The sequence below is a fragment of the Bubalus kerabau genome, chromosome 8 (assembly GCF_029407905.1).
Source record: "Bubalus kerabau isolate K-KA32 ecotype Philippines breed swamp buffalo chromosome 8, PCC_UOA_SB_1v2, whole genome shotgun sequence".
NCBI classification, from domain to species: Eukaryota; Metazoa; Chordata; class Mammalia; order Artiodactyla; family Bovidae; genus Bubalus; species Bubalus kerabau.
In genome coordinates, this window is record NC_073631.1 from 64,656,005 (window position 1) to 64,728,093 (window position 72,089).

The 72,089-nt window shown below is 39.0% G+C and overlaps 1 protein-coding gene across 3 annotated transcripts; it reads left to right on the forward strand.

Moving 5' to 3' along the window:
* Window positions 1–15,024: 15,024 nt before the first annotated feature.
* On the forward strand, window positions 15,025–51,415 carry HERPUD2 (HERPUD family member 2). Of its 3 annotated transcripts, XM_055590419.1 has the most exons (9): window positions 15,025–15,365; window positions 15,561–15,971; window positions 31,869–31,946; window positions 35,406–35,519; window positions 38,003–38,157; window positions 45,645–45,767; window positions 48,964–49,284; window positions 49,971–50,088; window positions 50,549–51,415. In XM_055590419.1, exons 2-9 carry the CDS (start codon window positions 15,825–15,827, stop codon window positions 50,708–50,710), a joined length of 1,218 nt encoding a protein of 405 aa, XP_055446394.1. In that variant the 5' UTR covers window positions 15,025–15,365; window positions 15,561–15,824; the 3' UTR covers window positions 50,711–51,415. The 3 variants fall into 3 exon arrangements, with proteins under 3 accessions (XP_055446394.1, XP_055446395.1, XP_055446396.1); XM_055590421.1 differs by lacking the exon at window positions 15,561–15,971 and having other exon boundaries at window positions 15,028–15,365; XM_055590420.1 differs by lacking the exons at window positions 31,869–31,946; window positions 35,406–35,519.
* The last annotated feature ends 20,674 nt before the right edge of the window (window positions 51,416–72,089 follow it).

Here is a 72,089-nt window from a genome sequence, read left to right on the forward strand (position 1 = left end):
CCATAGCCTTGACTAGACAGACCTTTGCTGGCAAAGTGATGTCTCTGCTTTTCAATATGCTATCTAGGTTGGCCATAACTTTCCTTCCAAAGAGTAAGCGTCTTTTAATTTCATGGCTGTAGTCACCATCTGCAGTGATTTTGGAGCCCAAAAAAATAAAGTCTGACACTGTTTCCACTGTTTCCCCATCTATTTCCCATGAAGTGATGGGACCGGATGTCATGATCTTCGTTTTCTGAATGTTGAGCTTTAAGCCAACTTTTTCACTCTCCGCTTTTACTTTCATCAAGAGGCTTTTTAGTTTCTCTTCACTTTCTGCCATAAGGGTGGTGTCATCTGCATATCTGAGGTTATTGATATTTCTCCTGGCAATCTTGATTCCAGCTCGTGTTTCTTCCAGTCCAGCGTTTCTCATGATGTACTCTGCATGTAAGTTAAATAAACAGGGTGAGAATATACAGCCTTGACGTACTCCTTTTCCTATTTGGAACCAGTCTGTTGTTCCATGTCCAGTTCTAACTGTTGCTTCCTGACCTGCATACAGATTTCTCAAGAGGCAGATCAGGTGGTCTGGTATTCCCATCTCTTTCAGAATTTTCCACAGTTTATTGTGATCCACACAGTCAAAGGCTTTGGCATAGTCAATAAAGCAGAAATAGATGTTTTTCTGGAACTCTCTTGCTTTTTCCATGATCCAGTGGATGTTGGCAATTTGATCTCTGGTTCCTCTGCCTTTTCTAAAACCAGCTTGAACATTAGGAAGTTCATGGTTCACATATTGCTGAAGCCTGGCTTGGAGAATTTTGAGCATTACTTTACTAGCGTGTGAGATGAGTGCAATTGTGCGGTAGTTTGAGCATTCTTTGGCATTGCCTTTCTTTGGGATTGGAATGAAAATTGACCTTTTCCAGTCCTGTGAGGGCTAAGCAAACCAGGATGTTTACAGAAGCATTCTTTTTAATAATGAAAAACTATGAATCTACATATCTAAGACTTAGGAAATGATTAAATAAAAGTATGGCTTGTTGATACAGTATTTTATTTTGAAACTTCAGCACTGATAAATATGACTACGTAGAAATAAAAAATAATCAAATGGAAATCTAAAAACTTATAAAAACACTCATGAAAAAAGGAATTTCTAAAATTGTGTGTGCATACTATTACAACTTTATAAAACCACATACATATGAATTAATTATAAATATGCACTCAGAGATAGTGGAAATCAGAGGAAATAAAAAATAATGATAGTTGCTAACTTAGGATGGTGAGGGTATACAAATTAGACTAGAATTTCTTATAAAGTTAAAAAATGTTTTAAATAAAAGAAAACTGAAGCTGATAAAAACCCTATAAAATAATTTTTTTTAAAAAGGTTTCTGTTGCTAATAAGACAAAATGAGACCCATATGTGGCTTCCCAGGTGGTGCAGTGGTCAAGAATCCACCTTCCAATGCAGGAGACTCAAGAGATGTGGGTTTGATCCCTGTGTCAGGAGAGACCCATATCCAAAATGGAGGTTTCTAAATAAATTTTGGGGAAAAAAAAAAGAAAAAAACCTTGGAGAACCAAGACATACATGGTGGGGAGCAAAGATGACCATCACTCACGTGGAGCCTGAGAAAAAGTACTGATTTACACTGAACTTTGTTTTCCTTCATTAAGTCTATTTTCTCTCATACATACAAAATAAAATGCCACAAGAATATAGTAATTATAGGAGACTGTAGTCATATGTGCAGTGAAAAAAAAAATATCGATTAAAATCCTGAGTTTGGCAGAGGAGTTAGCAGGAAAAGGCCTGTGGTATGGCTAATCATTAAATGACAGAGGAGAGCGTATGAGATAAGAATTAGTACAATGTTGACATTTCTGTGGTTTTTCTTTCTTCTTCTGGGCAGATAACAAGCATGCTTATAGTTAATCAGAGAGGTTGCTTTTGGCTCCCTGGTATTCCTAGCAGATGTCTGAAGAGTGGTGTCCTCCGATCACTTAGGAACTTTGTCCCTGTGACGATTCTGTAATCCTTTTGTTGACCTCAAGGGACATCTCAATTTGGCCCAGATTTTTGCCCTGTAGTTCTCTTAGACACTCTACTGTCTGCTATTGCATACATGAAAGAGGACATAGACGGTTACCCCAAATCCCAGAGATGTGAAAGCCAGAAGTGGTGTTAAATAGAAACAAATAGGAAACACCATAAAATTCATAGGCTTTTGTATCAATAACTTTATCAATTATTAACTGAGTCACCTTGAACAAATTACTTAACTCATTTACATTTTCTGTAAAATGAATATTATAATTTAGTCAATAATATTCATTGTTATTAAAAGAAAAAGGGGTTGTGCTAGGCAATAGTGATACAAAATTTAAGGCATAATATCTAGCCTCAGGGAGTGCACAGATTTATCAAGAGATAATTATCACATGGTAAGAGCAACAAATTTCACATGGAAGCACAAACCGTCTAAGGATGGGACAGGGAAAGTTTGAAAGTGAGGGCTCAGGGTTTATCTTGAAGGGATTCAAAGAGATCACTAAAGAGATCACTATATAAATGCATCGAGCACACCCCACTCGATTAATTTGCTGTCCTCATTCTGGAGTGACCTTAGTTACAAATTCTTGCAACAGAGCTGAGCATTTTGTACTGGGCAGCATCAAAGTTGTGAAACATAAATTCTTTCAGGGAGATAAATCCTGCATTCTTTAAGAATGAGCGTTACAAAGACTATACTCAAGAAACTGTCTTATTACTCTCTAAAACCTGGAATTTAACAAATTGTCTTAGTCAAAGCTAGTTTGCTCTTTCAAAGACTCCGCCTTGTTTACAAACCCCAGGGAGTCATGACACAAAGAAAGAAACTAAGAAGGAGAAAAAAAAAGTGAACTCAGGATTTTTCTCAAGAACTTTGACCTTTTCTGTTGACCAATTATGAAACTATTTAAAAACTGCTATGCATGTTTTTGGAAACATTTTTCAAGATAAGAAAAAAGTACAAAACCTCTGCAATGTGAAATACTTTGAATGAATGAATGAAGTGGGTTTCCAGCACACAGTAACTGAAGTACTTGACCTAGCTGTCATTCCCTTTCCTTATCCATGTCAGTTAAATCAGTTATCCTGCTGTTCCCAGATCTGGCTTCAGAATCTTAACACAACTGCTTGGGATACCACTACCAAAATAGAGAAATTGCTGTAGTTGCTGGAAGTGAAATGGGAGGGATGGTAGAGAGGGTGATGAAAAAGGATGAGGTTGTCCTTAACGGCACAGTGAAAAACAGGCCTTAATAAGGGGGAAGTGGACATGCATGCCTGGCAGTGAGGTCCATCTTACCTTCTGGGGCATAGCTGGGCCTCTCTGAACTTACAGTCTCAGCTAGGCCTGAGGAAAGGCAGTGGATTGGTTTTAATGAACATATAAACTGCAGGAAATGTGAGAAAAAGTTGGGAAAAGCTGAGGAAAGGAAGAATCATGTCAAATTACTGTTTACCTCTTGCCCTCAGCCCACTTTAATACAGCAGATCATAAACTCTTCCTCACTTTCCCCCCTTTTTTTTGGTTGAGAAATAAACTGGCTGGGTTGTAGAAGGGCCTACTTCTCTTACTGTTTTGTTTTACAGTTATCTGTGAGTTTGTCTTACTTTAAGTTGTAAACTCCTTGCAGGCAAGTACATCTTACCATTTCTTGTGTCCTTTATAATAGTGAGTAACACAAATATTACTGCAAAGGGTGAGCAGTAAATATTTTTGCAGTTGAGCTAAGAATTGGTATTCATCTGCATACAGTGGTCTCTAATCCTACAAAACAGATCCTCATCCTTTCAGGGAGGGTCTTCCAAATAGCACTATGCCTAGGGAGTTCATCTCAGTGGCAGTGTCTCCTTTAGTCAGGCCAGGTCTACAAAAAGAGCAAGAGAGAGCTTTACAAGGAGGTGGGGGCTCCCCTCACTCACGCATTTCTCAATGCCTTAGAGAAATGAGCGTCTTCTGGGCCTTCTAATGGAACGCTGAAGGGGGCAGGTGGGTGTGCAGGTAACACATGATACAGGTTAACATTCCTATCTTCCTAGGCCCTTGGATTCTTTTATTTACATGATGTAGGTGGCTCTGGTATCTCAGCTGCATTAAATGTAGGTTGAGTTTGAGTCCAGGTTTCAGTCAACCAATCAGTAAATTGTGAGAGCTCCCTTCAGCTTCATGAACTAACACATTAAACCTGGAATCTCTACAAAGTGCACTTATATCCAAAATCTGGCTTAATCTAGTGTTATATTTCAACCTCTGAGGTCTAACACCCTTAGGATATACTTCCTGTTTCTGCTGATCTAGATTAGTTAAGTCTTGCAATTACTTTGGTGCGTAAGCTATTTCTTCCTGGGTCAATGTGTGTTCCTGTCCCCATGGAGCAGGCTGAGATCTAACCTGTTATAGGTCTAGGGGCAATAGGGGGTGGTTATGGTGTGTCTTGTGGAGAATGCTGCTGCTGCTGCTGCTAAGTCGCTTCAGTCGTGTCCGACTCTGTGCGACCCCATAGATGGCAGCCCACCAGGCTCCGCCATCCCTGGGATTCTCCAGGCAAGAACACTGGAGTGGGGTGCCATTGCCTTCTCCGCTTGTGGAGAATAAGAGGCCCTATGAAGACCTCTTCCCCAGGTAAAGTTATCACAGGGTTTTTAAGCAAAGGAAGGCTAGTCTCCAGAGGGCAAATGTCTTTCTTGAATACAGGGAGCTTAGAGTGACTTGTAGTTTCAAGATGTCAGCAAAGCGCACTGCTCTATCTATGTGCTTTAAGGCACAGCAAAGCTTTATCTCTAATAAAGCAGCTGCCCCATGCCAATTTTCAGAATCCTGTTGTTTCCCATTGAATGCTTTAACTTTTATGTAAACATTTAAAAATTAGCCACTTTATTTTAGTAATAAGAATAATGATGATAATAATAACATTAAAAAAATGCAGGTTGTATCCACTTTGGTTTTTCTCTTTCTTGGTACCCTTTTTCTTTTTGGCCAGTATATTTTGTTTTGCTCTGTATTCCTGGTCTTTCTTCTTTGTTCATTTTTTTCTGTTTTTACCTTTTTAAATTTTTTATACAATTTTTAAAGTTTACACTCCATTTACAGTTATTACAAAATATTGGCTATATTCCCCATACTGTACTACACATCCCTGTAGCTGATCTTACAGCCAAGTTTGTACCTCCCACTCCCCCATCCCCCACTGGTAACCACTGATTTGTCATGTGAAAAATTTGATGGGACCACGAGTACAAATATCACTACAATTCAGCAATCCTTAAAATAAAATTTTGTGCTTGATTTTTTACAATATCACCCCATGTCTGAAAGAACCAAATGATTCTTTTATAGTTATCATAGAGGCTTTCTGGTCTTAGACTGTGACTTGCCCTGAGAGTTGAAAGACATGAGCTTGTCATTTTCTTTCTGTAAGTGCTAAAGGACACTCAGAAGACTATCCCATATCATTGTCCTTACAGACATATTAACTGCCATTAACAGTCAAGTGTAGCAACTATTTGGGCAATCATTTGCTTCAAGATTAACCACAATTGAAAGTCTGATTATTTGTAATGCCCTCATCTTACTTCTCAACAGGGAGGAGCCCAGCCAAAGGATCTGACCAAAGCAACCCTCAAATTCTTTGTGTGTTTATCTCCTGGGATCACTACTGATATCAATTCTGTATCAGTTAGGGTCCATTCAAGGGACAGAAATCAAACAATATTTTGAACACAGAAGGTTAAATATAAAGAATCACCACTTATAACAGGGAATTGAACTGATAAGGAGATGGCCAGTAAGGAATTAAGAGAATTCTAAAGATTACAGGAAAATCAGTTATAGTGATCATCTACTGCCCTTAGGGCTGAGATAGACTCTCCTGAAGAAGAGCAGTAACTGTGGCTCATTTCACAGAGAAGTCTGCTGAGGATGCAAAGCTGTCTAAGGGGTCTGACAGGAAGCTGTTCAAGGACAGCTTTGTACTGGTGGTGCTCCATGTGAAGCCATTTGATGGGGTTCCAGGGACAGCTGCTCATGGCTGTTGCCTGAAAAGACTCCTGGAGAAGCTATTCACGGGATATGCTACACACTGCTGGCCACAGGACATTGCTGGGATTGAGGGCTGCAGAAGCCACACACGCTGTAAGAGCCTGTCTAAAGGAGCATACTACACTACACAGGTAGAGAAATCTCTTCTTCCTCCAGTGTCCCTCCAGTGCGCTTTGCTGACAAAGCTTAATATGATGAGAGCTGGAAAAGGAAAAACAAGGCGTGCGGAGCATGCACACTTCTATTATCTTAAAACAGTCAATGAAGAGTGTTTGGGGCCCTTGAGGCAATAACTGTGTAATTGGTTCAATAAGCCATTTCCTTTAATTGAAAAAACCTTACAATGAAGACTAAATTTTGTGGTGTTTCTGAAAGACGTTACAAAGGGCCCCTTCAAGAAGCTGATAAAAACTGTGGACTCTCCCTCTGAATAAATGCACGTGTACACAGTACTACAGATAATTCAGGGTACATCTCTAGACTCAGATTAAGAACCCCCAAGTTAGGCCAATGACTACTCTCCATGTTCACTTTAGTAATTATTCTTAAAGTTATTTGAATGTAGTATAGCAAAGTTAATAATCCCAAACTCAGTTAAACTATATTTGTGTTTAGCAAAAAACATTTATAAACATTTGATAAATAAGCCAACACAGTTGTGTGTATGTGTGTGTGCTCAGTCATGTCTGACTCTTTGTGACCCCAAGGACTGTAGCCCGCCAAGCTCCTCTGTCCATGGAATTTCCCAGGCGAGAATACTGGAGTGGGTTGCCACGTCCTCCAGGGGATTTTCCCGACCCAGGGATTGAGCGCACATGTCTTACTTCTCCTGTATTGGCAGACAGATTCTTTACCACTAGTGTGACCTGGGAAGCCTGGCCAATAGAATTAGATAGTTGTGATTTTGAGGAGAGGAAATTGGTGAAAGAGCTCTGAGAAGTGAGAGCCTAAATGCCAGAGGTAAGGTATGCAGTTGTGAAACAACTGCCAGGTTATTGGGATTTGGACTTGGATGGCTGCATATAGGGAGAAGGCAATGGCACCCCACTCCAGTACTCTTGCCTGGAAAATCCCATGGACGGAGGAGCCTGGTGGGCTGCAGTCCATGGGGTCGCTAGGAGTCGGACACGACTGAGCGACTTCACTTTCACTTTTCACTTTCATGCACTGGAGAAGGAAATGGCAACCCACTCCAGTGTTCTTGCCTGGAGAATCCCAGGGACAGGGGAGCCTGGTGGGCTGCCATCTCTGGGGTCGCAGAGTCGGACACGACTGAAGCAACTTAGCAGCAGCAGCAGCAGCTGTGTGACTTTGGGCAAGACACTTAGGCTTTCTGAGCTCTGCTGCCCTCACTACCTCTCAGGGCTGTTCTGAAAATTCATTAAATCACCCATCACTCAAATCACCCATTTGGCATTTAATGCACGTATGGTTTTCTTCCTTCCTTTGTCTACAATATGGCTTATAATCAAACATCTGGAACCAATTAAGATTTTGAAAGTGCAATGTTGAAATGAGCTAATTTTCCTAGGCTTCAAGTGTAGGATTTCACTTGTTTTTAAACAATAAATTTGATTAAGATTTGATTAGATGCTTTATGGCACAGCATCTTGAGGAAAAAGACAAGTCTGGTATAAGTAGAAATAGAAGGAATCAGAAGCCAGATGGCCAATACCATTTTTGAAATCTGTAACTGCAAGATCATCACTTAACTTTCCCCCCAAGAGGGTTATCAAAAATAAAAAACCAAAACACTGAAAACTACATTATTCAACATCATAAAGTATTTTAACTTCCAGAAAGGTATTCCAAGTAAGAAAAACTTGGTTAATAAGCACTTTTCTTTAAAATTTTAAAAGAAAGTGGAATTTCACAGGAGTCCATATAAGCTTCTCAAGCTGACCTCCTTCTCAATGAAAAGAATTGGAAGTAAATATCTCACAAATACTGGAAATTAATTTTGTTACTTGCAAATAATTTTAAGTGTTTTGCTTGTCAACAAAGAAAATTACTCCATGGGCAGAAATCACCCTGAATTACTGAACTAATTACTAAGGTTATGTCTATTGAACAAACAGTTAATACTGTTAAGGTGGATTTGGTTTTAACAAATCACAAATCCAGTATTACCTATTAGTATCCCACCCTTAAGCACCTGAAAGTGGAAAAACTGGCTCAAATTTGGGAAAGAAGTATGACAAGGCTGTATACTGTCACCTGGCTTATTTAACTTCTATGCAGAGTACATCATTCAAAATGCCAGGCAGGATGAATCACACGCTGGAATCAAGACTGCCAGGAGAAATATCAACAACCTCAGATATGCATATGATATCACTCTAAAGTCTCAGCAGGTAAAGAATCCGAGTGCAAAGCAGGAGACCTGGGTTCAGAAGATCCCCTGGAGGAGGGCATGGCAACCCACTGCAGTATTCTTGCCTGGAGAATCCACAGGGACAGAGGAGCCTGGCGGGCTACAGCCCAGGGGTTGCAAAGAGTTGGAAACAACTGAGCAACTAAGCACAAGAACCACTCTAATGGCAGAAAGCAAAGAGGAACTGAAGAGCCTCTTGATGAGGGTCAATGAGAGTGAAAAAGCTGGCTTAAAATTCAACACTGAAAAAAAATTAAGATGATGGAATCCAGTCCCATTACTTCATGGCAAATAGAAGGGGAAAAAGTGGAAACAATGACAGGTTTTACTTTCTTGGGCTCCAAAAATCACTGAAGACAGTGACTGCAGTCCTGAAATTAGAAGACGCTTGTTCCTTGGAAGAAAAGCTATGACAAACCTAGACAGACTATTAAAAAGCAGACACATCACTTTGCTGACAAAGGCCTGTCCAGTCAAAGTTATGGTTTTTCCAGTAGTCATGTATGGATGTGAGAGTTGGACCATAAAGAAGGTGGCGTGCTGAAACTGATGCTTTTGAATGTGCTAGAGAAGACTCTTGAGAGTCCCCTGGATTGCAAGGAGATCAAATCAGTTAATCCTAAAGGAAATAAACCCTGACCATTCACTGGAAAGACTGTTGCTGAAACTGAAGCTCTAATACTTGGGCCACTTGATTTGAAGAGCTGACACACTGGGAAAGACAGTGACACTGGGAAAGACAGTGACACTGGGAAAGATCAAAGAAGGCAAAAGGAGAAGGGGGCAGCAGAGGATGGGACGGTTAGATGGGATCACTGACTCAATAGACGTGAATTTGAGCAAACTCTGGGAGATGGTGGAGGACAGAGGAGCCTGGTGTACTGCAGTCCATGGCATTGCAAAGAGGCTGACATGACCTAGCAACTGAACACCAAGTAGTACATAAACACTCTCACTGCACACTATCTTTAGCAAATGTAACTGAAATGTGTAGTTCTTTCACATTTTCCTTTCATATCTGCAACATGGACAAGGAACAAACAGCTCATAGCGGCCTCTAAGTAACTGCTGATTTGTATACATTCCATGCTAACTATTTTTCCTATTCCAAATACCAAGTTAAACACCACCAACCAATATTCTGGGGACTAAACTTTACTGATCAATGAAAAGAAATAAAGGAAAACAATAGAATGGGAAGGACTAGATATCTCTTCAAGAAAATTAGAGACACCAAGGGAATATTTCATGCAAAGATGGGCACAATAAAGGAAGAAACAGTATGGACCTAACAGAAGCAGAAGATTTTAAGAAGAGATGGCAAGAATACACAGAAGAACTGTACAAAAGAGATCTTAATGACCCAGATAACCACGACGGTGATCACTCACTTAGAGCCAGGCATCCTGGAGTCTGAAGTCAAGTAGGCCTTAGAAAGCATCACTACAACCAAAGCTAGTGGAGGTGATGAAATTCCAGCTGAGCTATTTCAAGACCTAAAAGATGATGCTGTGAAAGTGCTGTACTTAATATGACAGCAAATTTGGAAACCTCAGCAGTGGCCAAAGGACTGCAAGAGGTCAGTTTTCATTCCAATCCCAAAGAAAGGCAATGCCAAGGAATGTTCAAACTACTGCACAATTTCACTTATCTCACATGCTAGCAAAGTAATGCTCAAAATTCTCCAAGTGAGGCTTCAACAGTATGTGAACCAAGAACTTCCAGATGTTCAAGCTGGATTTAAAAAAAAGGCAGAGGAAGCAGAGATCAAATTGCCAACATCCATTTGATCATCGAAAAAGCAAGAGACTTCCAGAAAAACATCTACTTCTGCTTTAATGACTATGCCAAAGCCTTTGACTATGTGGATCACAATGATCTGTAGAAAATTCTTAAAGAGATGGGAATGCCAGACTACCTTAACTGCCTCCTGAGAAATCTGTATGCAGGTCAAGAAGCAACAGTTAGAACCGGACATGGAACAACAGACATTCCAAACTGGGAAAGGAGTACAACAAGGCTATATAATGTCACCCTGCTTATTTAACTTATATGCAGAGTACATCATGCAAAATGCCGGGCTGGATGAAGCACAAGGTGGAATCAAGATTGCCAGGAGAAATATCAATGACCTCAGATATACAGATGACACCACCCTTACAGCAGAAAGTGAAGAGGAAATGAAGAGCCTCTGGATGAAAGTGAAAGAGGAGAGGGAAAAAGCTGTCTTGAAACTCAACATTCAGAAAACTAAGATCATGGCATCTGGTCCCATCACTTCATGGCAAACATATGGGGGAACAATGGAAACAGTGACAGACTTTATTTTCTTGGGCTCCAAAATCACTGCAGATGGTGACTGCAGCCATGAAACTAAAAGATGCTTGCTCCTTGGAAGAAAAGCTATGAGAAACATAGCATATTAAAAAGCAGAGGTATTACTTTGCCAGCAACAGTCCATATAGTCAAAGCTATGGTTTTTCCAGTAGTCATGTATGGATGTGAGAACTGGACCATAAAGAAAGCTGAATGTCAAAGAATTGATGCTTTTGAACTGTGGTGTTGGAGAAGACTCTTGAGAGTCCCTTGGACTGCAAGGAGATCCAACCAGTCAATCCTAAGGGAAATCTGTCCTGAATATTCATTGGAAGGACTGATGCTGAAGCTGAAGCTCCAATACTTTGGCCACCTGATGTGAAGAACTAACTCATGGTAAAGACCCCGATGCTGGGCAAGACTGAAGGCAGGAAAAGGGGATGACAGAGGACGAGATGGTTGGATGGCATCACCAAAGCTGTGGACGTGAGTTTGAGCAAGCTCTGGGAGTTGGTGATGGACAGGGAAGCCTGGTGTGCTGCAGTCCAGTCCATGGGGTCGCAAAGAGCTGGACACGACTGAGGGACTGAACTGAACCTTTCATACATTGTTCTATACACATATACACATAATTAACAAAAATGGGATCATATTTACATACTGCTTTTATTGTGGCCAAGTTCAACAACACCAAAAGCATTTTCAGGTATTTAATTTAGGTGGCTGTACATTTCATGCAAAGATGGGCTCGATAAAGGACAGAAATGGTATGGACCTAACAGAAGCAGAAGATATTAAGAAAAGACGGCAAGAATACACAGAACTGTACAAAAAAGATCTTCACGACCCAGATAATCGCGATGGTGTGATCACTCACCTAGAGCCAGACATCCTGGAATGTGAAGTCAAGTGGGCCTTAGAAAGCATCACTACAAACAAAGCTAGTGGAGGTGATGGAATTCCAGTTGAGCTATTTCAAATCCTGAATGATGATGCTGTGAAAGTGCTGCACTCAATATGCTAGCAAATTTGGAAAACTCAGCAGTGGCCACGGGACTGGAAAAGGTCAGTTTTCATTCCAATCCCAAAGAAAGGCAGTGCCAAAGAATGCTCAAACTACCACACAATTGCACTCATCTCACACGCTAGTAAAGTAATGCTCAAAATTCTCCAGGCCAGGCTTCAGCAATATTTGAACCGTGAACTTCCTGATGTTCAAGCTGGTTTTAGAAAAGGCAGAGGAACCAGAGATCAAATTGCCAACATCCGCTGGATCATGGAAAAAGCAAGAGAGTTCCAGAAAAACATCTATTTCTGCTTTATTGACTATGCCAAAGCCTTTGACTGTGTGCATCACAATAAACTGGAAAATTCTGAAAGAGATGGGAATACCTGCCTCTTGAGAAATCTGTATGCAGGTCAGGAAGCAACAGTTAGAACTGGACATGGAACAACAGACTGGTTCCAAATAGGAAAAGGAGTACGTCAAGGCTGTATATTGTCACCCTGCTTATTTAACTTCTATGCAGAGTACATCATGAGAAACGCTGGGCTGGAAGAAACACAAGCTGGAATCAAGATTGCTGGGAGAAATATCAATAACCTCAGATATGCAGATGACACCACCCTTGTGGCAGAAAGTGAAGAGGAACTAAAAACCTCTTGATGAAAGTGAAAGTGGAGAGTGAAAAAGTTGGCTTAAAGCTCAACATTCAGAAAACGAAGATCATGGCATCCGGTCCCATCACTTCATGGGAAATAGATGGGGAAACAGTGGAAACAGTGTCAGACTTTATTTTTCGGGGCTCCAAAATGACTGCAGATGGTGATTGCAGCCATAAAATTAAAAGACGCTTACTCCTTGGAAGGAAAGTTATGTCCAACCTAGATAGCATATTCAAAAGCAGAGACATCACTTTGCCAGCAAAGGTCCGTCTAGTCAAGGCTATGGTTTTTCCTGTGGTCATGTATGGATGTGAGAGTTGGACTGTGAAGAAGGCTGAGTGCCGAAGAATTGATGCTTTTGAACTGCGGTGTTGGAGAAGACTCTTGAGAGTCCCTTGGACTGCAAGGAGATCCAATCAGTCCATTCTGAAGGACTGAATGGGATTTCTTTGGAAGGAATGACACTAAAGCTGAAACTCCAGTACTTTGGCCACCTCATGCGAAGAGTTGACTCATTGGAAAAGACTCTGATGCTGGGAGGGATTGGGGGCAGGAGGAGAAGGGGACGACAGAGGATGAGATGGCTGGATGGCATCACTGACTCGATGGATGCGAGTCTGGGTGATCTCCGGGAGTTGGTGGTGGACAGGGAGGCCTGGCGTGCTGTGATTCATGGGGTCGCAAAGAGTTGGACACAACTGAGCTACTGTACTGAACTGAAAGCAAAATAATAAAAAAATCATTTCTGTCAGATACTGTTATCATCTTTACAGTCATATTTCAATCTTTTGAATGTTCATTACATTTTAAAATGGTTTTGTCCATGTTAGTGAATCTTTGATGAATCCTACTTTAGTGTCTATCACAGTAAAATGTACAATCTGTCTTAATAATTAAGGTATATTTCACTAATAATGTACACCTCAGTGTGCCAAGTGAGATGATCACATTACTTTAAAAGATTCCTGGAAGTCTGAGACATGAGCATTAGCGATATGAGCTGCAGGGTTGGATAGCAGTGTCGAAGCAGTTGCAGGTTGGGAAGACTTCCTGGCTTAAAAAGGAATTGGACATCAAAGAAGTCTTACAGCAGTCACTTGGGACTTAAATGGTGGCTAATTATGCCATAAAGGATCCAGTCTCTTTCAACTGTTCTGGTCCGCCATCTTTGTATTTATAGGCCTTTGTTCTATCTGTTGCTTCATGACTGAGCTGTGGCTGCCCCACCACTGGCATCATATTCCTCCAGGAAGAAAGACAGGGGTAGGGCAAGGATGAGCTCTAGTCTACAGAACACGTTCACCTAAAGACTCTCCTAGAAGCCCCAGTAGCAACTTCACCTTTCTTCTTATGGGCTATAATTGTGTCAAAAGGCTGCTGCTAGATGAAAGGGAGTCTGAAAAAGTATTTGAAGCTAGAATTAAGTTAAGGTTCTATTAAAATGACTAGATACCAGGCAGAAAAAGCCCTGCTACAGAAAATACAAGTCCTAGCAAGTTGTTCTCATTCCACGACAAGAAATAAAAGAAACTTCACTCTTATTTCAGAAGCACATTGCAAGTTTATAGCTAAGATATGGCAGGTGTCCTGTCACAAAGAAGGAGGTGGAGGAGAGGATGTAAGGGATCCTGCTGCATCAGCCGTTGAGAGGAAGAATCTCCTCTTGGTCTAACTTTCCTGAAAGTCTTACGAAGCTGAGAGGATTAGAACCAGGTCTCCAAAGCTTCCTGCATTATCTGCTTGTATTCACCTCTAAGTGGACGCCTGGAGCTGAGCAAATAAGCATCTAACAAACTTAACTTACTGCACTGACTCCTAAACCTGTGCAGAGAATAGAGAGTAAGTCAGCTCGGGGCAGTAGCCTGAACCTTCGCGGTCCCAACGTCTCAGCCATAAAACAGAAAACTAACACTGCCATCTGTCTTCATCTCTCACTGAACACACAATACCTGCTCAGTAAACATATACTTGTCAACTTCTGAGAAGATGAAGAGGAAGGACATGGAAATTAATATTTAGTTGACAGACTGCCATACGCCAAAACTCTACCAAATGGTTTACATAGCTCATTTACTCAACAGCACGCAGTCAGGTAGGCATCATCCTCCCCATTTGGAGAAACAAACTGAGGCTCAGAAAAGTTAACCTGGATCACAAGGAAATTACAGGTAGCCTTCAGGTTTAACTGAAAGCCTTCCCCATAAGCAACGTACCCATAGTCTCTCCTCCACTAAAGATCCAGGTACCGTGCCTTGCACACAGTCGACACAAGAAATTTTGGGCAGAAGTTTGATTCAGCATTCGACAACTCTAAGGATGGAGCAACACTTCCCAAGTCTTCGGGGTGTGGTCAAAACAGAATGTGCTAGTGCTAAGGCCCAAGTGCTGCTGGGGAAGCGGGGCGGAGGGAATGGTCTGCCCTGGCGGGCTCACCGCACCCAAGCGGCCTCCGGGCTAGCCAAAATTTGGCCCAAGGTTTCGGGAGCCAGTCACGGTGGGCGGCGGGCTGCGCCGACAGGACCTGGAAGGCCGCGTGCTGGGGCGAGCCGCCCGTGACGCATTTCCGCCCTGCGTTTTCCGGCTTAAAGGGACCCGGACCCTCTTCACAACAACAACAAAACCAGCGCGCTCGCGGCCGGCGCCCCGACTCTAGTCCCCGCCCTCCTGCCACCTGCCGCCTCCTCTGCCGCACCCGGCAGTGAGCCGCGGCTCCCCTGCCCTAGGGGTCGGGCGGAGAGCCGACCGCGCCCTTCGGCCAACTTCTCCAGCTGCCACCGCGCCGCCTCGCGAGACCCGGGGCCGGACCCTGGGCGCCGCCGATCAGCAGGAAGGGTGCGGCCGCCGCGGAGGACGCCCGGCCAGACTGTGCGATCGGTGGCCGTGCTTGGGCGCGGAGGGCAGCGGTGGCGGGACCCGCGGCCATCTCTCAGGTAGCCTTGCCTGTCACGGCTGGCCGCCCTGAGCGGCCCGTCCCCTTCTCTAACCCGCGTGGAGGGACCATCGCGTAGGGGCCTTGTTGCGTTTCAGGCTGGGGGTCGCGGCGGGGGCGGGGCGGTGGCTCGGCTCTCTCGCCCTCACCCCTCCCTTCTCACCGCTTTCTCTCTCACCCGGGCCTCCTCCTGCAGTCCGGAGCCCGGCGGAGCCCGGCAGAGCCCGGACCTGGAGGGGAAAACTGCACCCACGGCCGGGCCCCCAGACCTCGCCGCCGCCGCTGCCCATCATCTTCGGTACCTGCAATGGCCTTTGTATCGCCCGATGACTGACTTGGACAAGGAATATTAAGAACACACTCGCTTCCGTCTCCATCCCAGCTGCGCCGGCAGTAACCATCTCGGCTCATTTGGGCTTAACTGCTGCTCCTCTTGACTCTGTAAGACTTTGGGGACACCATGGACCAAAATGGGATGGAGATTCCTGTGACCCTCATCATTAAAGCACCGAATCAGAAATACAGTGACCAGACTATTAGCTGCTTTTTGAACTGGACCGTGGGGAAACTAAAAACGCATCTGTCTAACGTGTACCCTAGCAAACCAGTAAGTGTCTAAAAGCTGGGCACAACTGCTCTGGCCAGCAGCTTTTCGTGTCCTGTACTCCCTTACTCCCTGCTTATCCCTTCCCCTTTTGAGTCAAATAGGTCTCTTTTTGACTGTGAGGTATTTTGCATCCCGAGGTTATGTCTCTCTTGAGTGTCTGAACCATCATTAATGTCTTCCTGATGAGGTTCAGTTAATTAGTAAAGAGTATACAGAAATATCAAGGGACGTGAGAATTGGCAGGCATACAATAGGACTGTTTTCCTTGTACTCAAAGTCATCAACCTAATGTGAGAAGGACAGATGCATCCTTTAAAAAAAAAAGAGAGATAAGCACTACAACCATATTAAAGCTTTTATTACTTATTAGAATAAAATTCCTTTTTACTTTAAACACCTGGCCCAGAAATTTGCTTTCTGCTGAAGAGCGAGTTTTTTCTTGGAAATAAGCATGTGATCTCTATAAAAGTTATAGTTTCCACACTAGTATATATGTTTTAAGATGCAAAGAGTTTTTAGTTTGACTTTCTCCTGCCCCTCCCTCTCTCATTTTTCTCTTGTAGAGGACACAGAAATTTTCTTAATTTAGAAGAGAACAGTCCTTCCACCCCCCGCCCCCCATTTGGTACATCATTTTATTCCATTCATATAGCCATTTGTAAATCAGTGTGGCAGTGTTTTCCATTCTGAATCATATCTGGATATTGCAAACATAATAAATAAAACAGTGCACCTCCATCTGTTCCCAAAGTTAGATTTGAAAGTTACCAACATAGTTGATAATTAAGTCTTGGAATAATTTAGAGAAGTATGTCATGTACAGTGTGTGAAAGTGAGGCTTTCTTGTTCTCCACTGTGTAAAAATTTCATTCCTGAATAAGTAGTTTTCAGCAATTACTAAACGTTTTTTTTTTTAATTAATGAAGAGGCTTGGATTTTTAGGGTGGCAAATATTTTTGGCATCTGGCAAATTTAAGTCAGCAGTAAGGATGTGTTGGAAGGCAACTGTGCTTTCCAGGTTTTACTTAACACTTGTTTTATGCACACAAGTAAGGAAGACACTTGATCTGTATTAAGATATTAATGAATTAGTACTGTTTCAGTGTTACAGTATTAAGTTTAGTTAGGCGTTTAGGTTTCTAGAACAACTATAGAAATAGGGCAGTTATTGCAAAAACAGGAGATGTAGAAAAACAACTGTTAGTTGGCATTAGCTATGTTTGTCAATATTTTCTCATACAAATATTCTTAGAAGGAAAAGTAAAAACCCTGATGTATTTAAGTACTTGAAACAAAATTGTTGGAACTCTAATTCATTCACATCTTGTCTTGAAAGCAAAGATTTACACAGGGGTAACAATTTCTTTTTAAAAATTTCTGTTTTGCGACAGATTTCCTATTGCATATGATGAAGTAGAAACTAGCTTTTTAGGGTAGTTGGAATTGAGTCACGGATGTCCATAGTACTGTTCATAAAAGAGCCATTATTGAGCATATATCTTAAGTACTTACCTAAGATATATGCTCAAATATATACTTATGTGAGGATCTTTATGTGAGTAAACCAAAAGGGACTTGGTTTGTACAGATAGAACAAGAGTTATCACTTTTCTGAAACTTTTTCTTTTTAAGGAAGTATATAAGAGAGGAGTGTAAAACACATTTGTCTTAACCTGCACCTGAGATAAGCCTGTTTTTGCCAGGAGTTCTGCCCTCTTAGCACTAATCTCCAGTGGAGGGCTGTCAGTGCCCATCTGGATCAGTCAGCTGCTAGAGGATAGATAAGCTGCAAATTTCTCTACACCCCTCCCTCCTAACCCGCTTGCTTCTAGGACATGCTGGAGGCAGTTTTGGAAGCTGTACCAAATAATATGCAGCCTATTAATTACCTAGCCTTGTGGCAAACCTTTTATTTTCCTCCAGCAGGTTTTCTCCAAGTGAAAATATCTGAAGTTTATTTCTAGGTTAATGAGAGTGGGGATGGTATACATGTGTTTATTTTCATAGAACTTCACTGAAACCTTTGTAAGGTTATTAGATTTGACATACTTAACATTCTAACTTTTTTATCACCTAGAACTGATTTGAAGTATCACAGTTGTTGAACAGACCAACTGTTTAATGATACTCCAAAGCCATAGTTAGTCCTCAACATAGGAATTGGAGTTCTTAAAGTTTACTTGTAAAGTTGTTATTTAGAACAGAGAAATTTAACAATATAAACAATATTATATTAATGATATAATATAAAGGAAGGTTAGGTTCTTATGACCACCCACAATGACTACTTAACATTGATTCTGTTTTAAAGTGTCTCAGGTGCTAGTTGGTGTTTAACAGATCATTTCTCATGCCTGATTCTTTGCATCTCTGCCTGGTGGAGGTGGGTGGACTTTGAAGCAGAGAAGAGTTTAGTGCCTGGTAGAAGCAACTGTTTCATAGCAAGAAGTAGAAAAGTTTGTAGTTCTCGTCATTACTGCTCTTATTGGGTCTGGTGGGTCAGGTAAGGTAGAGAGCCTTGGTCCCTGTGAGCAGTGGCTTCTAGGAAAATAAATGAGAGCTGTTGGAAGAAGAATGGAGATTTGAAGTTGTTCTTTTAGGATCTCTACATGCTATTAATGGAATTCTGGCTAAACTTTGCAACAGTGTGTAAAATCTTAAGATTTTAGTTTTGTGGTCAGATACTGACTTCATTTAATTCAACCTCTCCTTCCCTCAATAAACCCAACCCACAACAAATATACTCCTCCTTCCAAAGCACATGTTCTTGGGCTTCATTTATTTATTTAATCAGGATTTATTGATCTGGCATATGAAGGTCTATGTATATACTAAGCAAAAAGGCGATACGAGTCCTTTGCTCTTAAGTAGCTCAGGTCTAGTGGGGGATACAGACATAGAATATCATGCGGCTAGTGTTGAAGGCACTGGCACCCCGCTCCAGTACTCTTGCCTGGAAAATCCCATGGACGGAGGAGCCTGGTAGGCTGCAGTCCATGGGGTCGCTAAGAGTCGGACACGACTGAGCGACTTCACTTTCCCTTTTCACTTTCATGCATTGGAGGAGGAAATGGCAACCCACTCCAGTGTTCTTGCCTAGAGAATCCCAGGGACGGCAGGGCCTGGTGGGCTGCCGTCTATGGGGTCGCACAGAGTCGGACACGAGTGAAGCGGCTTAGCAGCAGCAGCAGCAGCAGTGTCATACAAGAGGGAGGTACTGAGTGCTGTAGGAACACAGGAAGGGAACGGTCCACTCGAGCTGAGATAAGGGAATGTGAAGCTGTTTTAGAAAAGATTCACAGAAACATTTTTCTTAAAGAATTGAGAACAGTTTTACGGAGGTAAGATGATCGTTTCTTTTTTTAACTGTTCTTTCAGAGCTGTTGTTGCCCTGATGATTTTGAATGCTTTATATCATCTAGTACCTGGTAGTATAGTACTGTGTTAAAAGATTATGCAGAAATTTAAACAGTCATTACAAAAAAACCTCAGATCTGAAATTGAGCTCTGGTGGAGATTTATCTAACTTTGGTATTGATACTTGGTTTAGAACATGGTTTAAGACCTGGTTAGTGCAGCAGTTCATGTTGATAGTGTGTATAATTGTGAATCATATTCTAATATGACATTTGTCATCACTTAATGATTTTAGGTTTTCAGTTCTTAAACTTGGCCTGTAGTGTGAGATAATTATTCTGAAATTTAGGTAATTGCTACTAGTGGGTGAAGATAACCTATCAAGAGGACTACTTTTACTTGAACAGTTTCAGACTTTGATCTAGTTTAGACCAGGTATGTAAATATCAAAATGGTTGAACTTAAAGTTATTCAGTAGAATGGACTGTCCTAGACAAAACTTTAAAAATGGGAAATAAAAAGTAAGAATCTCTAAATCCAGTTAGGCACCTTTTTCATTATCTTGTTTCTTACTGTTTGCTCTTATACACAAACTAAGATGAACATGACTTACCCTGAATCAATTTTGAAGGGACGTGTATCCTTTTGTTTCCCATTTTTCAGTCTTGAACTCAGAGTGCCTGTTGAACATGTCCCTCAGTTCTGGATAGATTTCCCCTCTCTTGCTGCCTTTTTAAATTGTGCCTTTGCTCTGATTCTTTTAGAATTAAAGAAATAGGAATAGAACTAGTTGTATAGATTCTATTCTGAGAATGTAACATTGCATAATTGCCTACAGTTCAGATAGAAGTCTTACTTTCATTGTCAGTGGAAGTAGCTTTTATAATGTAAATTTGAGGTTTATATCTCTCTTATTTTTGTAATTCCCTATTACCTTACTTAGAAAGGTCACTTTTTATTAAAAAAAAAAAAACTTGTAAAATATTGGCTATATTTCCTGTGTTGTACAATATATCCTTATAACTTAAATTTTATACATTATAGTTTGTATCTCTTAGTCCCCTACCCTTTTATTACCTTCCCCCTTCCCTCTCTTCACTAGTAACCACTAGTTTGTTCTGTGAGTATGTTTCTTTTTTGTTATATTCACTAGTTTGCTATATTTTTTAGATTACACATATAAGTGATATCATATAGTATTTATCTTTCTCTTTCTGACTTATTTCACTTATCATAACTAGACAGGTCATTTTTAAAATCTGCTTGCTTAATCACCTCAAAACTATTGATTTAAAGGGGCTATAATCCACCATAATTTTTGTTTTATAAGATTTTTATCAAAGGTTGATGGAAAGTTAAAAGTTTTGAATGAATGGTGACTAAAGTTTGTTTTATTAAAGCCTTTTTCTAATGTCCTTCTTGGAAAATAACAGTACTGTGAAGGTGATGTTTTGTTTAATCATGCATCAGTGCTTTTAAAAATAGAATTTTTCTAGAACTTCATTCCTTTCCTTTACATAATAATTTTTTGGTGTGTGTGTGTTTGGAGGTGGGGTGGGTTGCAGTGGTGTGTTGGTTGTGGGATTTTAGGTCTTTGATCAGGAATTGAAACTGGCCCTCAGCAGTGACAGCATGGAGTCCTAACCACTGGACTGCCATGGAATTCCCATACATAATAAATACAGATTTGCAGGTCTTGAATGCTTTTACTTAACTGTCATATTTGGTGCTCTGATTTTAAATTGACATTTACTAAGTGGTTGTTGTGTATACCAGTCATTCTACTAAGCATTTTATATATTTATCACATTTATTCCTCATAGGTTATGCTGTAAGTTTTATTATCAGCTCTCTGTTATAGATGAGGAAGCTGAGACTTGGTTATTTTTTTTTGCCCAAGGTCATAGAACTTTAAGTAGAATCAGAATTTGTATTTAGGTTGGTCTGGTCTGACTTGCAAGCCTCAGATCTTAAACATATGTGGTTATATATAATAACATGAAGAAAGGCATTTAGGGCTTGGCTCTATCAGTTATATACTTGCAAATTAAAAAGAAGTAAGTAAACTGTAAAAAGACGTGTGTGTTCAGATGGTTTATCATCTAAAGACTACAGGTGAATGGGTAACATAGTTTTAATACTGTTCTAATGTATCAGTTTAGACTGGGGTTATTTTTGTTATTTTGATAAATTATAAAGAAGGCATGGGAACATAATATCTTAAGGCGTCACAGTACATGGCTTTGCCTGTCTTCACATTCCTGCATGTTTGTGTGAACCACGACAGTCGTACATTCTGGCATCTCTGTTGTATGTATACCTAATTTGGCCTGTGAGTAGAAACAGCTAAACACAGAATGTCCCTTTGGAGTTCTAGAGGAAATTATTGTTTAAGCTCTGTGAGCTTTTTTTGTTTACTGTTGTTGTAAGAGGATAAGAGGTAGAGGCAGTTTGGTTAAGCTGTGCTTCCATTTACAGTCTCTCTAAATTTCCTGAAGCGTTAGATTGGGTGGATCTAGTGGAAATAAGAGGGAGATACATTTCAGTACAAATTCACAGAATTCATTTCCCATAGAAAATGATATTTTGTGCACTTCCTGGGAACTAGCTCTTTAAGGCTGTTTGACATTTGCAGCTGAATTATATGTAAGTACGGAAATGTTAATAGTTAACTGTTTTCAAAGAAATTGGACTGTAGTTCTTTGAACCAACACATAAGTTGACTGTTGCATTTACTGAGCTGTTTGATTATGTTGAAGTTGGATATACTAAGGACATGATTTTTTTAAGCCATATATAATCATGAAAGACTCATTGAGTCCTTCACATAAAAAATCTAATCTTTTGATACCAACTACATGACTTTCTGGGCTTCCCAAGTGGCTCAGTGGTAAAGAATCTGCCTGCGAATGCAGGAGACACAGGTTTGATCCCTGGGTTGGGAAGATCCCCTGGAGAAGGAAATGGCAACGCACTCCATTATTCTTGTCTGGAAAATCTGATGGACAGAGAAGCCTGGCGGGCTACAGGCCATAGGGTTGCAAAGAGTCAGACATGACCTAATGGCCGATGAGCAAGCAAGCAACATGACTTGCCAGAAATAAAAAAGTGTTGTTCTCTTAGTAAACGCATGTTAGACTCTTATGAATATTTTAAATGCATTAAGGATACGTAGAATTTCATTTTGCTATCTAGTTAAACTCTAAAAAGTCAGACACTTCAGATAAAATATATGTAAACCTTTTAGAAAGAAAACATCTTTTCCCAGTTTAGGATTTATTTTTGTATATTATACTAGCAGATGAACTTTCCTCACCTTGGTTTTTAGCAATCTCTGTTAAGTAGGTAGCTAAGTTTTGGGGCCAGCTGATTAAGCAGCTGTTTATTTGGAGTGGTATAGTTCTGTCTCTGGGCTACTCAGAGTGCCAACAGGATGTTTCCAGCTTGGTAATTTAGCTGCCTCTGCTCTGCCATATATCACCAGGCTTCATCTAGGGTGGAGCAGTGGAGATGGTGAGAGTATTAATAGTATGTTGTACTAAGTCACTTCAGTCGTGTCCAACTCTGTGTAGACCCTAAGGACTTCAGCCTGCCAGGCTCCTCTCTCCATGGAATTCTCCAGGCAAGAATACTGGAGTGGGTTGCTGTGCCCTCCTCCAGGGGATCTACCCGACCCAAGGATAGAACCTGTGTCTCTTATGTCTAACCTGCATTGGCAGGTGGGTTCTTTAGCACTAGAGCCGCCTGGGAAGCACTATTAATACTATACCTGATAGGATTTGCTGACTATTGGATGTAGGGTGTGAACAGAAGGAAGAATGGTGGTGCTGTTAACAGAAATAGTCAAGTGTATTTATATGTTACTCTGTGTAGACAATATCTTAACAGAAGAAATTTTTAATTGACAATTTCATTAGTACTTTGTTTTAAATTTACCAATCCTGAGTCTTCTGAATTCTTATATTTAAAGGACACCATGTAATGTTGTTTTAATTGAGAGAAAAATGAAACTTCTATTGTGCTAAACTACTGAGATCTTGAGGTTTGTTACAGCAGTTAGTGTTACTTACCCTAACTAATACAGAAATGAATTTTTAATCAAAGTAAAAAATACTGTTATTAGTAGGTCTGGATAAATAAAATTGTGTCACTTTTACAAGTTAAACTGAGTTTGAATTGAGATCTCAAAATCCATTCTTTTCCTAATAGTGTAGCTTATAATCCAAACCAATTGAAAATTCACTTGATGGTTGTGTGGTTTGTTACCGTGTCTAAGCATTGATTTTCCAGATATTTAAATTAAATTACTGATATTTAAACTGAATTTTTTCAGTATTTTTTTTAGTGGAGAAAATGTCAAGTCTTATTTAATTTATGCATCTGAAAACTTTTAATCTATTTTCAACCACAGTAAAATTAAAGAATTCTTTTTCCTTTTCCTTCTGATTATCTGAAGGCATTTGAATATTCCATTTAAACCAACAGTTTTAAAAATTGAGATATAATTCATATACTATAAAATTTACCCTTTAACACGTACAAGTCAGTGGTTTTAATACTTCTCAAAGTTGTACAGTCATCACCACTGTCTGATGTTCTGATGTCCAGAACATTTTCATCACCCCATACTCCTAGCCATCACTCCTTGTTGTCTGCTTCCTCAGTCCTCGGTAACCACTAATCTACTTTTTGTCTCTATGTATTCACCTATTCTGAAAATTTCACATAAATGGAACTGTAATACATATGATCTTTTATGTCTTAGTCTTACATTTAGCATGTTTACATGATTCATTCATGTTATAACATGTATGAGCTCTTCCTTACTTTTTATGACCAAATAATATTTCATTGTATGTATTAATCAGAGAAGGCAATGGCACCCTACTCCAGTACTCTTGCCTGGAAAATCCCATGGATGGAGAAGTCTGGTGGGCTGCAGTCCATGGGGTCGCTAAGAGTCGGACACGACTGAGCGACTTCCCTTTCACTTTTCACTTTCATGCATTGGAGAAGGAAATGGCAACCCACTCCAGTATTCTTGCCTGGAGAATCCCAGGGACGGCGGAGCCTGGTGGGCTGCCGTCTCTGGGGCCGCACAGAGTTGGACATGACTGAGCGACTTAGCAGCAGCAGCAGCAGCAGCAGTGTGTATTAATAGATGTCACATTTTGTTTGTCCATTCATCAGTTGGTAGGCATTTGAGTTGTTTCTGCTTTTTTCTGCTGTGCATATTCTCTTACAGGCTTTTGTGTGGATATGTGTTTTCTCTTCTCTTTGGTATATACCTAGGGATGGATTGGATGTGTATTGAGTCATATGGTAGCTTTCTGAGGAACTGCCAAGCTTTTTAAGAGGCTATGCCATTTTATATTCCCACTAGTAATGTAAAAGGGTTCTACTTTCTTCACATTTTCATCCATACTTGTTTTTGCTTCATGTATTTTTTGGGCGGGGTACAATGTAATTTTGTTATGTTCTGCTTTTTTGAAAATTGATGGTCCCTTGCTGTGGAAAGATAAAAGTTTATTTGAAATAGACTATTTATTTAGAGAAAAGTTAATACTAAGATACCAACACACGATTGTTCCTTGATAATAATATACTAATATCAGTACCATTTGCAGAAATGAACCAGATGAATTTAGCACCAGCAAGTATTTTAAGCTAGTATTGTGATTCATAGACTGAATACTAACTAAACACTTCATTTTCATTCTTAATGATTTCATGTAAAATAACTGATACAATGAATTTCAAATAAGTTATGTCTTCCAAATCTATGTAAACGCTTTTGGACTCATAACACTTCATTTAATAGAGTGGCATTTAGCATCTCCTCTGCTGGACACATGGCTAGGCTATGGGAGCAGAAGGATGAGCTAGACAGACATGGACCCTCTTTTGTTCTTGACAGTCATATCCCACTTAGGGAAATAAACTCGTGCACATAATTACAGATTATGGTTTGTGTTATGAAGAAAACAAACTGGGTGTGTAAAAGACAACACTCTTCTTTAAGTTTGTAAATCAGGTAAGGCCTCTCTGAGAAGGTCATTTTAAAGCTAAGACCCAAAAGATGATTAATAAAGAGTTAGGTCTGCAAGAGCTGGGAGAGAATACTACAGGTATGGTGTCTGAGTTGGTGACGAGCTTAGCATATTTGGAGATCTAAGTGATTGCCCATTTGGCTAATGAGAGAGGAGGAAAGAATAAAATCAGAGGATGTGGGAAAGAGACGGAAAGCAGATCTGCTGGGACTATCTGGTTATGGTAAGGAATTAGAATTAAATCCAGACTGGCAGGGATCTACTAGAGAGAGACAGGAGTGATTCACATTTTTAAAAGATCACTCTGTTTACTGACTGTAGACCAGAGTGTGTGAAGACCAATTAAAGATGCTATTTATTAATATTACAGAAGTTCAGGCAAGAGGTAACGGTTTAGATTAGAATAATAACAATGGAAATGGAAAGAAATGGACTGAGAGGAGCTTCTGGAGATAGAGTCCGTGAGATTTGCTGATGGTTAGATATGTTAGACAAGGTGAGAGAAAAATTGAGGATAATGCCCAGAGTTTTGGCTTAAACAGCTGGTGGCAAGTTGTTTAAGAAATAGGGAACAAGTAAGGGGAAAGATCTGGAGATTTGGGAACTGAGAACTGTTGTAGATGTTTTGACTTTGGGTTGCTTACTAAGATACCTGAAGGTGGGGACTTCACTTGTGGTCCAGTGGTTAAGATTCTGCATATCTACTGCAGGGGGCATGAGTTTGATCCCTGGTCCTAGAACTAAGATCCCATGTGCTGCCTGGTGTGGCCAAAGGCAAAAAAACAAACAACAACAACAACAAACTAAAAAAGATATCTGAAGGTGTTAGATATCTAATAAATGGTTGGGTATACGGATCTGGGTCTGAGAGGGAGAGAGGCCTTTGATAGAGAAGCAAATTTGCATCTCAGCTGAAGAAGCTTTCTTAACTTTTAGAATTGGATGGGAAATTTAGCAAAGGACTCTGGAGGGACAGTGACCAGTGATATGAATGAAAGGTACAAATGCCTCTTAATGGATTTTGTAAACTTTGATTGCTCTTCCAGAGGTGCAAATGGTGAAAGCCATGGCCTTTTCTCCTTGCAAATGTCAGAACCTTTTGCTAGGCACTTTTGGCCATGCTGTTCCTCATCCTGCTGAGGGACTTGCTTGGCCATTACCCAGCTTTTCTGTTCAGTGGGTATGAAAGAAAGAAAGTGAAGTTGCTCAGTTGTATCGGACTCTGTGGCCCCATGGACTGTAGCCTACCAGGCTCCTCCATCCATGGAATTTTCCAGGCAAGAGTACTGGAGTGGGTTGCCATTTCCTTCTCCAGGGAATCTTCCCGACCCAGGGATCAAACCTGGGTCTCCAGCATTGCAGGCAGATGTTTTTACCGTCTGAGACACCAGGGAAGCCCGTGGGTATAGGCTTTAAAAAAACAGGACTTGGCAATAAGGGATTATCAGTCTCTGGGCTTTTAGTAGTGCTATTTCAGTCAGCTGTGTTTTGGGTTAAATAGATTGTGTGCTGTTAGGTTTGAAAGTTTGATGAGTATTTGTACGTATTTCTGAAACTAGGACTCTTAGTTTTAGGACTAGGAGTTCTCAAAATCTTTAATTCGGAGTTTTAAATTTTCACATAAGAATTATCATTATAGATAACTGAATGATTGCTTTATAGCTGACTCTCATGAGATTTTAGTCTTTAATGATTAAAGACTACATTAAAGATTAAATGTCTTTAATTTATATGGCTAAGTTTTTCAAGCATGGGCTTCTGGAGTCTGTGAGGTTGCTGACTGATAGTGGTCTGTATTGTTTCTGTGAAAAAATTGTTTTTAAACCTATCTACTAAATAGTTACGAGAGTAAACTAAGTTGGATTGCCACTGTATTTAATTTATATATATACATGTCAGTAGTCCAAATATTCTAGCATACTTTTATGTCCCATCTTGTTTAAAAATGATACTTGTGAAAAAGTACATGATTAATTCCATTACTGCTACAGTTTAATAGTAAAATGGAGATTACCTATGTAGAAAGCAGCTAATACATAGTTTTCTTACATTTTGAAGTAGTTGATAAATACTTCTTTCATCCCATCCACTCAGTACATCCTTTCACTAAAAATCTGAAGGTAATTTATGCTTTGCACATGGACTTCTTGACTTTTTTTTTAAAACTAATTTCAAATATTTTTCTATGTAGAGAAGGTAAAATGAATTAAAAGTTTTCTTTTTGTTATTTATAAATGACATTTTAAACTGATTCTTGAAAGCTCTTCAAACATGGAATAGGGCTTGCTTTTTTATTCATTAAATTGATAGTTATTGCAACTTTAACCAAACCTATTTAGCAGTATCCTAATCCTGTTCTTACACATAATGAACAAAAGTAGCCTGCTACTGGTCATACAGCTTATCAATACGGTCACAGAATCTCATTAATCCTCATGAAACTGCATGATGTCAGAGAAGCAGTTGTTAGAGGTTAGTATCAAATGCTCATTGAACGTTTTCTGAGTGTTCTGCTCTGTTGTTAGAGGTTTGTGTGCATTTTTATTGTTGTGAAAATTCAACCTTGTGAAATAGGTACTATTATTGCCCTCATTTTTTAAATAAGAAAACTGAGGCAAAGAGTGGTGGTAGTGGGATTGTGTACAAGTTTCTAAACACTTCTTCGCCTATCTCTGCCATATTCTTCTCTAAGTTCAACTCCTTCACACAAGATTTTACCCCTTATGAGTTACTCAAGAACATTGTTCTGGAAATTTTCTGTTTTTCTCTCCTGCATCATCACTTTCCTGAGGATGGATTATTTCTATTGGCATACAAACATGTTATTTCTCTTTCTTTAAAAAAACAAAAACACAAAACAGTAAAACAAACAAGATCCTCTTTTGATTCCACTTCCTTTCCAGCTATTACTTTATTCCCTTTCTGTCTTTAGTGCACAACTCCTTATAAATTGTGGATATTCACTATTTGTAACTGTACTCCTCTCCTTTTCTCTTAAATACATCCCAGTTTTTACCCTACTGTTCCACCAAGATTGCTTTTATCAAGGTCACCAGGGAGCTCTATGTTGCAGGATATGGTGGGGGAATATAGAGAAATGAATAGTATGAAAGAAGGACGCTGTAAGTATATAACAAAAACCTAGAAACATTCAAATATCCATGTTGTAAACCTTAGTATTTCTGTGTAATGGAGCATTCAAAAAGAGTGGGGAAGACATCTTTATACTGCTAAGAAGTAATGGCCAGGGTAAAATAAGTGAGAAAACAAAGTACTAAAGAGTGAGTATCGTGTTCTTCCTTTTAGTGAAAAAAGAAGGGAAACACAAGTGTCCTTATATCCACATTTGTTATGTTGTTGAAAAACCATGGAAGGATAATTCAAAATTACAGAGGAAGAGGGTAGGGGACAGAAGCTAAACCTCTTTGTACCTTATTCTATAATTTTTCCTTTGTTTCTGTGTATGTTATACATAATTTTAAAAATTAAATAGAAAAAAAATTCCTAAACAGTTTAACAATGTCAGGATGTTAACAAAATTACAAGTAATTTTGAAACACTATTTTGACTACATATCTCTAGTAGGATAGATCTAAGGACTAAAAAAGTGACAAGAAATCTTAAACCTCATCCAGAATTATTGTGATTATACATAGTAGGATAAAGCACATAAGTACTTTTGCTAATGGCACAATTTTGTTAATATCATTAGTAAAAAAGATTTTCAGGATGACAGATGTATAAATAAAATAAAAAACCATATACCATTCAATTAAAATCAGAAAAATGAATATTCACTCTGGGTTTAAGTTTCTCCTTTGCAAAAATACATATTTTGTATCTCTCTTGAAGAATCTTAGAAATAATAGCAAGTGATCATAAGTAGCCTTAGGCCCCAGATTTTGTCTTTAGATGCCATTTCCTATTAAAAGGAATAAAGCCCCTGGAACTGTGGCTCTCTCCAGGCCTGGCAAAAGAAATGTGGAAGGTGAACCTTATGTGCCTGAAAGCAAAGCTCTTACAGACTACAGAGGTCAACATTATTTTCTAGCCCTAATGAAATAATGGATCTAGGCAGTTTGATCTAAGTTATTAAAAAGGTGAATGTTTGATGGCAGACTTCATAGGGGATGAATCAGGCTGACAATATTTAAACACACTGATCGATCTTAACATGACTAAAAGTAGGTCACCCAGTCTACATGTGCTAATAATGATGTGATACAACAGGAAGTTCTCTTGTCAAACAAAAAAGAACCTGAAGTTAATCAACCCTCCAGATCGAACTGCATTTACAGAAGACTACAGGACAAACTCTACGATACCAGGACACAGTCACTTACATCCAGACTGCAACATGTAGCCAGGGAAAATTTTGAAAGAAGTAGAAGCTGTTAAAGGATTAAAAGAGACATAACAACCCAATTCCATGTGTGAACCTTGTTTGATTCTGATTTAGACAAACCATCAGATGGTAAAGAATCTGCCTGCAATGCGGAAGACCTGGGTTCAATCCCTGGGTTGGGGTGACCCCCTGGAGAAGGGCATGGCAACCCACTCCAGTATTCGTGCCTGGAGAATCCCCATGGAGAGAGGAGCCTGACAGGGGCTGCAGTCCATGGGGTCACAGAGTCGGGCACGACTGAGTGACTCAGCACAGCATAGCACACATCCCTAAAAAGACATTTTTGAGCAAGTGGGGAAAATTGAGCTGTACTGGCTATTACTTAATAAGAAATTAATGTTAATTTTATTGAAGGTGGTAATATTGTGGCTAGCTACAAAAACAATTGCTACAGATACATGCTATTTTTTAAAATGTGAAAAGAAATGATATGGGGTGTTTGCTTTAAAACTCTTTTCCTTGCCAAAAATGAAATGGGGGTGGGTAAATGAAACAAGAATAGCAAAATGTTGATAATTGTTGGCGCTAGATATTTGGGAATTCTAAAGATGGTAAGGGGCTTCATTTTATTCTCTCCACTTTGTGTGTGTTTGAGAATTTTAATAGTAAAGTAAAATCATAAGAAAAGACTGATATTTTTTGTATCAAATGATATGACATAGTATCTATGACATGTTTGAACTGATAGTTTATTATGGCTGTAGTATTTATCAAAGGAACTTCTTTAGGTTGCAGCTGAAGTAATAAGTATATTGTAGAAACTTAAAAAGCATCATCTAATTCATTTCTCCAGGGCTTAAATCAGTCTTTATCGCTTAACGTTTAACTTACATAATTTACTATTGTGCCCCACTCACTATTCATATGTATTGATTTAAGTTTCAAGACTTGTGATATGTAGTTTCTCAAAAAAATCCTGTGTTGTATTTGGTTGTTTATATATAAGAATTTGTATATGTGCATTTTCGGAATGGTGCACTCAAAAATACTTCTGGGGAAATTAAATTATGCCTAAAAGCTAAGTATCTTGGAAGGACAACTATACCTTCTCTTGATCTCTGATACCTAAGGACCCCTGAACCACAGATCTTAACTACAAAATGGCTCTTTTTACTGTGGTTAATTTTAATGTAAGACTCTTTTTTATTAGCCATGTTGCATATATAGACTGTTTGAAAATTGTTACAGTTATTGCTTGGATTTGACATGTTTAGTAATTGTCAATATAGCCAATATTTGTTTTAATAGAATTCAAGGAACGCTTGCCTGTTTCTCCATTATGAAATAGGAGGTCTTATGGGGACTGTACATAAATGTTTTTATTTTAAATACCTAATGCTTGTAGTGTGAGCACTTAGCAGATTTATTAGAAGTACAAAATAAGGCAGAGATAACCAGAATTTATTTTATATTTTGGGTTGTATATGGAGATGGCACTTGGATCTCCATGCACTTGAGCTTGTTTTTCTTGAGCCTTGTGTTTTTGAAAAATGTACAAATGTATTCATGAGAATGGCAAGAATAATAAAAACTAGAATAGTTATCTAAAACTGTAAACTATATCCAAATGGCTTTGAATTTAAAACTGATAAATTACCCTGCATGATGTTACTAAAGAAGAAAATAAATTTTATGTATACTTTTGATTAAAAATACTGACAAAATAATGCAGAATAACACTGGTGACCTTGGAATTTTATCCCATTGTTGACTGTTAATAGAAAGCCATCCACCTTCTCATTAATAGTCTTGAAGGTTTTTAATGACAGTCACACATGCATTGCATTATGGCTGAAAGACCAACTTCCAATTTACCTATTTTTCCCCTGTTTTAAAGATAATTTGGTAATTATCTGTATTTTATTATATCTACAGTAGATATGTTACCATTTGCTGAACTTTTAATGTCTTAAATGGAATTTGGAAAAACCAAATTCTTAAATTATGTCAGTTTTCTGCGTATTTGTGCCTAAAGGGAATTTTACTTTACCCGTAGTAAGGCGTCTTATTCCCAACTTTCAATTTGCATAATTAGAAAAAGTTGAATTTTTTTCTTTGAATTTTTTTCTTTATCCCATTTCTTAGTTGACGAAGGATCAGAGATTGGTGTATTCGGGCAGACTGCTTCCCGATCATCTGCAGCTGAAAGACATTCTCAGAAAAGTAAGCTTTTCCTCCACTATTCAATACCAGTTACTCAGAGTGCCGAGGAAATATGTTCTGAACTTTCTTTTGATATCCAACCAATTTAGTTCTTAGACACTTAAAATCAACCCTTTTGGGTAGCATAATAGGTGATTCTGATTAGTCAACAGTTTTATATATCCATCTGATAGCTAAATCTGAAATAGCATTACATATTTGTGTTCAGGGATTTGTTATCTTGTGGAAGAAAGCCATATTGACTTATCATTAATGCAGGAGTAGAGTGCTCAAGTAGACTGGTAACAGTCCCCTCTCTTAAATCTGTTTTTGATGAAACTACATGACATTTTAATACAAGTTAACTTGCGTTAGGAGTTTAATTTTGGGACATCAAATATTACAGAAGGAAGCCCACTTGGTCCATTAGCAAACTTTGAATCCTGGTACTCAGAGTTAAATATATTTTAATATAATTTTTTGATAGAATACTAGTTACTTTAATGGCAGCTTTTAGCTCATGTTTATTTATGGAATTTATACTTTTAGAATTTTTCTGCATTTGAGATTCTTTTTGCTTGTGAATGTAGCAGAATTGAATATGTAGCTGTTAGGTTTCACTTTAGATTTTTTATGTAACTCAGTGTTTTCTGGATATCCCTAATCTCTTTATGCTCTTGTGTATGTTTATGATCACCTGTGGGAAATTTTAAAAAACCTTACACTGGTGTATTCCTTCTGTTTAGATAGTTGACATTGTAGCTTTGCTAGTGTGACTTCCTGCTGTCATTTTCATTTTAATCATGTAGTTTCAGGTTGCCAAAGTGGTTTAATAACATCTCTCCCTGTCTCTCTCTCCCTACTTCTCCCTCTATCTCAAAAATACTGGCTTTTGTAGCATATATCCTCCCCTCTTTCTTTTCTTAATAGACTTTATTTTTTAGAGTGGTTTTAGGTTCATAACAAAATTGGGAAGAAGGTATAAATATTACCTATATAACTCCTAGCTCCACACATACACAGCTACTCCCACTAACAGCATTCCCCATCAGTCTACATTACAGTGCTACAGTAGCTAGAGTTGAAGCCTGTATTGACATCATCACCCCAAACCCTAGTTTACATTAGGGTTCACTCTTGGTGTTGTACTTTCTGTAGGCTTTAATAAATGTATAATGACAAGTATCCACCTTATAATATTGTACAGAATATTTACTACCCCCCAAATCCGCTATGTTCCACTTCTTCATTTTCTTTCCTGGCTTTATCCTTAAAAACTTTTTTCACTATATGCTCTTTGAAATATAGATTTATTATTTTAACCCAAGGATAGCTAGAGTCTGAACATGCATACTTCTAAAAAGGATTTTGCTGCCAGAAATCATTCCCAACCAGAATACTTAAAATGCTTTGGGATTTCCATGGTGGTCCAATGGTTAAGACCCTGTGCTATCCCTAATCAATTGACCCTAACCCTAACCCTAACCCTAATCCTTGATCAGGGAACTGAGATCCCACATGTGCCTCTCTATGGCCAACACCCCGCCCCCCCCCCCCCCCCCCCCGGCCCCACGAAAACAACAACAACAACAAACAAAAACCACCCAGCTTCAGTCAAAGGACTGTTGTGTCCCTTATCATAGAACATTTTGAACAGTATGTTTACAGTTTGAACAGATCATTGGACTGTATAACACTTTACTTCTTTCAGTTAAATGCTGTCATTAACTTTATCTGTTTAGTTATAAAATGTCTTATAGAAACATTTCCCAAAGGTGAATAAATACTATGAGGTAATTGTGGTTAATATGACCTTTGAAACTAGGTTTGTAAGGATGAACATCTTACACTTGGATGCTTGTTTTACTGTTCTGTATTCCCAAGCTAAGGGGACATTGTAAATCAGGCATCCTTTCTACCTGCTTTGCTTGGTGTACCTTATGTAATGCTATTTCTGGGAATGCTGTTAGTATTCTAACTCCTAGTAACTTCTTCCTCTAAACCCATAAACAGTTATAGTTCATGCATCTCAGTTTTGTGCAAAAGACTGATTTATGTATTTCTCTAATTGCTCTCTAATGTGCTAGTCTGTTCTTTTAAAAAATTTTTTATTTATTTATTTGTTTTTCGCTGCTGGGTCTTCGTTGCTGTGCCAACTTTTCTCCAGTTGTGGAGAGTGGGAGCTACTCTCTAGTTGCAGTGTGCGGGCTTCTCACTGCGGTGACTTGTCTTGTTGCCAAGCACAGGCTCTAGGGCGCGCGGGCTTCAGTCAGTGCAGCTCTTGGGTTCTAGAGCACAGGCTCAATAGTTGCCGTGCATGGGCTTAGTTGCTGTTTGTGGGATCTTCCCAGATCAGGGATCAAACCCCTGTCTTCTGCATTGGTAGGCAGATTGTTTACCACTGGGCCACCAGGGAAGCCCTAGTCTGTTCTTTTTTTTTTTTTTTTTTTTATTTTATTTTTAAACTTTACATAACTGTATTAGTTTTGCCAAATATCAAAATGAATCCGCCACAGGTATACATGTGTTCCCCATCCTGAACCTAGTCTGTTCTTTTAACAACATCATGAGTCTCCTTAGGGGAGGGACTGACTCCTGCCCTTTCTTGGATTCACCTCAGAATTAAGCACAGTTCTTGTTTATGGAAGATGATGAATTCCCAGAGCTTTGTTTCTCTTTTTCACAGCTGGGCATCTTTTTTTATTATTTCCTGTTGCACGGCCCCTGCCCCCCCCCCCCCTTTTTGAAAATCATTTTCTGATTTTTTCTTTTTTAAAATTGCTGCACCATCCTTTGTTCTTCTCTGCCTCTCCTTACTCTACCTTATTTACTTGCTTTATGCCTATGATAGATATACTCATGAAATCATTAAGCTAAAATGCCAATTATTTTTAGAGTATTTTCCTTCCTCATAGTTGTAGATTTATGGAGACACATTTGGAATATTTACAGAATATAGCTCAAATACATGCTGTATGTCTGTGTATAAGTGTTAGAGATAAAACCAGTTTTTGACTTAAAAAATAAAATACTATAGCTAAAATTCAGACAGATGAGACTATAGTGAGGCTATTTGAGTTTCCTTATCACTGTAAGTTTTCAAATAATGCAAACATTTACTATTCGAAGTTTGTAGGCCTAAGCTTCAGTGTGACTGTCACAGTGCTGATACTATTGTGTGTAGTATTTTTATACTGAAATACTAGGTTGCGTTGACACAACTCAACAGCAGTGTTTGCTTCAGAACTCCTTGGTATACAAAATAATAATTTTTTCATATAGTAGTTCCTGAGTATTGAGACCATTTTCTAAGCATGGAGGAAGTACTGAATTCAGAAGGGTCCAAATTTATTACTAATAAAAGGGCTGTGGTAGGAAGAAACTTAAGTTTTGAGTTAAGTATTTCTGCTTAGCTACTGACATTTTTGATCTGTGTACTTTCCAGTACTACCCTTTAAATGTAATTTTCTTTAATTTTAGCAAGATGAGTATCATATGGTTCATCTAGTATGTACTTCTCGGACTCCTCCCAGTTCTCCAAAATCCAGCACCAATAGAGAAAGTCATGAAGCACTGGCATCCAACAGCAATTCTGTGAGTTGTTTTGGGCAGAGTAAATGCTGAAGTTTTCTGATTATCCCTTCTGGCCTCTAAAAACTAAGTGGAAAACAGAACAACTGGATCTTGTGGGTGGTGAGACTAGGTTGTGAACAGCTTAAGTTAATCATTTAAACTTCATTTTTAGAGATCCAATACACAGTGTAATCCCTTGAAGCCTGTTCCCCATGAGTTATAATTTGCTATATGGCAGGTCAGTAATAGAGCCAATTTTCAGGGGTTTAATTACTGAAATACTGAAAAGACAGAATTATGATATGGTTATATAATATAAACTCTACAGCCAATATTTCAGAAATGTTTAAGGTATTTTATATATTATATTTAATCAAGGTAGATTAAATTATTTAAACTTTAAATTTGCTAAATCTTCCTGAAGAAGATTGCTTGTTCAATAATTGTTTTTTAAAATGACTGGATTTGAGTGTATATTCCGACTATGGGAGGAATAAGTACTTGATGTACCCAGTTCTTTCAGACTTGAGTATTCATTTTTCCCTCCTTAGTTTTCCATCTGCCTAAAATTGTTTTGGAAATTTAAAAAACTAGTTGAACTTTTCAACTTAGACATTTTTTACACTGTCCAAATTCTTCTTAGGTTAAATTATTTTTGGTTTCCTGTAGAAGCTTTATGTGACACTTTTGGAGGTGAAGGAAAAGGACTGGTTGAGCGGGAAGCTGTTTAAAGCTCCCTGGGTCGGGAACTTTTGTGCTGCTAAGTGTACTTTCCTTCTTGTCAGGAATCGAGCCAAAATTTTGAGGAGGGGATGAATGGCAGGGGTGATAACGAGAGACTGATTGTTAACTGCTTCTTTAAGAAACTAGATCTTGTAGTTGCTCTCTTTAATGAGCATAGCCTCAATGGTAAGTATTTTCTAGTACTAGCTGTGGGAATTCAGCTTTCACTAAACTGAAATTTGTTTTGTCGATAAACCTAAGGGTCTTTATATGTTTCCTACCTTGCATAAGAAGGGACAAAACCCTGGTACTGGCATAGAATTCTGTTTATAGTCTTTGAACAGTTGTGTTGCTCCAGTTTCTGTTGACAGAGAACTTTCTTTTCCCTTTTCTAGTAGTTCCTCAGCCATGATTTCATTTCTTTATAATATATATTCAGTTTTTCAGAGGTGTGTTATAAAAAAATCTAAGAAGTATCAAAGGAGAATGAAATTGAATTCCTCTTAATTTTTTTATGGCTGATAAATTTCAGTGGGACTTGACAATGTCTTAAAAATCTGTTCATGAAAGTTGTCTAATAAGGTCAGAAATAATTAGTTCTAGAGAAATTAGGGTGTGCTGCCAAATACCTAGGCCTTTCTTCTATTAATTTTTTTTTAGTGAATACCATATTTTGATGATCCATTTAATATGAAATCTTGCCAAAAAAGAAGCCTTTCCAGGTTGTGTGCCTAATAATCAGCCTCCCTAGTAAGATATTTGGTGTCTGTTTGGTATGGAATAACATTTTAAAGCTTTTGTTAATTTTTCAAAGGTCTCACATGGCAGGACTAAGGAAGGTAGACATGTAAAAAGACATGCTGTAAATAGGAAGGCAGTACCAGTAATGTGATTTTAACAAACTTGGAAGGATGTTGAAATTATCTTGTGTCCGGTTTTTTAAAGTAGGTAATTTATATAAACTGTAATTGTGTTTTAAATTTACATAAAACACTTGACAAACTATTTTCAAACAGCAACAAATTGAGGTGGTCTTCAAGGGGTTATATTGATTGAAGTTGTTGAATCTGTAAGTTACTGACACCATTAATGCATTAGAATTTTAAAATTCTGTTTGGTATCTTGTTTATTTTGTTAAAAAAAAACAACAACAGTATTTGTTGGTAGTATCTTTAATAGGATTTTAGGACTGAAAGGAATCTTGAAAATCTAGTTCAATCTCATTTTTTATAGGAAAGCTGTGACTTAGGGGTTAAGTAAATTGTAAGGTTATGTTCCTTGTTAATGTCAGAGATAACACCAAATTCTAGCACGCTCTTCAGTGTTTTAAACCAGTATATGACTAATGGCATGTTATACAGTAGCTGGTACATAGTAAATGTTTAAGTGATACAGTTATTAGTACCATTAATGAATACTTCCTATGTGTTAAACATCATGAAAAGAGCTTTGCATGCATTAATTTTCACAAATTTTGTATGCTATTTTTGGTATATAATTACTACTCAGCCTTTTATAGTTGAGAAATGAACTATTACTGTATGATTAATGGATTTTGATTTTCTAAACTCTTTAGTCTCATGAGAATTAAATTATTTATACCTATATATATAAATAAATAAATATACCTATTATGCTGGGCATGCAAGTCAAATCAGTAAATTTCTAGAATTCGCTGTTTGCGGAGGGATTTCACAGATGCATTTTTAGTAATGTGTCTATAATTGTGATTATAATGAGTTAAATCTCCTTGAAAAAAATAATTACATTTTTGTTTGTAGAGTTCAGATCAGTCAGGATCATCAACTCCATCATCCAGTCAAGAAACCTTGACTTTAGCTACCAGTTCTTCCTCAGAAGGATTGAGGCAACGTACCCTTCCACAAGCACAAACTGACCCAGCACAGAGTCATCAGGTCCCATATGTAATGCAAGGGTGAGTGAAACTGTGGTAGCTTTGGTCCTCTTAAAAATCTATGACTCCAGACTTTCATGGTAGCCCCCTTCACTAATCAAAGTACATTTGAAATTTATTCTTATACCTGATTATATGTTTTGTGAATTAGAGGGTTAGGTGTAGCAGTTTTGGGGGGGCTGTTCTGTGTGGTTAGTGGGATTTTAGTTCCCTGACCAGGGACTGAACCTGTGCCTTCTGCAGTGAGAGCACTGGACTGCGACTGAATTCCCTAGAGCAGTGCTTTTGAAAGCTGGTTGTACATTAAAATTGTCTGGGGCAGTACCTTTCAGTCTTTAATGTTTGTGCTAATCACCGGGAGATGTTGTTAAGATGCAGGTTCTGATTCAGTTGGTCTAACAGGGCCTGAGATTATGTATTTCCAGTGAGCTCTTCTGCGATGCTGATGCTTCTGATGCTTTGACCATAGTTTGAATAGCAAGGATCTAGGTAACTAAAATTTTTGTTTTTACTCGATCTTACTATGTCATGCTCAAGTGCTCAGTCGTGTCCAACTTTGTGACCCTAAGGACTATACCCTGCCAGGCTCTTCTGTCCATGGGATTTTACAGGCAAGAATACTGAAGTAGGCTGCCGTTTCCTCCTCCAGGGTATCTTCCTTACTCAGGGATTGAACTCGCGTCTCCTACATCTTGGGCATTGGCAGGCAGATTCTTTACCACTAAGCCATCAGGGAAGCCCCAGTCTCACTATAGATCTACTCAAATTAGTCTTCTAGAGAACAAATGGGTGAATAAGGGTGTTCTTGGAAGAGTATAGAGCCCAGTAATCTGTTTTTTAAAAGTTCTACTGGTGTTTATGATCAGCCAGGCTTGGTAACTACTAAGACAGAGTATTGTGATAAGTATTATGGTGATGTATTATTATGAAGATATGCTAACCATTGCATGTTATCCAGAGACTTTCTTAAGAGGAGTTTACTCAAGAAGCTTGCTATGGCTGCCTTATATTTAGCAATTACAATAGGCCTCTTGGGTTAGGCAGTTCCAGGGGGAATGCAGCCAGCAGCCACAGCAGCTGTGGACAGCTCAGAGAGGAGGATCTTGGGGAATACAGTTTAGATCTGGGTCATGTCTGAAACTGGAGTGCTTTTGAAGTAAAGGAAACAGGAATAATAGTTACTGATAGTTGTTTTGCGTTGCATATTGTGCTGTGGTGTGTGTGACGGTGCTCCAGATCTATGATGGTGAGGCTGGAAATAAGCAAATGGCTAGGACGCCCCCAAAATGGTAGTAAGCGATGTAACCAAGGAGTAGCCACTAACTGTTCTGCCAAAGAGGATGTAATAGCATATGGCTACTTTTTACTTAGAACTTTATAAACTTAATTCAATTCTTAATGTAGAAAAACAAAGCTGAGTATATAGAAAAATATTAAAAAGACTCATTTGTCTCATATTCTTGAGTTTTTCTTCTAAAATTAAGTGTTTAGTGAGGCTGATTGTAGACTTTTATAAAGCATCTCATGAAACTATTTTTGTTTTCAGAAAATGATTATTAAAAACTGGAACTTTGTTATTTGTAAAAAAGTATTGTCACGATTTACATGGTAGAATACTGGCTTAAAATAGTTTGTCTTATGACAGTGATTCCTTTTCTGTCTTTTTTGCAGAATAAAACAGTTCAGTTCCTCTCAGTTTATACAGAGTGCTTTTACTAATATTTTACCAAATATGTTGGTAGTGATGGAAGGTGAGAATAGATATAATAAACCTTGAAGAATATATAATGATATGTTGAAAATAGTTATGTCTGCACAATAATATTTTTAACTCTTTCTCATACTTACAGTGAATATATTAATATATATATATTTTAACTCTTGATTTATTAAATTAAGGTAAAATATGCATAAAATAAACCTTTTAAAGCATTTTTAAAGTGCGCAGTTCACTAGCATTAAGTACCTACACAGTGAATATATACTCTGTAATAAAGTATATGAAGTTGCATGTTTTCAGAATAAGACCATGGATATCTTGGAAACAGATTAATAATTTCTTTAAACTAGTCTGTTGAGAAAATCAACAGACTTTGGAGCAAAGGCATTTAGCTCTTAGAAGTATATAAAACAGAATAGAAAAATTTGAAATAGTGTTTATTTTGCTAAAAATGAGTATTAAGATGAAGAAAGGTAAAATCCGTAAATAATGTTTAGTTTTAAATCAGGAGGACAGTACGGCTTAGTGGATGTACAGATTCAGGAGTCAGCCTGCCTTGCTTTGAATCCTAGCCCTGTCCACTGACTAGCTTGGGCAAGTCTCTTCTCTTCTTTGCTTCAGTTTGCTCATGATCTGCAGATAATAGTACTTATTGTGTAGGATTTCTGTGTGGATTAAGAGTTCATGTATGTAAAGAGTTAAGTGATATGTTAGCAATTGTTTATAAATTCATGCATACATATAAATGCATGCTGTATGTTCATTCAGCAAATCCATTTATAGGCATTTGCGAGTCTGACACACTGAAACATCTGAATGAGGCAGCACCAGGTGCTGGAAAATAAATCTGTATTTGGAAAGAGCACTTTGTGATTTACAAAGCAGTTTAAGTCAAAGTTCAATAAGTAGGTTATTTGGCTTAACAATGGATGTGATTTAACCTAATCTTATAGTTGTAATCTTTTACTAATGAAGACTTTACATCTGTCTTTAAGTAAAGTTTTATTTAATACAGCCTTGCCTTACATGTGCAAGAGCAGTAATTTAGTGATCTCGAAGAATTCACCAACAAAATATAATCTCTCCACATCATTTTTAGACTCCAGCACAGCTTATATTTAGCTAGTCACATGTGTTTCCCACCATGTAGGTTAGTACTCTGTCTTTAAAAAATGGCTAAATTCTGATCACTGTTCCCTGAGTTTTTGAATCACTAGGTTTGGGGTAGTGTTTAGGACTCTGCCAACTTAACAGCATTCTGGGAACCTAGCTTTTCAAGAAATCCTAATGCAGGTGATTATTTGCCCATTAAGCTCTTGAGGACACAAGGAGAAGACCAAACAGTACGTGTGCATCAGCACATTGGCTGTCCATTTATAATGTCACATTTATGAATCTTGACTGACTGTTTTGGACTCAGTGTGTTACGCTGTCATGTTTATTTAACTCTTAAAACTGCTCACTGGTTCATAAAAAATTCCCCACTGTTTTGTACACTTAATTTCCCTGCCTGAAATAGTAGCAGCCTTATTTTATAATTAATAAAACTGAAAACCTATTCATTGTACTCTTCTATTATCTGATTTTTTAATAGCAAAACTGCTTATAACCCACCACCTAGAGATAACTATTACTAACATTTTTGTAGTTTCCTTCTAAATACTTTTCTAAGTATACTTTTTAAATAGAAACATCATACTATTTTATTTTATAAACCTTTTTAAAAAGCAGAATGTAGTCTGGACATATTTCCAGATCAAATATAGATCTACAACATTTAAGGTTTGTATTAGCAATCAGTTTAGCTAAGGACCTGAAAGGCCTATGCACTGAGAACTAGAAGATAATGATGAAAGAAATTGAAGACACAAATAAATGAAAAGGTATTCCATCTCATGAGTTAGAATTAATGCTGTTAAAATGTCCATACTACTCAAAGCAATCTTCAGTCAGTCTCTATCAAAATTCCAAATATTTTTCACAAAAGTGAACAATCCTAAAATTTGTACAGAACCACAAGATCCTAAATAGCTATAGCAATCTTGAGAAAGAAGAACAACGCTAAAGGCATCACACTCCCTGATTTCAAACTGTACTATGGAGTGATAGTAATTAAAACAATATGGTATTGGCATAAAAACAGACTAGTGGAACAGAATAGAGAACCCAGAAATAAACCCATACATACATAATCAATTAATTTATGACAAGAAGCAAGACTACAGTGAGGAAAGGACAGTCTCTTCAATATATGGTGTTGGAAAAACTGCAACAAAATTAAGCTAGACTACTATTTTATATCCTACATAAAATTAACTCAAAATAGGAATTCCCTGGCAGTCCAGTGGTTAGGACTAGGTACTTTCACTGCCGAGGGTGCAGGTTCAATCCCTGATTAGGAAACTAAGATCCTGCAAGCCACACAGCATGGCCAAAATAGAAAAAGTTAACTCAAAATGAATTTGATTTGAATGTAAGGCTTGAAACCATTAAAATCCTAGAATAAAATAAAGCTCCTTGACACTGGACTTGGTGATGATTTTTTAGATTTGACAACGAAAGCAAAACTAAATAAATGGAATTACATTAGACTAAAAAGCTTTTGTACAGTAAAGGAAATCATCAACAAAATGAAAAGGCAACCCACTAAATAGGATAAAGTATTTTCAAATCATATGCCTGATAAGGGGTTATATACACAATATACAAAGGACGCACACAATAGCAGAAAACCAAATAATCCAGTTTAAAAGTGGGCAGAGGACCTGAATAGACTTTCTTTCAAGAAGGCATACAGATGGCCAGCAGTTATATGAAAAGATGCCCAACATCACTAATCATCAGACCAATGCAGGTCAAAAGCACGGTGAGACATTCCCTCACACCTGTCAGAATGGCTGTTATTAAAAAGACAACAAATAATAAGCGTTGGTCAGGATCGTGGAGAAAAGGGAGCCCTTGTGTACTGTTGTTGGCAATGTAAACTGGTACATCCATATGGAAAACATTATGGCGTTTCCTAAAAAAATTAATAACAGAACTACCATGTGATCCATCAGGTCCAGTTCTAAGTATCTGAAGAAAATGAAAATACTTAATTTGAAGAGACAAATGTACCCACATGTTCACTGCAGCATTATTTATAATAACCACAATAAGGAAACAACCCAAGTGTCCCTAGGTAGAAAATGGATAAAGAACTTGGGGTGCATTTATACACAGTGAAACACTATTCAGCCATAAAAAGAAAAGCTATAGTTTATCTATCAGTAACTGTTGTTAAGAGCCTGATTCACCATACCATTACAAATTCATACTTCCCAGTGCAATAAGTTGGAATGTCCTTGTTTTAATTTAGACATGATAAAGAGACATTCTTTTTATTCTGTTTTGTGAAGTGCTTATTTGTTGGCATGTTGGTATTTTAAAAAGTTCATTTGTGACAGTTCTTTATGTAAAAGAATATTACTAATTGATACTATTGAGTATTAATTATTATTTAGTATTCGTTATTACTTAGCATAAACTTGGGCTTCCCTGGTGGCTCAGATGGTTGATTTCATTGAACTTTATACCAACTCTGTGGCCTAGGTACTGTTCTCTCCCAATTTATGAAGGAGGAGGAGGAGGCTAAAAGGTACATAGCCTGCCTTACTTCAGTAGTCAGTATCAGGACTAGAATTCAAATCTACATCTGACTGGAAAGTCTGTGTTAACTGTCTTGTTGAAGTGAATATTTTATCATTTGTTTCAGTATATTTTTCTGTGTTACCACTTGTATTTTGATTTCATTTATAATGGTGGTTCTCTCCCCTCTACTTTCCCATTTAAAACTTTTCTCTAGTCAGATCTATTGGTCAGATTTGAAGCAATCTGACTGAATAAGCCAATTTGTCATATAAGGATCATGTGGAAAGTTTACTTAGAATTTGCGGTAGCTGGGCACTGAAGACAGGAAAATGAATTATGTAGTTGCCCTCAATGGAAGCAGGCAGATCGGCTAATAAATTGCCATTCACTGATGTGCTTCTATGGTTTTGACAAAATTCTGCAGGAGTCTGTGCTTGCAGGAGGTGGGAGAGCGTCATAGCTGGTAACATTGGGGCTGATTTTAAGGGAAGTTCAGCAAGGGAGAACAAAGTAGTGTGGAGAGTCTTGAAAAAGCATATTCTGGAAATAAAGTGGGAATTCCATGAAGGTTTTCTTTGAAAGAATTTGTTTCTGATTGTTGAAGTTTCCAGTTCATCTCCTCTCCTTTATCATTCTTAACTTTAAAAGCATGCTAATGAATCTCTATTATAAGGATCTTACCTAACATCCAGCTTCAGCAACAGTTAATAGACAACAGCTCTTCAACCTTTCCCTTGTTCCTCTTTTTTTTTCTCTTGGGCTGGAGTATTTTTAAAGTAATCCTAGACATCATACCCCTTCATCTGTAAATACTGTGTATCTGTAACAGATATGGACTATAAGAATCACAATACCATTAGAACACGCAACAGAATTAAAAATTCTTTAATATCATTTATTACTCAATTCGTGTTCCATTTTCCCTGATTGTCCCAAATGTCTTTTTATGGTGGTTTTGATCGGATCAGTTTCAGAGATTGACTTACTGCATTTGGTTGAGTAATTTTGTTTCTTAAGGCTCTTTTAATCTAATCCCTATCCCTGTCTTTTTTTACTTTATGCTTTTTCTGTTGTTCTATGTTCTAATTTCCCATAGTAGTCTAGATTCAGCTCACTGCATCCATGTGGTATCATTAATATTTTCCTCTGTTTTCATAGATTGTCTGTAAACTGGTAGTTAGATCTAGGGCCTGATTAAATATTAAAAAGTTCAGCTTAAAAAAAATAATTTTATTTATTTTTGGCTGTGCTGGGTCTTTGTTGCTGTGTGGGCTTTTCTTTAGTTGCAGCAAGTGGGAGCTACTCTAGTTATCATGTGCTGGCTTCTTGTTGCGGTGGCTTCTCTTGTTGCAGAGCACAGGCTCTAGGGTAAGTGGGTTTCAGTATTTGCAGCTCCCGGGCTCTGGAGCACAGGCTCAGTAGTTGTGGCATACTGGCTTCGCTGCTCCGTGGCATGTGGGATTCTCCTGGATCAGGGGTAGAACCCATGTCTCCTGCATTGGCAGGCAGTTTCTTTACTGCTATGTCATCGTGGAAGCCCAAACTTCAACTTTTAAATTTTATTTATTTTTACTTAAGCTTATATGGAAAATGTGATATTTATTAAATCACTTTTATAAAACATTTTGACAATTGACTAACAATTAACAACATAACTAAAAATTTTAGAATCTTAACATCATAGAAGTTTGTTTCTTACTCATGTAGTAGTCTGATTCTAGGCTGTGATGTTAGTTATTCTGTATATGTGGGATCAGGATCATCTTAGATAAGCCATAATGTCTTACTTGGGGCTTTCCTTGTGGCTTGGATGATAAAGAGTCTACCTGCAATGCAGGAGACCTCGGTTTGATTCCTGGGTCAGGAAGATCTGGATAAGGGAATGGCAACCCACTCCAGTGTTCTTGCCTGGAGAATTCCATGGACAGAGGAGCCTAGAGAGCTACAGTCCATGGGGTTGCGAAGAGTGGGACACGACTGAGTGACTAACACCCATACACAGTGTCTTACTTGAGGTATGTTGAACATAAGTATATTTTTTCAGTGAGTTTTAGTATGTTTTGTCAACGGATAACATAGTTCAGAAATAAAAATGTAGAGAAATGCTTTCAACTTCTTCTGGAGCATTAAAAGACATTTTCTAATTACTCTGTTGCAGAAATGTAGACAACCAGCTTCCCGGGCAGGCTGTCCCGGCTGGATTCCCGGTGTACCCCGCCTTCAACCCGCTGCAGGTGCTGTGGTGGCGACAGATGTACGCTCACCACTATTACATGCAGTAGTAAGTCAGTTTGAGTTGATTTTTTTACACATGGTGTTATTTGCTTTCTTTTCTTTTTCATCCTAAGTCAGTTGATTTGGGATTTCATTTACTGATGTATATCGTTTGTTTTTAAAAATTATTTTAAATTATTTGGTTAAAGGAAAAAGGGTACGCATCCTGTTCACATCAACTAAACCTATTCTCTGCTTCTTCCTCTCTCCCTTAATTATATTTGGCAGTATTCAGGTGCTTTCTTTAAGAGAACATTTTATCTATTTAAGAGGAGAAAATGTAGGAAAGTTTCACTGGAAGGCAACAAATCTATATGAAGATAGGATGTCAACTAAAAAAGGGAATAGAAAGAATCATATGTCAGGGAGGCTCATATTGATGTCGGGTTCACTTGTGGCTTATATGCCTTCTGGACTTTTCTGTATTTTAGTAAGTTTTGCTTCTGATCAGCGTGAAACATCCTTAGCATGGAATAGTTTCTTGGTGTTCTTTGCACTGGGCTTCCTATGTATTCATTTAACATTTCTAGCTTCTCTTTAGTGTTCTCCTGTCCTTGTTTCTGTGATTCTGTTATCCTCTTCATTCTTTTTCTCTTTCTGATTACTCATTTTGTATTCTTTGATAGCCTGTTTTTTCCCCTTTTTCTAAATGGTAACATTCCTTGTTCAGTTAAGTATTTGTATACTTACCATGTGCCTTGAGATACACAGTCTGGTAGGGAAGATAGGATTTAGCCCCAGGCTAGTCCTCTTGGTTTTCCTTTTTCTGTGGCCTTAGTTGTTAGCTCTGTGTGATGGCTCCCAGTTCTTCATCTCCTGTGCCTCATCTTGTGTCTCCACTTAATTGTTGGAGAATTCCATGGAGAAATTTGCCTTTCCTTTAAATTCAGTTGGGTCTGAACTTTGACTACATCATCTTGTTATGTGCATTCTCCTTCTTGACTTCCTTGTCAGTGATACTGTCTCTTCTTAATCATCCTCCAAGCCCTTAACATTAATCAGCTTACAACTTACCAAGATGAATCAGTATGTTGTTTCTAGCTTCTGTCCTTCCCTATATTTTACTTCTGATGTTTTGCCTAGATATTTCTAATATTAGACCCACTTTAATGCAATCACTTTTCCTCCTTTTAGGCTCTTGACTGTATTTCATTGTACTACTTGCCAGGTTAACTTAACACATAATTGAGTCCATCATTCTCCATTCCCTAAAATACAAATGGCCCTCTTGCCTACAGTGTGAAGTCTGGATCCTTATTCTTCCTCTATGCTGCTGCTGCTGCTGAGTCGCTTCAGTTGTGTCTGACTGTGCAACCCCATAGACGGCAGCCCACCAGGCTCCCCCGTCCCTGGGATTCTCCAGGCAAGAACACTGGAGTGGGTTGCCATTTCCTTCTCCAATGCATGAAAGGGAAAAGTGAAAGTGAAGTTGCTCAGTTGTGTCCAACTCTTAGCGACCCTTTGGACTGCAGCCTACCAGGCTCCTCCATCCATGGGATTTTCCAGGCAAGAGTACTGGAGTGGGGTGCCATTGCCTTCTCTGATTCTTCCTCTATACCTTACCCCATAAAGCTAACCTGCTTTATTAACTTCATATCCTAATGTTCTCCTGAGTAATATCTTGGCTCCAGGCAGGCTCTATATACCTTACCTGTTGTCACGGTAATCGTTATCATAATTAGTCCCTTTGGTCATGTCCGATTCTTTATGACCCTATGTGCTGTAGCCCGCCAGGTTCCTCTGTCCATGGGAGTCTACAGGCAAGAATACTGGAGTGGGTTGCCATGCCCTTCTCCAGAGGATCTTCCTGACTCAGGGATTGAACCCGTCTCTTACTGGGCTGTAAGACCAGCGCCACCTGAGGAAGCCTTAGTGTTACACTATATCTTTACACCTCTTGTCTTGTTTACAGCATCACTGGAACTGTGTAAGATAAGTGGGACTTATTGTAGTTAGGTACTGAATCATATAATCTTATGTACATCATTTAACTTCAGAGACTCAAGTTTTCACCTTTAATGAAATAACTCACTTATGAATCAGAATGTCCATGAGGTAGGAAGTATTCTGGAAATGAATATGGGGCTTCCCTTGTGTCTCAGCTGGTAAAGAATCTGCCTGCAATGAGGGAGACCTGGGTTCGATCCCTGAGTTGGGAATATCCCCTGGAGATGGGAACAGCTACCCACTCCAGTATTCTGACTTGGAGAATTCCATGGATTGTATTGTCCATGGGACATGACTGAGCGACTTTCACTATAGATGCAGTGTTCAGCATACTGGCTTAAATAAGCTTTTGTACCATGGAAAACTTCTATTTCATTTTGCTATCTTGATTTTAAAACTTTCTTGTAGAGAAAATTCAACATATATAAGACAGAATAAATAAAATGAACCCCTCTGTTCTCACCCCCCAGCTTTTAAACATTTATCAATTCATGACTGTCTGATTCTACAGCTTTCTCCTCTTTGCTGAATAATTTAAAGCAAATTTCAGATACATTATCACTTTACTGGTAGTCTTTTACAGGAAAATTTATTCTGACTCTTAAGCAGTCAAATTATAAGCAAACTTCAGGACCACACATCTTCGTAACTTGACAAGGATCTACACCAGTGTTCTCCAGGTGGAGTTCTCAAAAGTCAGGATGGGGATTGAGGGATTGTTATCTGGGACCTAGTTAATATTTGAAAATACCAATACAAATCATTTATTACTGAGAGTGTACACACAGGGTAATGATTAATGTACTTATTTAGATAAATCTTTTCAAACATGGGTCTGAAGGGAGAGGTGGTGTGTGTGTTGGGGGTGGGCAAGCAGTATTTATCCTATGTAGAAGAACAAAAGAGGCAATTAGGGAAAAGTTTTGTAGAAAGATTTGGTCACAGCCTTATAATTTAGTGAAAGAAAGAAAGAGTGATAACATGGCCGTTTTTAATCTCTTCCATGTCTCCCCCTGCTGTCCTAGACTACCAGGCTGGGAGAACATCCTTTCCTGAGCTACTCCTACCATCCATGTTGGCTCTACTTTTGCACTGGGAATTATACTTACCTAGGAAATGTGGTATAGGAGTTGTGATATTCCACGTAAGGTTTATGAAAAATACATATGGCTTCCCAGGAAGTTCTGAAAAATATAATGTAGTATGATAAATGTTTTTCTTTTTCTTTTTAATATTTATTTTGGTGACTATTTCAGTCAAGCTGCAGTTTCAGCTCAGGCCACATCAAATGCTAACCCAGGCCAGCCTGCTACACAGCCTCTAAATTTGGCACACGTGCCTGGAGAAGAACCCCCACCAGCTCCAAACCTAGTGGCCCAAGAAAATCGACCCATGAATGAAAATGTTCAAATGAATGCACAGGGAGGTCCAGTGCTGAACGAAGAAGACTTCAATCGAGACTGGCTAGACTGGATGTACACGTTCTCACGAGCTGCAATTCTCCTTAGCATTGTATACTTCTATTCTTCTTTTAGTCGGTTTATCATGGTAATGGGAGCCATGCTACTGGTTTATTTGTGAGTGATATTCATTCATTATAATTACTTTCTAAAACTGTTAAGCATGGAATCTGGCATGTGGTAGTCTGTTGTGAATGTTGAGTGAAGGAATATGAATGTTGGGCTTCAGATACCTAGCATCAAGAGCAAAGCAAGTTATGTTTTGTAAGAACGTTTATGAGAATTGTCTAGAAGCAGATTTTTCCCCTTTACTACTTTTTATAAAAATTGTTAGTTCAGTTAGGTATGCTCTAGTAATCATTTGGAACTTGAGTATATGATGCAGTCTTGGAGAGGAGTTTCTTTTTAATTAATTATAGTTATCAATAGTAAGTCTGTTGGATATAGGTCAGATTTTTTTTTCATAAGTAGACTCACTGTCCCTTGCTCCCCTTTTTTCTTAAGAAGCAAACAAATACCTAGTTGAGTTTCATTTTGAAAAATATCAAAAAATGCTTTTATGACTCCTGATATGTCTTACTAGCTCAGGATAGACTTTAAATTGATTCCTGTTTTCCTGTCATTGCTTTGAGAGGGGTAGTTCTTGACCTGAAGAAGGAAATTTGGTTTTTTGGTTTATCGTAGTTCAACCCATGAATGAAAATGTTCTAATCATTTTGCTCTTATAGGACATTAATATTTCCTTGTGTTATGAGTAAAAACAGTTGTGACTTATTTTCTTTTCTCTTTATTTTACTGAGCAGACACCAAGCTGGATGGTTTCCTTTTAGGCAAGAAGGAGTTCAGCACCAGGCTCCCAACAATAATGCTGAAGTTAACAATGATGTACAGAATGCAAACAATCTAGAACTTGAAGAAATGGTATGCTTATGAGGTTTTCATATACTTAAATATAGGTGTTTCTTCAGCACTGTATGAGACCAATATAATAAAAGAATCCCGGGTACTTCATAGCATTGAAGAAAAGCTAACATGTTAATGTGTGGTTTAATCCCAGAGAACCTATAATACTGAGTCAGTCATATATTAGAATTAAGTGGAAAGAACTAACATCGTTCTTCCTAAAAATAGCCTAGAAAGAAAGTTATGCTCACAGTGAGAAATTATTGCATTAAACTGGCAGTTATTCCTTTGAACTTGAACAAGGAGGAGTTTATCAGTTTTGGACTTAAGGAAGATCTCTAATGACCAGATAGTTCTACTTCCTTATTATATACTCATATTCCTTCTTTGGGAAGAATTTAACTCTCTCCTTTTCTGTAATGAGTTCATGGTAGCTGTTAAGATCACTTAGGAATATGTTTCTTGTTTTGTTTGAAAGGAGCGTCTTATGGATGATGGGCTTGAAGATGAGAGTGGAGAAGATGCAGGTGAAGATGCCAGTGCGATTCAAAGGCCTGGATTAATGGCGTCAGCCTGGTCTTTTATCACCACATTCTTTACTTCACTAATACCAGAGGGGCCTCCCCAGGTTGCCAATTAGACTTGAAAAACTGTGCCAGCTGCAAAGGAGGGTCTGAATTTAGGAAAGTGTTTTAAATAACAGTGCAATTTCAAAAAATTTATTACTTTCTTTTCATCATCATGTACAGAGGTGTTTTTTCTTTAAACTTCTCATGCATATGAATATTTTAAGCACAAATAGACTACTAAATATGTGATTTTTTTTTTTTTTAAGATTCTAACAGAACATAGCATAACAATATTGGTCTTCCAGGTTTTATTAATTTCAATTATGTATATTATATCAAGACAGACTTGTGTGTCTTATTTCTTTAAAGAGCTGCTTCACATATAAATGTCTATAGCTTATAGCCCAGCCCTTCAATGTATAATTTGAATAAATATATCTATTTTCTGTGACTTGTCCTAAAAGTTTTAAACAGAATGACCTCATAGTTTTTAATGAAGAATATTAATTACCTAAAATGTGCTAGTAGCATCTTACCCAGCCATAAAGCAATAAACTTCTCAATAATCTTCATTTTGACATTTGAATAAATGGAAACTTTCTATTTTAAGGGCATGTATCCCATCAATTGGAAATAGTACCTTTAAAAAAAAGGCAGCTCTTCAATGGAATTAATAGTGATATAAAATGTTTGATATAGGCAGTACTTTTATAAAATAAGATTCTGGAAATCACTCCCTGTAATTTTTTTAAAATAAAAGGTCAATTATGGTAAAACTGTCTTGTGGTATATTTATTTAAACTCTTTTATATTATACTGTCTCCATACAAAAATCTATGTAAATTTCAGTAGTTCTGGGGTTGCTGAAGTCTTCAAGGTCATTTTCACCTCTGTTTATTCCAGATGGATATCTTCTAGTTCTCAGGGAGTCTAAAACCTCTTTCAGTTCAGTCAGTTCAGTCACTCAGTCGTGTCCGACTCTTCGTGACCCCATGACTCGCAGCACGCCAGGCCTCCCTGTCCATCACCAACTCCCGGAGTTCACCCAGACTCACATCCATCGAGTCAGTGATGCCATCCAGCCATCTCATCCTCTGTCGTCCCCTTCTCCTCCTGCCCCCAATCCCTCCCAGCATCAGAGTCTTTTCCAATGAGTCAACTCTTCATATGAGGTGGCCAAAGTACTGGAGTTTCAGCTTTAGTATCATTCCCTCCAAAGAAATCCCAGGGCTGATCTCCTGCAGAATGGACTGGTTGGATCTCCTTGCAGTCCAAGGGACTCTCAAGAGTCTTCTCCAACACCACAGTTCAAAAGCATCAATTCTTCGGTGCTCAGCCTTCTTCACAGTCCAACTCTCACATCCATACATGACCACAGGAAAAACCATAGCCTTGACTAGACGGACCTTTGTTGGCAAAGTAATGTCTCTGCTTTTGAATATGCTGTCTAGGTTGGTCATAACTTTCCTTCCAAGGAGTAAGCGTCTTTTAATTTCATGGCTGCAGTCACCACCTCTTTAGTTTATTTAAAAATCCCTGTGAAAGTCAATTTGATTTTTCTTAAGAAAGGAGTAAGTCTCTTATAGGGTAGCTAACTAAAATGGGATAAATGCAGATAGTAGAACTTACTGTGGAAGAACTTGATCTCGTGTGAAATGTATTATAAACGTATATATAGTACTGTTACAGCAGTATATGGTGGCTGTTCACCAGGGTGAGCTATGGTACATTTGGACACCGTTTGGGTTCATGATTAGGGATGGCTTGTTTCAAGGCTGATACAGTCATTGCATCCAGAGGGAGCATGTGGATTTTAACCTGGGAACTAAATAAATAAATTGTCAGAGCCAAAAGAAATGTTCCATAGGTCAGATCCTAAAAATAGAGTCGATGGGTAGGGTAAGAAAGCAGATGTAATTATGAGATTGAGCAGTCTCAGTCTCGTCTCTTCAGTTAGGAGTTGGACAGGGGAGAACTGGAGCCACAGAATTCATAGAGGGGAGCGTTATTGTGGGGGACACCTCTCTGAAGGAAATGAGCAGGTCTCTGCATCCTAACTGCAGGTTGGGCCCTAAGGAGAAGGATTCTGTTTGTTGACCCCCTGTGAAAGGCTGTAGCTAAGCATTCTAATAAAAGTGAAATGTATTATACTACTCTATGTTAATTATTTTCCCTACATTGTTAATTCCCTCATATTAGTCTTACTTCCAGTAAGTCTTTGTCAGAAACTACAGCCCAGTGTCAGCTATGTTTTGGATGATTAAGGGAGGAGCTGTGTCCATGCTGGGGCCAGATGGTGCTTAGAAGGCAGTTGTAGCACGGAGACGGTTTCCAGATGGAAAAAGAGCCACACACAAGCCCAGATACTGGTCTCTAGGCTAAATGGTGACTAGCAACAGTCAGGATGGGATTGAAATACTTCCCAGGGCTAGACTTTCTACGTCTAGTCTAGTGTTAGTCGCTCAGTTGTGTCTGACTCTTCGCGACCCCATGGACTCTAGCCCGCCAGGCTCCTCTGTCCATAGGGTTTCCCAGGTAAGAATACTGGAGTGGGTAGCCATTCCCTTTTCCAGGGTATCTTCCTGACCCAGGGATCAAAACTGGGTCTCCCTCATTCTTTACCATCTAAGGAGATTCTGGGTCTCCTCAGATTCTTTTTCCATTTGAGGCATCAGGTCAAGCAGTATGGGTGAAAGCGTTGGTTTTTAATAGCTTGGTAAAAAGAAAGAGTGATCCTGAGGACTGAAGAATTGGAAATATTTTCACCATAGTTTGATGTTACCATCTATCATCATTCTAACTAGTTCCTCTGGCTGCATCATCCCTATTGAAATTTGGCTTTTCAAAGTAGGGGAGGCAAGGCCAGATTTGGAGCCTCATTAGTATGGGTCGCACAGAGTCGGAAACGACAGAAGTGACTTAGCATAGTATAGACCCCGTGGCGTTTTTTGCTTCACTGAGGAGACTAAGGTGTGCTGCTCTGTATGTCAGCTCTCTGTACGTCTGGTGTATATCAGACCCTGAGGTCTGTTGTATCTGGAATTATGTTGATGGATGGAATGTGGTATTCCCAACTACTGATCTTTCCTGAGAGTGCTGATGTGGCTAGCTGACTCACCCCTCAACATGGCATCACACACTCTCACTACAACCTGGGAAACTGGCTGCATGGTGGGTATAAAGCATATATATTGTATTTATATCTTACAAGGGCTTCCCTGGTAACTCAGCTGATAAAGAATCTGCCTGCAATTCAATTCCTGGGTCAGGAAGATCCCCTGTGTAAGGGATAGGCTACCCACTCCAGTATTCTTGGGCTTCCCTGGTGACTCAGATGATAAAGAGTCCCCTGCAATACAAAAGACCTGGGTTCGATTCCTGGGTTGGGAAGATCTCCTGGAAAAGGGAATGGCTACCTATTCCAGTATTCTTGCCTAGAGAATTCCATGGACAGAGGAACCTGGTGGGCTACAGTCCATGGGGTCGCAGAGTCGGACATGACTGAGTGACTTTCACTTCACTTATATCTTACATATAAATGATATTTTGGTTGTTTTAATATTTAAACATTAAAAAAAATTTTTTTTGAATTTGAAAAATTATGATAAGAATGTTTACCATGAAGTCTACTGTCAACAGATGTTTAAGTGTATAATACAGAGTAGCATTTAAGAACATTTAAATAAGACATGTAAAAACAAAGAAGAATAATGATACCTCATGAATAAAAGTGTTGGGGAACAATGTGAGCCTTTTTAAATTAAAATACCATGGCATCTTTGAAATAAAAGTTTTTCTTATAAAAAGAGCCAAGAATAATTAGGGTTCCTATTCCAAAGCACCTGGAGCTTCTCGACTGTCCAAGAGTCTTAGTAAGTGGAAGGCTTTTCCCAGCGTCATGGGGCCTCAGCCCAAATAGGGAGGACAGTAGGAGATCTGACTCCTTCCAGAGCACATCTCAGTGGTTACGGTCTCACATCACACTTGGGGGATAAGCCCTGGAGGCCCCAGTATAGGGTGCTAGTTTCAAGAGCCTTTTTGCCAAAGCTAACTTTGATCCTGCTGCTACATTCTAGCTCTTTTACTCCAATTGCTCTCTTTTCCAAAGTGAAAATATTGATGGCTACATAAACTATTTCATGTGGTGCAGTGAAATGGTGTGGTCCATTTTGCCCAGCTATTCCCAAGCCATAGGAAAGTTGGAAAAATTAAGATCTATATAACATCTTTACCATTTACCATTCCTCACAGAGGGTGCATGGAGAAAGGCTGTCATTATGTGTTAATTTATATAATTAATAAAAACCATTATAACGTTTTAAAAATTGCTATTACTAACATCTGAACATTTGTTATATTTCTGGCTTTGTGCTAAATACTATACCTGCATTGAAAAAATAAAGCAACGCAAGGTGAGTGCTGTTGTTCGTTCCATTTTTCAGATAAGGGAACGAAGACTCATTAAATAGCTCACTTCAAGTCATATAGCTAGTAAGTGACAGAATCAAGTCTATTTTATTCAGAACTTGAATTTTCTAAAAGTAATTTTTCAAATAAAGCACGTAGAGACTTCAGCTTCCAGTAATGGGTGATTAGCTTGTTTTACCCCAACCCCTCTGCTGAGAAAACTAACTAGAAAAGTTAGGATATATTAAAGCATCAGAGAGCTATCAAGAAAGCAGGGGCCAGTACTCCACACAGATGAGACCTATGTTTGCTGCCACGTTTTACTCTTAGAAGCACCTTGTAATTCAAGAACAAGTGAGAGAAACAGCAAACTTTTTGGTAGACTCATAGGAAACAAAAATTAGAGTTCTGACTGCACCAAGAAGAAGTATCCTTTAAACGTCCTGGGCTTTCTCTTATTGGATCCCCAAAGGCCTACCCCTTGAGTGAAGGAGAACTGGAAATTGATTCTATACTCACAAGGATTGAAGCCCAGCCTCAAGTGGTCTCAGTCCCTAACTGAATGAGGCAACTGGGCCCAACCCTAGTGGACAGTCAGAGGCAAAAATAAACCCCTCTGAAGAAAGGTAACATCATGCAGTTTCTCAAATTGTCTCTGTAATTGTTCAAAGTCTGTTAATCCCAATAAAACAATAACTAGCAATACAAACACATTAAGATTTGACCAAAAAGGAGAAAATGAAACAGATAAACCTCAGAAAATTAATACATTTAGCATTATCTGATAGAGACCTTATAATAAATGTGATCAAAACGTTAAAGGATTTACATGACAAGATGGAGAAACTTCAGAAGACAACTGGAAATTATATAAAAATAAAATTTCTAGAACTTAAAAATAATATGACTGAAGTTAAGAAATCAGTAGATGGCTTTGATAGTCACAGTTTAAGAGGGAATTAGTGAACCGAAAGATAAAAAATTTATTCAGAATGATGCTGTAGGAGAATAGGGCAGACAACACTTGAAGAGATAATGGCTAAGAATTTTTCAAAATTGATGAAAGACACTGAGCCACAGATAGTAGAAATATCATTGGCTTCCAAGCAGAATAAATACAAAGAAAATCATGACAAATTACTACAGAGTAAAACTGCTGAAAAACAAACTTTAAAAGTAGCCAGAGGAAAATGTAGCTCATTTTCAAAGGAGCAACAGTAAGTATGCCTAGTAAGTGATATTTCCAAAGAGCTTATAGAAAATAACGGCCAATATGGAAGATAACGTGCAGCAAAAATATCCTTTGAAAGACATTTTCAGGCAAATGAAAACAGAATTTGGCACCATTGGAAAGTACTAAAGGAAAATACTAATGGGTTTTTGGGCAGAAGGGAAATTATCACATATCACAGTTTGGAGGTGCAGAAAAAAACAGAAAAGCATTGGAAAGGTAAATCCATGCATAAATCTAAAAGGATATTGCCATAAAATAATCCATTTATGCTTTATGGGGTCTTACATGTATAAAGAATTAAAATACATGACAAAAATAGCATATAACTCTGATGGGAGGTAAATAGGATTGAGTATCCTGAGGTCCTTGAATTGTCTTGGAAATGATCAAGACACTATATGAGAAATGAATAAATCAGAGTGTGTGCTTTAATTTCTATGATATTTTTAAAAACCAATAAAAGAATGTAAAACTAACAGGACAGTAGAAAAGGAATATGAAATTTAAATTCAAATGAAGGCAAGAATGGAGGAAAAAAAGTAGATGGGAGCAAACAGAAAACAAAAAACCAGGAAGGTAGATTTAAATCCAAATGTAGCAATACATCAAGCATAAATGGACTAAATATTACAACTTAAAGACAAAACCTGGGGATTCCTTTGTATGTTATTTGTCACTTCTCTCTTGTTGATTTTAATATTTCTTGTCTTTGTGGTAGTTTAGTCGCTAAGTTGTGTCTGACTCGGTCCCTGGACTGTGGCCGGGTGGGCCCCTCTGTCCATGGAATTCTCCAGGAAAGAATAATGGAGTGGGTTGCCATTTTCTTCTCCAGGGGATCTTCCTGACCCAGGAATCGAGCCCGGGTCTCCTGCACTGCAGTCGGATTCTTTACTGAGCAATGAGAGAAGCCGGCGAGCACCATGCCTATCAGCGTGTTCCTCCTTGGGTTTGTCTTGCCTGCGATTCTGCACTTTCTGGACTAGGGTGACCGTTCCACGTCCCACCTTAGCGAGATTTTCAGCCATTGTATCTTTAAATATTTTCTCAGGTCCTTTTCCTCTCTATTCTCCTTTTTGGACCCCTATAATGCAAATATTGGTGTGTTTAGTGTTTCTTGTATCTTCTTGATCTGTGCTTCCATTCTTTTTCTAAAGTATTGGATCATCTTTACTATCATTACTCTGAATTTTTTTTATGATGAGATTAGAAATCAACTACAAGAAGAACCCAATTCTACAAGACTTGAAAACAACATGCTTTAAGTACAATGTAAGGATAGCTGAAAGTAAGGTTGAAAGTAAAAAGATGGAAAAAGACTTCTTATGCAAGTATTAACCAACAAAATGGGTGTGCTTGGTATCCAAAGCAGACTCAAGGGTAAGAAGCATTGATAGAGTAAGAGGGTATGCAGTCGCTCGGGCATTTTGCCACTCAGAAAGGCTTTGCACTTGCTTAGTGAAGGCGATGGCACCCCACCCCAGTACTCTTGCCTGGAAAATCCCATGGGCGGAGGAGCCTGGTGGGCTGCAGTCCATGGGGTCGTGAAGAGTCGGACACGACTGAAGTGACTTAGCAGCAGCAGCAGCAGCAGTGATGGACCAGGAAGCTAGCTTAGTCAAGAGGCATCAAATTATAAGTATCTGAAGATAGAATATGTGTGTCCGTGTGTTTTGAGGAAAACACAAGAGATAGAGTAGTAACATTCAAAAGGATGAGAAATATGGAACGTGTAACATTTTCTTTTTTTTATCAGCAATATTTATTTAATATCTCATTATATACCAAGTATTAGAGTGTTCAAGCTGTGAAAGTAAACCAGTAAGACAAAATGGTGTTTTAGAAGGATGGTTTTACCACAAATTAATAATTTTCTCCATAGATAGATATTTTTCAGTTGTGGTGCATTTTGGTGCATTTTTTTTTTCAGGTTGAGCAGTTTATTTTATTTTTAATTAATTAATTAATTAATTGTACTTTATAATATTGTATTGGTTTTGCCATACATTGACTTGAATCCACCACGGGTGTACACATGTTCCCCATCCTGAATCCCCCTCCCCCCTCCCTCCCCATCCCATCCCTCTGGGTCATCCCAGTGCACCAGCCCTGAGCACCCTGTATCCTGCATCAAACCTGGACTGGCGATTCGTTTCACATATGATATTGTACATGTTTCAATGCCATTCTCCCATACCATTCCACCCTCGCCCTCTCCCACAGAGTCCAAAAGACTGTTAAATACATCTGTGTCTCTTTTGCTGTCTTGCATATAGGGTCATCGTTACCTTCTTTCTAAATTCCATATATATGTGTTAGTATACTGTATTGTGTTTTTCTTTCTGGCTTACTTCACTCTGTATAATAGGATCACCTTATCTTTGACAAAGGAGGCAAGAATATACAATGGAGATAAGACAATCTTTTTAACAAGTGGTGCCGGAAAAACTGGTTAACCACTTGTGAAAGAATGAAACTAGAACACTTTCTAACACCATACACAAAAATAAACTCAAAATGGATTAAAGATCTAAACATAAGACCAGAAACTATTAAACTCCTAGAGGAGAACATAGGCAAAACTCTCTCTGACATAAACCACAGCAGGATCCTCTATGACCCACTTCCCGGAATATTGGAAATAAAAGCAAAAATAAACAAATGGGACCTAATTAAAATTAAAAGCTTCTGCACAACAAAGGAAACTATAAGCAAGGTGAAAAGACAGCCTTCAGAATGGGAGAAAATAATAGCAAGTGAAGCAACGGACAAAGAATCTCAAAAATATATAAGCAACTCCTGCAGCTCAATCCCAGAAAAATAAAAGACCCAATCAAAAAGTGGGCCAAAGAACTAAACAGACATTTCTCCAAAGAAGACATACAGATGGCTAACAAACACATGAAAAGATGCTCAACATCACTCATTATCAGAGAAATGCAAATCAAAACCACAATGAGGTACCATTTCATGCCAGCCAGAATGGCTGCTATCCAAAAGTCTACAAGCAATAAATGCTGGAGAGGGTGTGGAGAAAAGGGAACCCTCTTACACTGTTGGTGGGAATGCAAACTAGTTCAGCCACTATGGAGAACAGTGTGGAGATTCCTTAAAAAACTGGAAATAGAACTGCCATATGACCCAGAAATCCCACTGCTGGGCATACACACTGAGGAAACCAGAATTGAAAGAGACACGTGTACTCCAATGTTCATCACAGCACTGTTTATAATAGGCAGGACATGGAAGTAACCTAGATGTCCATCAGCAGGTGAATGGATAAGAAAGCTGTGGTATGTATACATGATGGAATATTACTCAGCCATTAAAAAGAATACATTTGAATCAGTTCTAATGAGGTGGATGAAACTGGAGCCCATTATACAGAGTGAAGTAAGCCAGAAAGGAAAACATTTTCTTTTACAAATCAAATAAACTGGCTTGGAGCCTATCCAGCCTCAGCCCTGCTTTTTGGGATTAGCAGGTGGTGCTAGTGGTAAAGAACACACCTGCCAAGGCAGGAGGTATCAGAGACGCTGGTTTGATTCCTGGGTTGGGAAGATCTCCTGGAGGAGGGCACGGGCAACACACTCCAGTATCTTTGCCTGGAGAATCCCATGCACAGAGGAGCCTGATGGGCTACAGTCCATAGGGTCGCAAAGAGTCGGTCTCAATTGAAGAGACTACCCACGCACATGTACAAATCATTATGAAATGTTACTGATAATAGATCCACACATCAAATGTGTATTGTTCCAAGTGCTTTGCAGATGTTAACTTATTTAATCCTCACAACAATCCTAGGGAGTGGGTATCTTTATTAATATTTCTATTTTACAGATGGAAAACCAAGCAACTGGCAGAGTTGGTATTCAAAACAAGGCAGCCCCGGTGCCAGAGTCCCTGGCCTAAATTCTATGCAATATGGACTCTGAAATTTACAGTCTGTCCAACGTTTTGGAAAAACATTGAACTTCTCATGAGTTATCCCTTTCATTTTGATGATTCCAGGTTGTCATGGAAATTGTGCACAAGGAGGTAGAGAGGAGTGTGAGAAGGAACACATGTTTATCCGGGATTTACTGTGAACCCAGGACTCATCAAGGTATAACTACCTTACATGTAGATATTATGAGCCCCCATTTTAATATGAGAAAGCTAATGTTCAGAGACTTAACAAAGTCACTTTAAGTAAGAGCAGGGAAGGGATTCTATCTTGGTCCATTTGTCTCCATCGCCTCTTTCAAAGAAACCACTTTCGCTTGTTTATGTGGCTTCTAACACTATGAAGTTAGAGCACGTGTATGCTTGTTAAGTTGCTTCAGTCGTGTCTGACTGCTTGCAACCGTATGTACTGTAGCTCGCCAGGCTTCCCTGTTCACGGTATTCTCTAGGCAAGAAGTCGCAGTTCAGTTCAGTTCAGTTCAGTACAGTCGCTCAGTACAGTCCGACTCTTTGCGACCCCATGAATCGCAGCACGCCAGGCCTCCCTGTCCATCACCAACTCCAGGAGTTCACTCAGACTCACGTCCATCGAGTCAGTGATGCCATCCAGCCATCTCATCCTCTGTCGTCCCCTTCTCCTCCTGCCCCCAACCCCTCCCAGCATCAGAGTCTTTTCCAATGAGTCAACTCTTCTCATGAGGTGGCCAAAGTACTGGAGTTTCAGCTTTAGCATCAGTCCTTTCAAAGAACACCCAGGACTGATCTCCTTTAGAAAGGATTGGTGGATCTCCTTGCAGTCCAAGGGACTCTCAAGAGTCTTCTCCAACACCACAGCTCAAAAGCATCAATTCTTCGGTGCTATTGATTGAATCTTGGCGAGTTGCTTCTTCAAGGTTGTCAACCTCTGCTAAACGACTTGTTAAACCGTCGGGAAGTGTAACTGGCGCGGCAGGGACGGTGGTGTTGCATTTTACTGCTTTGACCACTAGATGGCGGTGTAACACCACATAGCTCTTCGGCTGTGGGCCTGGAGGAAGGTGATTTCAGAGTCTGGGAGCGTGGGAGGGCACGAGGCTACTTCAAAGTAGCAAGAAAAAGAATAGAAAAAAGGAACCTCTCTCTTGGCCTTCACATTCTGATCCTTGATGTTAAGCTCTGAGAAGGCTGGACAGTGTGACCGTCAGTCAGTTTCAGGATATGTAGTACTGACAGCCTGGGCTTTTTTTCAGACAGTCTTGAGTTGAACTCTTCGCTTGGCCAAGCCCTGGTGAGTGGACTTGGGCACGTACTCTCATTGACAATGGGCTCCCCTATCTCAGAAATTCCTGCCAGTGAGGAAAGGTCTCTGGGCATCTAAGAACTTTGGCACTGCAATAGATATTTATAAAACTGTAGGTCCAAAAACTCAGTAATCCTACTGGGGTATGGTCTGCCCCTGCTCAACCACTCTCCTATCCTCCTCCTGTGCCTTCTGTGGACTTGCTTGAGGGTACAGAGTCATCTGGGATTAGAGCCTATTTCAAGGCTCTTCCCTGATGTGCTGGCAACTATCTGGAGAGCTTCCTTGGATAAAATTCTTTTGGGGAGATAGTCATAAATTTCATGGGTTTAACTGTTTTCCTTTGACCCTGCAAAAGTGTTAAGAGCATGAAAAGCAGAGAAAGACTAAGGAACTGCCTCACATCAGAGACATGGCAACTAAATGCAATGTAGGATCTTGGACTGTGATTCTGGAACAGAAAAAGGATATCAGTGGGACAACTTGTGACATTTGAATATAGTCTGTAGATTAGTTAATAATGGTGGCTCAGACAGCAAAGAATCTGACTGTAATACGGAAGACCTGGGTTTGGTCCCTGGATTGGGAAGATCCTCTGGAGAAAGAAACAGCAACCCACTCCAGTATTCTTGCCTGGAGAATTCCATGGAGGGAGAAGCCTGGCTGGCTACAGTCCATGGGGTCACAAAGAGTCAGACATGATTAAGTGACTAACACTTTCACTTTTGCTTCAAGTTAGTTTCTTGGTTTTGATTACTGTACTGTGGCTATGTAAAATGTCAACATTTGGGGAAGTGGGGTGAATGGTGTACAGGAATTCTTGTATTAGTTTGTAACTGTCAAGTCTGAAATTATTAAGTCTGAAAGCTCACTAGGAAAAAATTATTAATATGAAAACATTACCTTAACACTATTATAGAATATTTCAAACATACAGAACAATATAGAGGATAAAAATAACCACTTATATAGGTGATTCAAGGGTGTGCTATGTGTGTGTGGGGCAACACACAAATGAGTGGTTCCTGAAGGAGTTAAGCTTTGTGGTCATACTGTCTTTCTATATGCACAGTTGGCTCCTGATGATTTGAATCAGATCACTATTTTTCAGGCAGTGAAAGTGTTAGTCTCTCAGTCATGTTTGACTCTTTGCGACCCCATGGACCACAGCCTGCCAGGCTCCTCTGTGCATGGAGTTCTCCAGGCAAGAATACTGGAATGTGTAGCCATTCCCTTCTCCAGGAAATCTTCCTGACCCAGGAATCAAACCCAGGTCTCCTGCATTCCCTGAGCCACCAGGGAAACTTTTTGACAGTCTCTACTTTAGGATACGTTAGCAGAAAATTCAGTGATGAGATGACAGTATTTGATAATGAGGTGGCACCTTATGCCGTAAGTCTTATTTAGTAATTCTCTTGGGAAATATTTTTCTTCCATCCTCATCTTTTATTGTGCCTGTGTGCTCAGCTGCTCAGTAGTATCTGACTCTTAGCAACCCTGTGGACTGTAGCCCCGTGACTGTAGCCCTGCTCCTCTGTCCATGGGATTCTCCAGGGATATAATCATTAGTGGCTAAAACTAAAACGTATAGATGAAAATGGCCTCAGTTACTTAATGCTTCATTGACTTTTAACTTAAAAATTTATTTATTTCTGGCTGTGCTGGGTCATTGTTTCTGGGTGGGATCTCTCTAGTTGGCTGCAAGGAGGGGCTGCTCTGTAGTTGTGGTGCGTGGGCTTCTCATTGCTGTGGCTTCTCTCGTTGGGAAGCATGGGCTCTATGGCACTTGGGCTTCGGTAGTGTGGCTCCTGGACTCCAGGGCACAGGCTCAAGAGTTGTGGTGCACAGGCTTAGTTGCTCTGTGGCATATGGGCTCCTCCTGGATCAGGGATCGAATCTGTCTCTCCTATTGGCAGGTGGATTCTTTGCCAGTGAGCTACCAGGGAAGCTCTGACCTTTAACTTAAAAAAATAAACTTTTAGAAGTTTTAGATTTACAGAAAAAAATCGCAAAGAAAGTGCAAAGAGTTCCCACATATCTTGCAGCCAATTTCCCTTATTATTAACCCTTTACATTGGTATGGTAAATTTGTTGCAAGAAATGAATCAGTATCAATATATTGTTATTAACGGAAGCCCATATTTTATCTCCTTAATTTACCTCATGTCCCTTTTTTATTTCAGAATCCTTTCTAGGCTATCACAGTAAATTTAGTCTTCATGTCTACCTAAACTACTCTGGGCTGTGACTATTTCTTAGATGACTTTTGTAACTTTTTGATGACCTTGACAGTTCTGAGGAGTACTGGTCAGGTATTTTGTAGGGTGTTCCTCCTCTGGGAGTCATCTGATATTTTTCTCATAATTATATTGGAGTCACGTATTTTTTTGGGGGAACAGGCACAGAGGTGAAATGACATTTTCGTCACATCATATCAGAAGCACACGCGACCAACACGGCCTGTCAGTCTTGCTGTTGATCTTGATCACCTGGCTGGCGTAGCGTTTGTCATATTTCCCCACTGTGGATTCACTCTTATCTCCTCCCTTTGTATTCTGTGCTCTTTGAAGGGAAGTCACTGTGTGAAGTCCACATTTAAGGAGTTGGGAGTTTGGCTCCACCACTGTGAGAGCGGAGTACCTACATATACTATTTAGAATTTTTCTGCATGGGAGATTTGTCTCTTCTCGCCTACTTATTTTTTTCAATAATTTATATGTCAGTATGAATTCATGAATACTTATGTATTTTATACTTTGGGTTTTTTTTTAAGCCTTTTTATTTTGTTTTGGAGTGTAGATGATTAATGATGTGACGGTTTCAGGTGAACAGCAAAGGGACTCGCCCTTCATATATGTGTATCCATTCTCCCCCAAACTCCCCTCCCATCCAGATTGCCATGAAACATTGAGCGGAGTTCCATGTGCTATACAGTACCTCCTTGATGGTTATCCATTTTAGGTATAGCAGTGTGTGCACGTCCATTCTAAACTCCCTAACTAGCCCTTCTCCCCATCATTCCTCTGGCAACTGTAAGTTCGTTCTAAGTCTGTTTCTGATTTGTAAGTAAGTTCATTTTGGATCATTTCTTTTTTAGATTCCATATATAATAGATATCGTATGATATTTCTCTTTCTCTGTTTGATTTATTTCACTCAGTATGACAATTTCTAGGTCCATCTATGTTGCTAAAAGTGTTAGTATTTCATTCTTTTTAATGGCTGAGTAATATTTCATTATATATATACATATATGTATACATACATATACATATATACATATACATATATATATATATACACACACACACACAAACAGCACAACTTCTTTGGGTTTTAATCCAAAACTTTTTTATTTTGTTGCTAAGACTGTCCCAGCCTTGGCCATTGGGAGCACTTTCAGTTGGCAAGACTGAAATTTGAGAGATGGGTTGGGCAGGTTGTGGATGTGGGGATATACACAGAGATATGTTAACTGAAATGGGTGCCACAGAAAGATGGCTGGTAAGTAATTTAAAAGCAGCCCAGGTTCGATGCAGGATACTGGATGCTTGGGGCTGGTGCACTGGGATGACCCACGGGGATGGTACGGGGAGGGAAAAGGGAAGGGGGTTTAGGATGGGGAACACATGTACACCCGTGGTGGATTCATGTTGATGTATGGCAAAACCAATACAATATTGTAAAGTAATTAACCTCCACTTAAAATAAATAAGTTTATATTAAAAAAATAAAAATAAAAAAATGCTTAAAAAAAAAGGTTACCACCTTAATGTCAAAACCAAAGATTAATATGTATTAAAATTGCGGGGTAAAGCCTGCCGAGTAAGTTATATATTGCAGTAGGCTGTTTTGTTCCTCAGATTCTTAGGGAAACAATGGCCGGTTTCTCAACTAAGCACCTGTATACCCCTTGCTTCCCCTTGCTGCGCCTCTTGTTTTGTGTGCACTAGACTGTGCCTGACTCTCTACTGTGCCCGTGAGGTCCCTGGCCCTCAGTAGGCATCCAGGTGCGGAAAAGATACTTACTGCAGCACTGCTAATAGTAGTGAAAATGGGAAACAATATGAATGGCTAAAAAGGGCATGGTTAACAAACCTTGTTTTAATAAAACAAGGGCGTATTTACTTGATGGAATGTCAGACAGCATTTCTAAATGATGGTTGTAAAGACTATGTTGTTACCTCAAAAAAGCATTTGGATTTTCTAGAAAATTGACCTCTCCCACATCCTTTATTAAGAAGCTGCTGGAGGATGTGTTTCTTCAGAAAAAGAAAAAAAAAAAAAAAACCACAGAATTGGAAAGACCCTCAGGATTCCAGATACTGGAGTTAAGAGTTACAGGCTTTAATGAACTATATTTACTAAGTTTGATGGAGAAGGCAATGGCACCCCACTCCAGTACTCTCACCTGGAAAATCCCATGGACGGAGGAGCCTGGTAGGCTGCAGTCCATGGGGTCCCTAAGAGTCGGACACAACTGAGCGACTTCACTTTGACTTTTCACTTTCATGCATTGGAGAAGGAAATGGCAACCCACTCCAGTGTTCTTGCCTGGAGAATCCCAGGGACGGTGGAGCCTGGTGGGCTGCCGTCTATGGGGTCGCACAGAGTCGGACACGACTGAAGCGACTTAGCAGCAGCACTAAGTTTGAAGAATTAAAAAAAAAATAAACAAAAGGAAGCCATGGGATACTGGAATCAATAGCAGAGAGAGGATAGTCAATATCAGAGAGAGGTGAAGGGAATCCACAGGGAAGTTCCTGTGGATGGTAGGAGGAAGGAAGTTCCCAGGATGGTAGGCATTTTGCAGATAGAGGAGGCAGCCACAATATGCTGATAACAAAATTTCAAGATCCCTGCTGTCTTAGGACCATCCCTGTGACCTCTGAGATGGTAGAATTACAAGATGGAAACAATGTAAAGTCTAAAGTTATTCCTGGAGGTGTCAAGGAGAGTTCCTTGGAGTGCATGGACTATAATGTGAACAAAGTACAAATGTGCATATGATGTGTATGCATGTGTTTTAAGCTAATGAAATTATGAGATCTGTCTGTAGCTGCTACAATATATTAATACTATAGCGGCTTCTAAAATATTCATAACATTCTATTTCTTAAACAGGGAATGGGTACATAGGTGTTAATTTATGGTTATTCTTTAACTGCATATATTTTATATACTTTTGTGTACATATATTCCACAACAGTCACCTTCTTCTATACATTATGACCACCTTCAATTGAAAGTTAATTAATCCTATTAATGGAATAAGATATGTAGGATTAGAAATTGGAACAGTGTTTTGGGAAAGTTTTCACAATATATCTCAACAATCTAAATATTATGCTTTGATTTAGTACTCCCACTTCTAAGAGTTGAGCCTATGGAAATAATCCTAGATATTAAAAAAGCATGCAGAAAGATGCTCATTGCAGTATTATTAATCGTGGTTTGTTAAAGTAGCATATGTCCACCAATGGACTCCCAGGTAGCTTTTCCAAATGATGGTTGTAAGGACTATGTTTAATCTCAAAAACTCGTATGGTAGGCTAGATAAAAAAAGGGAATACAAAATTTTGTCTCCTGGATGAATATAGCTATGCGAAAAGAAATGTGAAACAAAAACCTTTGTCCAGCATTTGCCAGGTTCATCCTATCCCTAAGTGTTCTTTAGACCATTACTTTGAAAAAGAACAATAATTTATAAATAATGTATAATCAGATCAGATCAGATCAGTTGCTCAGTCATGTCCGACTCTTTGCGACCCCATGAATCGCAGCACGCCAGGCCTCCCTGTCCATCACCAACTCCCGGAGTTCACTCAGACTCACGTCCATCGAGTCAGTGATGCCATCCAGCCATCTCATCCTCTGTCGTCCCCTTCTCCTCCTGCCTCCAATCCCTCCCAGCATCAGAGTCTTTTCCAAATGAGACAACTCTTCACATGAGGTGGCCAAAGTACTGGAGTTTTAGCTTCAGCATCATTCCCTCCAAAGAAATCCCAGGGCTGATCTCCTTTAGAATGGACTGGTTGTATAATAGAAATGTATAAATACATAAACAGAAAACATGTTTGAATTATGGATGATATACTTTTCTTTATTTAGATTAGTTTTAAACATTGAAACACACTTGTAATAAATATGACCATTCAGAAATACAGTTGGAAGAATTGTACACATTTATGGGTGAAGAAGGAAGATTGAAAAGGCAGGGCTATGAATGGGATGGGGACAAGACTCCTTTTGGCTCAGTGGCTGGAACTGTGACAGATAGCAGAATTCAGTTAGTTGTCAAATGAACACGAGATGACCCCTAAAATGTCTCCCATTGTGTCTATGACCTTGCATTTCATCATTTAAAAAGAAATTACAAGATGTTCTACTGTTACAATGTTAATTTCTTCTCAAGGCTTTCCAGTCATCAAAGCTTTGTCAGAAAGACAGAAGACTCAGGGATAAAATGTCAGTTCCTAAGAAGGTGGACAAACATACCTCCCCTGCTCTCCTTTTCTCTTCCCGCTGAAGAGAACAAACTGCCCTTACCTCCAGAGTAAGTTCAGTCCTTCTCTGCTGTTACTGTCTCAATTGAGCCACCATGTTTTAAAGTAGGAAGAGATTCTACTACTTCTCAAAGGTCCTTAATTGCCCTACAACTATTTCTCTTTGGAGGCTTGCCAGGGTGATGGAATCTCAGATCACAGACACAGATAAGATGGACAAAGAAAGAAAGATACAAGGAGCAGGTAAAAATGCCCATAATGAACTCACGTATCTTGAGGAAACCTCTAATCTAATGAGGATGGATTTTGTTGAGAAGATTGTACATGAACAATTAATTATTCATGGCAGAGACATCATTAGGATTTCATTTTGTTTAAAGGCCTCTAAGTGACTTAGGCAATTGGTTTAAGCTGGAGAAGAATTTCAAGAAAGAGACAAGGGAAAGCTTATCATTATATTGACCTTTTGAAATATTTTCACGATAGTTATTATGACTTGGCACATTAATTACACTCCAACTAAAAACCTCCAATGCTTTGCCTGGGCAAGAGTTTCCACAGGAGTGCATCACGGACCAGTATGGTCAGATGGAAGCAGGTTGACAGAAATTTCTGAAAGGATTAAGAGATTTATTTCAGAATTCTATAATAATTCAATTTGGCATTTTGGTTACTCCAGGAGTGTAAAAGGAGTCTATTGAAATGACAAGGGAATTTGTAGAACCTGTGACATTTGCACTCAGTGATCCTTTTCTCAGGGACCTAGGGGAGGGGAGCACCTGCATTTATAGTAAATGTAAAGTAAGATATTAATATAAACCCTACAGAGCTGGAGTATTACAGGCTCTATTGCCTGCGTATCTTAAAAGGCAACCATCAAAAATTGGTGTCAGGTTGACATTTCAATGTGGGATTTATTCCAAATGTAGCTAAATGGTAAATTCATAGAGAGGCATTGGATACAGGATCAATTTCAATGGACACTGAAGAAATGTAAGCTGAATTAATTCAGAAGTTTTTGTCTATCTTTGTATCCCAAGTACCCAGGACAGTGGCTGGCACATAGTAAGTGCCCAGGAAGTATTAGCTGTTGAGGAATTTTAAGGTTGAAAGAGTAAATCAGGGCATGTCTATGTGGGCACCAAGTAGGAGCTGAAGTTATGGAGTGAAGTTGGTAAAAGGTAGAACTTTTTCCCTGTTTGGGAACCAAATAGCCCTGAAACACCGTTAGGGTACCAAGTGTTCGAGTTAGCACACTAGGCCTGAGCGTGACGTGGTAGAGAGGAGAGAGCTGCAGATACAGAGTAGGAAACCTCGGGGTTGAAGTTTCAGCTGCCTTCTGGGCCAGTGGCGGTAGCAGTGGCAGCAGCCACCATATGCAAAGATCTCCATGTTGCAGTGAGATGGAGCATCGATAAACAAATAAGTAAATTAGAGATCATGGTAGAAGGTGACAAGTGCTACAAAAGCTGTTTAAATGGGAGTATGCCTAATACGACTTCATTTACAAACATCTACTTCTGAAGCCTGTCTCATGGAAAAACAAGATATTCCTTTAACTTGATAATTCCCAGGAACATATTTTTATAACCACTGCTCAACAGATGATGATATCAAGCCAACATTTACATAGTTTTTATACAATGGCAGCTTTAATTCTTCAGCAGCAAAGTTTCCCCAGCAGCCCCCATATTTTAATATCATAACTAACTACGTGTGTATGTGTTTATCTCTCTCAGCCTCTCCGTTCTTCCGTGTGATGTAGAGTGGTGAGATGGCATGTTGTTTTCTTAGCTTGACACATACCACAGCCAGAATTCCACAACACAGTTTACACATTTTACAGCTGAATGTTTAGGCCTCGAGAACAGGCCTTCCTTTCTTAAAATCAAATACTTTGCTTTCAACACTGCTTCCTTGACATGGTACAAGAAGAAGTCTTGGCCTTGAGTTTGGCTTTGAGTGAGAAATGCAAGCCCTGGGATGAGGCAGAGGGCTGAAGCCAAAAGAAATGTTTCTTCTGTTAGCTTAGCTTGTGGCCAGACTAAGAGAATTTATTTTTTCATAGCAGCCAAGCACACGTTCGCAGGTAGGGGAAAGGATACTAATGTCTGAGATTGAGTCTTGAGATGGTTCCACCATGCCCTCCCTGCTTTCTTTTAGCTTATTAGCAACTTGTGGTTCTTGCTGCTTAAGTCCTGAGAATTTTAGGAGTCAGGTACCAAGTTATTGTTTGCAATAAAAATGTGGGCTTTGTTTGCTTGATCCTTTTTTGGGAAAAACAGAATTTGCCAAGGTGCTTTTCTTCCTTTAGTCTATACAGTCCTTCCCACCTTCCACATTTTAGCCTAAAGATAGCTGTAGTTCTTTGTTTTCTTCACTCATTCGAATCTAGGAAGCATACTGGTCAGAAGGCTGAACACTAATGCTCTTTTCTCTGAGCTACAGTGAAATAAACTAGAGATTTCATACATCACTCTGATAGTATTCTGTTTCCTTCATCACTATAATTCCATTATTGCAGGAAAAAAAATATGATGCTACCTGGATGGAAGGGGGATCAGTGCAGTACACATTCTTGGAAATGTGTGAGTGGTGTGCATAATGATGCAGGTCTCCATCTCATTTACCTTTGTTTTATACACACTACAAATAAGTAATCTGCAAAGAAGCTGGGGGTGAGGTGGGGGAGGCAACCCCAGCCATAGCTTTAAAAGCTGCCTCTACATTAGGATCACTATTACTATTTGGCAAGAGTCCAAAGTTTCATCTTCTAACCACTGAAACTCTTCAGTCTGTGAGAAAAAAATGAAAATAATTCAAAACAATGATGTAGCTTACATTTCTTCTCTGAGAAAAATGATGTCAACTAAATCTGTACCTTTAACCCAGTCTGACTTGCCTGTAAAGGCAGCTGGCAAATAGTCACTGTGGGTACTTTAGCTCAATGGGCTCACTTTTTGAATGCTAAATTCTAGTTCCATCCCTGTTATACTTGGCTTCTGCCATTGGTTGGTCTCACAGCATTAGCCCTACTTTTGCTGGACGAACTTTATGTTTGAATTTTGTTTCTCCAACTTTGACTCTCAGATGGCCTAGGAACTCGTCTGATTTGTTCCCCCTCCTGATTGCTTCAAGTATATCAACCTAGGGTCTGAGCATCAGATGTCTACCTGGGCTCAGGTCAGGCCACCATAACTGCCTGAATATTTGGATTTCAAACAGCAAGAGCAATGCTGATCCCATCCACCATGATTATGGTCACGATGAAGGTACTTTGGATGTGCTGCGCAGTCTTGTTCCTTATCTGCAGTCTGAGACCACAGTCTTAAGCCTTCCTCTGAAGTTTGAGGGCTCAGCTATAGATTGGAAGGGTCATGATTTGCTTAGGAAGGAGATCAAAAGTTTCATATTCCGTGTGATAGACACAGTAATGGCAATACAAAATGTTTACATTAGAATCCCTAGAACCTCTGCCTATGTTATGTTAGCTGGCAAGAGGTAATTAAGGTTATAGAAAGAATTAAGCTGCCAAATCAAATGATCTTAAAATCAGGGTATTATTTTGGATTATAGAGGTAGGCCTATGCAACTACACATGTCCTTTAAAGAGGAAGGGGCTTCCCAGGTGATGCTAGTGCCAAAGAATCCGCTTGCCAATGCAGGAGATGCAGGAGACCTGGATGTGATCTCTGGGTTGGGAAGACCCCCTGGAGAAGGAAATGGCAACCCACTCCAGTATCCTTGCCTGGAAAATTCCATGGGCAGAGGAGCCTGGCAGGTTACAGTCTATGGGATCACAAAAAGACAGATACGACTGAGTGATTGAGCGTGCGTGCACGTGTGTGCATGTGCGTGCGCGCACACACACACACATATACACACACACACAAAGTAGAAGAGGGAGGCAGATGAGCAGGTCAGAATTAGAGATTTGAAGATGATATGCTATTGGCTTTGAACACAGAGGGAAAAGCTGTGAGCCAAGAAACACAGAAGCTAGAAAAGGTAAGGAACTGGATTCTCTCCTAGAGTCTCCTGAAGGAACATAGTCCAGGTGACACCTTGATTTTAGCCCAGTAA

Excerpts from the sequence above, each read along its gene's own strand:
- HERPUD2 (XM_055590419.1), top strand. The coding sequence starts at position 15,825 with ATGGACCAAAATGGGATGGAGATTCCTGTGACCCTCATCATTAAAGCA. Across the intron at positions 45,768-48,963 it reads CACCACTATTACATGCAGTA|TCAAGCTGCAGTTTCAGCTC; the intron begins GTAAGTCAGTTT and ends TGACTATTTCAG. Across the intron at positions 50,089-50,548 it reads ATCTAGAACTTGAAGAAATG|GAGCGTCTTATGGATGATGG; the intron begins GTATGCTTATGA and ends TTTGTTTGAAAG.